The 72,089-nt window shown below is 38.6% G+C and overlaps 1 protein-coding gene, 1 long non-coding RNA gene and 3 pseudogenes across 2 annotated transcripts; 3 read left to right on the top strand and 2 right to left on the bottom strand.

Moving 5' to 3' along the window:
* Nucleotides 1-13,567: 13,567 nt before the first annotated feature.
* On the bottom strand, nucleotides 13,568-17,173 carry LOC131675849 (DEAD-box helicase Dbp80-like; annotated as a pseudogene).
* Nucleotides 17,174-21,629: 4,456 nt separating this feature from the next.
* On the top strand, nucleotides 21,630-23,069 carry LOC131675848 (DEAD-box helicase Dbp80-like; annotated as a pseudogene).
* Nucleotides 23,070-26,514: 3,445 nt separating this feature from the next.
* LOC131682286 (uncharacterized) lies at nucleotides 26,515-27,475 on the top strand. Its single transcript, XR_009304060.1, has 4 exons — nucleotides 26,515-26,636; nucleotides 26,696-26,761; nucleotides 26,823-26,888; nucleotides 26,976-27,475. It is a non-coding gene; the product is annotated as an uncharacterized LOC131682286 (long non-coding RNA).
* A 13,706-nt stretch (nucleotides 27,476-41,181) lies between these two features.
* On the top strand, nucleotides 41,182-43,521 carry LOC131680651 (uncharacterized; annotated as a pseudogene).
* An 8,888-nt stretch (nucleotides 43,522-52,409) lies between these two features.
* On the bottom strand, nucleotides 52,410-60,763 carry LOC131680572 (uncharacterized). Its single transcript, XM_058961309.1, has 7 exons — nucleotides 60,625-60,763; nucleotides 60,095-60,557; nucleotides 56,801-56,988; nucleotides 56,600-56,748; nucleotides 56,265-56,364; nucleotides 52,878-53,407; nucleotides 52,410-52,819 (listed from the first exon to the last, which is right to left on the bottom strand). The coding sequence occupies exons 2-6, from the start codon at nucleotides 60,144-60,146 to the stop codon at nucleotides 52,979-52,981; spliced, it is 918 nt and encodes a 305-aa protein (XP_058817292.1). The 5' UTR covers nucleotides 60,147-60,557; nucleotides 60,625-60,763; the 3' UTR covers nucleotides 52,410-52,819; nucleotides 52,878-52,978.
* Between the last annotated feature and the right edge of the window lie 11,326 nt (nucleotides 60,764-72,089).

Genomic DNA, 72,089 nt, shown 5'->3' with positions numbered 1-72,089 from the left:
CATTTGTTTATTGAGGGTATCCTGAAAAAATATATTTCCTATTTGCCATTTTGGACTCCTGTGTTAACTTACAAGGAAGACGTAAGTACAAAAGAAAATCGCTCCAATAATAGAACCATTGAGGAATATCACAAAGATATTAAAAAAGCAATTAAAGACTGTAAATTTGTAGGTGATTCAAGTAGGATCAGGATTGATGATTATATCAATCATGTACATGATAAATTTATCAATTCCGTTGTGCACGATTTACGAAGCAGAGAAAGAGTGTTCTCTTACATTGAACATTGATCCTATTACTAATGTAACAAATGAATCTGTATGTGTAGGAATTGATACATCAATATTCAGAGGGTTTTACACATTATTGAGCAATGGTCTCATTGACAATATTGATTATTACATTCTACCTAGAGCAAAGAATTGTGATCAAATAAGAATTGTTTTCAAAAGCACTAGTTTACATTACAGTGATTTTAAAACTTTTTTTGCGTTGGATTGGAAAGCTTGTCTTACGAATTTTTTGGTTGACTATTGCGTAAATTTGACGGTATCTACTAAATTATCTGAGGCACATTTTATGTGCTGCGATTTAACTCCATTACTCTTTGGGTACAGACCATTCAATTTTAACATTTTAGATAAAGAATGCTTCAAAATTGCAAATTCCAATATTTCAATTTTACCAATGTTGCATGAAGAACATTTCACTGTTGCTTTTATAGACACAACAAAATATGAATTTACATACTTGGATTCAAAGCGTTTCGCTACTTCTAAACAGATGTACGAACGGTTGAAATGTAGCCTTGAATCATTTTTGAATAATGATTCGAGCAATCCTTTCAGTAACGTGAAGAAGTTTTATAATATATTAAATGTGCTTTCCGTCGTTGAAAAAGAATGTAACTTTCAATCAGATTCCACACAGTGTGGTATTCACGTTTTAAACAATATAGCGATTACAATTGCTGAAAAGGAACTAGTTGATATAGCTTTTGATCCTAAGGCTATAAGAAAGAAGATTCTTCATGATATTATTCATCAATCTGACAACGTTAAAAATATGTGTACTGGGTGTGGAAAAATAGAAGCTGAATCTTCTAATGATTTCCCTGAAAGTACATCTAGTTCACGTATTGTATCGTGGATTCTTTGTGATATTTGCAGTCGCTGGTGGCATATGGAATGTGCAGATATTCATTTCGAACCAATGAGTTTCACATGCATTATGTGCAAGAACGTTGCCCACTTATTGTGAAAAGGGGGTGCTTGTTCTAATCTTATTAAGTAGAATGCAGCACAATTTCATGAACTATTCGGCCTTCAATCGATTAGTTGCTCATATATTTTTAAAGTAATTTCGCTTTGTCGTTAAGAAACAGTAACAGCTAAATAGCAAAATTGAAGCGAAAACAGCATCAGCAAAATGCTATTGAGAAGCTATAGCTGTTAGTTCCCATAGGAACATATCTGTTATACTTTTAACAATTCCTACAGAAATATTTAATTGCTCTGGTTACTATTTTACGCAAGCATTAGTTGGGTTCAAATCCGCCAGCAACGATTTAACGAGACATTAAGGAAGGTTTCTACTTTGTTGAAAAATAAATATCATTTCTTTGACAAATTATTTCAAGAAAAGTACAACACATACGTATTTGAAAGTTTGCGAACTAATAATAATTGTATTGGCGTAAATAAAACAATTTTGTTGTGATTCAAATAAAAATTAGGGAGGGGGAGAGGCGTTTGTTCGAAATTACGTTTTTCATGCCCTCCAAAGCGCTACTGTAGCAATCGTTATGTAAATTTTCTGAGATGTGTATCTCGGGTGTAAAAAGTAGAAACCTCCCTTAAGTTTACGCTGCCATTTTTTTTCGAAATGAAGTGAAAATAGGTTGAAATTATAAGTTATACAAAATCCTTATTCTATGACCATATTAATTTGTGATTTTAACTGATTTGCTTTATTTTGCTAAAAAGAATACTATGTGGCATCAAAAAAGCTGCCGGTTCCAAGCCCGGAAAAAGGAGGAGGTTAGATGCATAAATATGAGTTCTTCAATATGGTCAGACTATATAAACACTTTCAGCGAAAATGAGTTGACTATTGTTATTGACTGTTCATATTGTCTAGTTTAAGGACACGTAAACCTTGAAAAGCTCATGTTTAAACCTGTAAAATCCGTTTTGCTTGCTAAACTAAAATGATACGATATTTTCAACTAAAAAGGGTATAAGACCGACACATCAAAGACATAGTAAAAATGTTTTCCAACTTTTTTGAATTTGCACCTATATCGTCGCTGTTGTGCTATCTTATGACAAACGCCATTTTGGGGTGAACTGAGTTAGATATGCCATGTTACTAAATTTTAAAATCTCCATAAAGTCGCGTTTTCAGAATTTTGAAAATCTGCTGGGTTACTGAGATATAGCGAAACACGATTATGACAAGCGCCAATTTCTCGAGTGATCGAGTTGTGCTATCTTATGACAAAGAAAAAAGAGACAACATTCTTAGTTTGTTGGCTTGCTATAAGCCGAAAAGCTTATAACAAGCCAACAGATGTCTCTGATGATATAGGTAATTCCTATGCAGATCAACCATAAGCATTAGCTAGGTTCTTGTCTCAGGAGCAAAACTTTTCCTACCATAGTTTTGAAGTAGAATACTTCTAACGTTTCAATATGGGGTCCCGTTTCAAAAATTTCAGATGAGAAATTTTTCCAGGTTTGAAATGCGAATATCTTCCGTTCTACTGATCGAAATCGCAATATTTTTGCACTATCTGATCGGAAATTCGTGCACGTATTTCGTATTAAATTTCGGAATTAGTGCGACTACTATAAATAAACCAAAACAAGGATTTTTAGAATATCCTTCGAAAACAGCGAGGAAAATGCGCAATTTGCAAGCATATCTCACGCAGAGCCGTCAAAAAGGAGCATGTAAGCGTTTCATTACATACGAGAATGTTATATATACAGGTCACGCGAGCTTGTTTTGAATCAGTGGGTGCTCGCTTACCACACGAGCAACATGCTCGTCCGGACGGTACAATGAGCGGTATCATGTTTGCGTTCCCGTACCAAGCGTCATCGCAAGGTTCTTCGTGGTAAAATCCAGGGAATCACCAAATCCGCCATTCGGCGTCTGGCTCGTCGTGGTGGTGTAAAATGCATCTCTGATTTAATCTACGAATGCTGATGGTGTGCAGGAAAATGTCATCCGAGATGCCGTGACCTACACTGAACACGCCAAGCGCAAAACCGCAATGAATGTCGTCTATACTCGGAAGCGGCAGGGACGCATTTTGTATGGATTTGGAAGTTGAAAAGGTAGAATTCACTTGTATCATTATAAAAAGGCCCTTTTCAGGGCCACCAAAATCATTTCAAAGAATAAGTTTGCATTTTCTGTTTCATGGACTGTTTCTCCCTGGAGAGCAATTTGGGTTAAACCCTAAATTATGATTTATTTCAGTACGCAAATTGCAAATATGGTCAGAAACAAACTGGAGTGAAGTGGAAAACATTTTTACTAGGCGCTTTCAAAAAAGGTTTCAATTCTCAAACATTTTACCAAGGTGCCGTATTACATTACTCTCTTTACCCTGAGTGTTCGACAATTTCCGTATTGGAAACACAATTTCAATTTTGTTCTTTATCAAAAATATGTGGTCGACCAACGACCGGGTGGAGCTACGAAGAACACATATTGAGGACAACACAAAAAAGGACGAGCTTACATTGTGCTGTAGTCAGGTATAAAAACTCAGCATGCTGTTGCTCACGCTCAGTTCGTTTCCAGCATCAGCATGCAGCAGTTCGTTTGCAGCATCTCCCGCAAAATTCAAACCGCCGTCCGTTTGCTGCTGTCAGAAGAGTTGGCCAAGCACGCCGTCTTCGATGGCACCAAAACTGTTACCATATACACCAGCTCCAAGTAAATTTCGAACACTGCCCAAACAACAGGCCCTTTTCAGGGCCATCAATTTATCGACAAAGAATGAAATTGAAGTTTTGTTATTACAAGCATCATAAGGTGGCTTGTCAAGAGCGTTGGATGGTAAGTGAGCCACTTGTGAACAATACCGTCGCTTTCACGAAGAATGGCACAAAATCAAAAGTTATTTGTGATTTATAGACAGTTTAGTGTAATGATTCAATTTACAAAAATCGAACTTTTCTAACGTTTCGATATAGGTGCTCCGTTTCAAAATTTTCGGCCAGAATGCTGCCTGTTTTGACGTAGGACTACGTCTTTGTTTTCGATATGGGGGTGCACTCTGCAAATTCTACAAAAATGGTATGTAACGAAAAGTGGTCCAATTTTAAACGCATATAATTCAGCCATCTCACAATGAATTTTCAAATTTTTTGCGCAAATCGCCCCGAAATACTTCTAAGAATAGATTCCAATTGATAAACCCAAAGATTTTTGATGTTATGGCTTTAAAAAATTAAACAATATGCAACCTTGTCGAAATATCGCGCATTTACACACAAAAGATAGCGCTTCCCAAGCCCTGTACGACGGATTGGTGTACCTAGCGCGCAACGCTTCTATGAATGACGTCATCATCGACTATTTAAAGAACGGACTTGGCCAGACACGCTCAGTTCCCTGTTGAACGGCTGGCGAAGCAGATCACTGCGCTGTGTTTTTTACAGCCAGTGTAGCTGAGTTAGAAGTCCGTTACACTGGTTTTGGAGGGACGCTTCCCTGTGTCGTCCAACAGGCGACCGCTCCAACTGCTTGCTAAATGCCGCTGTAATGTTGCCAGTAAATTTTTGGTTTAACTAGCACATGTATTTGCGCTTGAAATTAAGTAATGTAGTGGTAGTAATAAGCTTCCCATTTTGGTTTAAACGCAAGGACAGTTTTTAAAACAGAATTCGATTAATTAGTTTAGCTCATCTAAGCAATTTTATCAATTCTGTAATTTAAAAGGAATTTTACGGAACTTGTTGAATTTGGCCCCACTTGCAACTGGTATAATCAACCTGCACAAAGTGTTGCATAACGCAGGGCTATTTTTTGTAACAAAATGTGTTATCATTCAGCCCTTCGCTATGCAAAATCACGATATTATGACGGATGGGCTAAGCGCGGCCGTTCCTTTCAATCGGAAATGGCCGCGTGGAATTTTGGTGAAATACGCTAATAGTGTCGTGGTGGTACTAGTTGTCTCTTTCGCTCTACCCATCATCATCAGCGTTGACTCATTTTGCATTGTGCGTTTGGGTTCAATGTGTGCGGCGAATGTGTTGGTAGGTAGGGGAACGCGGTAAAATGAACACGTTAAGCAAAGTCATTATTTTCTAACTAATAAGTGAATGAGATATTACAATCACTTTATATGTTTCTTGTTGGACATGTTTTGTACATATCTGGTAAAAATACTTCGTCATAAACACATTTTTTCAAACATGATTCTTGATTTCTAAACATGTGCAAAAACGAAACATGTTAGTGAGTGAGTAAAATGAACATGTGGCGGTGGTAAAATGAACAGCTTCTGGTGACCTGCAAAATGTCCTGTATGTATGCAATGCGCAGCGTTGGAAAGCATTTTCCGATCAATGCTAATATCCCAACAAATCATGAGCTTTGCATACACACAGGGCATTTTGCTGAAAAAAAATTGTCACGGAAGAATTGAATTTTCATGACGTAATATTAACCATTTTACAATCCTGTAGCATCGAAACACATCTACAAACTTGGGGTTATCCATGGGTGTTTGAACTTTTAGGATCTGTTTGAGAGCAACTAGAAAGCTCGGTCTATACATGAGATGTGATTATATTGTCTAAAATTTGATTTTTCTTCACCGGTCCGGGTGTTTTTCCCACACACTAAGTACTAAGAAAATAAATATTTTACATTAAGTAGTATAGTTCTACGTCTACAGTTCGTGCAACCCCATAGGGCTGCCCCTTGTAGTTTTTTCAAACGTGAAAATCTGCTGTTGTATTGAATGAAAACCTTCGATTTTTGGGCTGATTGGAAATAGTTGTGACTAATTCTGTAGAATGTACAATTACTGAAAATAACGGATTTTGTGAAAGCAGTGGTTGGTTCGTACAATTCGATTCCAAGCGAGCCAGACTAGTTTTCGTTGGAAGGTCCACCTCTGACAATAGAAGTAAACTATTTTATTTTGAATTCAACTACAACTTCCTTGAAAACAGCACAGCTAAAAAAACTTTTGGGAAAAACGCGCAAACCTAAATTTTCCACTATAATGGAAACTGCCTGTGCCCCGCCGCACAGCATCATCAAGATTGATAGTAATTCAAGCCGGGAGGAAAGAGGTTGTAAGGCAATGGAAAACGAAAATTTCATTTATATCTTACTGAAATATAATTGGCTGGTCCTGAAAACAACTTGGTGGTTTGTGGTTTATTTTGGGTCACAATTTAAGCCTGCTCGATTGCTGATAGCTGTGAATTTCTCGCAGGGCGACAGTTTCTGTTCAGTAGTGATGAGGCTTCCTAACGCCCACCGTGACTGGGGCACTTTTACACGGCCTTCGTTGCTTGCTGCTTGCGGGGAGGCTTTCCTCCGGTGGACTTACGAGCGGTATGTTTGGTACGGGCCATTTATCAACAAAGAATCGAATTGAAATGTTGTTATTACAAGCATCCGAAAGTAGCTTGCCAAGAGCGTTCGATGGCAAGTGAGCTACTTGTGAACAATATCGTAGATTTCACGTAGAATGACACAAAATAAAAAGTTATCATTTGTGTGTTTGTTTACAGTTTCGTGTTTACTAGGCGCATTCAAAAAAGGTTTCAATTCTCAAACATTTTACCAAGGTGCCGTATTACATTACTCTTTTTACCCTGAGTGTTCGATAACCTCCGTATTGGAAACACAATTTCAATTTTGTTCTTTATCAAAAATATGTGGTCGACCAACGACCGGGTGGAGCTACGAAGAACACATATTGAGGACAACACAAAAAAAACTACAAGGGGCAGCCCTATGGGGTTGCACGAACTGTAGACGTAGGACTATACTACTTAATGTAAAATATTTATTTTCTTAGTACTTAGTGTGTGGGAAAAAACACCCGGACCGGTGAAGAAAAATCAAATTTTAGACAATATAATCACATCAAATGTAATGAACAAGCTCTAGTTGCTCTCAAACAGATCCTAAAAGTTCAAACACCCATGGATAACCCCAAGTTTGTAGATGTGTTTCGATGCCACAGGATTGTGAAATGGTTAATATTACCTCATGAAAATTCAATTCTTCCGTGACATTTTTTTTTGCCTGCAAAATGCCCTGTGTGTATGCAAAGCTCATAATTTGTTGGGATTTTAGCATTGATCGGAAAATGCTTTCTAACGCTGCGCATTGCATACATACAGGAAATTTTGCAGGTCACCAGAATCTGTTCATTTTACCCATTCGCTATACTGCCGAGATATGCATAACAGTCCCACCTGCATAGGAAATCCATAGCAAATGGGACTGTTATGCGTATCACGGCAGTATAAACATGTCTCATTTTTGGACATGTTTGAAAATCAAGAATCATGTTTGAAAAAATGTGTTTATGACGAAGTATTTTTACCAGATATGTACAAAACATGTCTAACAAGAAACATAAGGTGATTGTAATATCTCAGTCACTTATTAGTTAGAAAATAATGACTTTGCTGTTCATTTTACCGCCAGTTCCCCTACCTACCAACACATTCGCCCCAAACATTGAACCCAAGCGTACAATGCAAAATGAGTCAACGCTGATGATGATGGGTAGAGCGAAAGAGACAACTAGTACCACCACGACACTGTTAGCGCGTTTCACCAAAATTCCACGCGGCCTTTCCCAATTGAAAGGAACGGCCGCGCTTAGCCCATCTGTCATATTGTCGTGATTTTGCATAGCAAAGGGCTGAATGATTTTGTTCCAAAAAACAGCCCTGCGTTATGCAACACTTTGTGCAGGTTGATTATACCAGTTGCAAGTGGGGCCAAATTCACCAAGTTCCGTAAAATTCCTTTTGAATTACAGAATTGATAAAATTGCTTAGATGAGCTAAACAAATTAATCAAATCCTGTTTTAAAACTGTCCTTGCGTTTAAACCAAAATGGGAAGCTTATTACTACCACTACATTACTTAATTTCAAGCGAAAATAGCAAATACATGTGCTAGTTAAACCAAAAATTTACTGGCAACATTACAGCGGCATTTAGCAAGCAGTTGGAGCGGTCGCCTGTTGGACGACACAGGGTAGCGTCCCTCCACAGCCAGTGTAACGGACTTCTAGCTCAGCTACACTGGCTGTAAAAAACACAGCGCAGTGATCTGCTTCGCCAGCCGTTCAACAGGGAACTGAGCGTGTCTGGCCAAGTCCTTTCTTTAAATAGTCGATGATGACGTCATTCATAGAAGCGTTGCGCGCTAGGTACACCAATCCGTCGTACAGGGCTTGGGAAGCGCTATCTTCTGTGTGTTAATGCGCGATATTTTGACAAGGTTGTATATTATTTAATTTTTTAATGCTATGATATCAAAAATCATTGGGTTTATCTATTGGAATCTATTCTTAGAAGTATTTCGGGACGATTTGTGCAAAAAATTTGAAAATTTATCGTGAGATGGCTGAATTATATGCGTTTAAAATTGGACCACTTTTCGTTATATACCATTTTTGTAGAATTTGCAGAGTGCACCCCCATATCGAAAACAAAGACGTAGTCCTACGTCAAAAGGACGAGCTTACATTGTGCTGTAGTCAGGTATAAAATCTCAGCATGCTGTTGCTCACGCTTAGTTCGTTTGCAGCATCAGCATGCAGCAGTTCGTTTGCAGCATCTCCCGCAAAATTCAAACCGCCGTCCGTTTGCTGCTGTCAGAAGAGTTGGCCAAGCACGCCGTCTTCGATGGCACCAAAACTGTCACCATATACACCAGCTCCAAGTAAATTTCGAACACTGCCCAAACAAAAGGCCCTTTTCAGGGCCATCAATTTATCGACAAAGAATCGAATTGAAGTTTTGTTATTACAAGCATCAGAAAGTGGCTTGCCAAGAACGTTGGATGGTAAGTGAGCCACTTGTGAACAATATCGTCGCTTTCAGGTAGAATGGCACAAAATAAAAAAGTTATTTGTGTGATTTGTAGACAGGTTAGTGTAATGATTCAATTTACAAAAATCGAACGTTTTCTAACGTTTCGATATAGGTGCTCCGTTTCAAAATTTTCGGCCAGAATGTTGCCTGTTTTTCTAAAAGTGAAAATCTGCTATTGTACTGAATGAAAACCTTCGATTTTTGCGCTGATTGGAAATAGTTGTGACTAGTTGTGTAGAATGTTCAATTACTGAAAATAACAGATTTTGTGAACGCAGTGGTTGGTCCATACAATTCGATTCCAAGCGAGCCAGACTAGTTTTCGTTTGAAGGTCCAACAATACAAATCTGACAATAGAAATAAACTATTTTATTTTGAATTCAACTACAACTTCCTTGAAAACAGTACAGCTAAAACACTTTTGGGAAAAACGCGCAAACCTAAATTTTCCACTATAATAAAAACTAGTGCCCCCGCCGCACAGCATCATCAAGATTGATAGTTATTCAAGCCGGGTGAAAAGTGGGAGGGAGGTTGTAAGGCAATGGAAAATTTCATTTATAATAATAATACTTTATAATTGGCTGGTCCTGAAAAGAACTTGTTGATTTGTGGTTTATTTTGGGTCACAATTTAGGCCCGCTCGATTTCTGAAAGCTGTGAATTTTTCGCAGAACGACAGTTTCTGTTCGGTAGCGATGAGGCTTCCTAACGCCAACCGTGACTGGGACACTTTTATACGGCCTTCGTTGGCAACCAGCCCCCTGTCAAGGACGACGTCTCTGTATAGCCAGCATCACTGCCATGAAAGGCAAAACATTGATTTTGAACCGAATGATTAGAAGCTGTATTTAGTAACAAAATGTCGATTTTCTGAATGATATGATATTAAATCATCCCACAAGATGCAAAACGTCGTGTGGAATGCTTGAATATCGAGTATAGTGCCGAACATAATTCTTTGTTTGGGGCTTTATAGCTATAACGCCCCATATATGTCGGTCGCTGTCAAACTCCATATGATGGTATAGGGTTGCCAGGGGGCTGTTGCCAACCGCTTGCGGGGAGCCGTTCCTCCGGTGGACTTACGAGCGGTTTGTTTGGTACAGGCCATGTAGCGAAAAAAGCTGATCTGCTACTTCTCTGATGCTGGTAGTAGGACGACGGTCAAACGCTCGTTTGCGTGCCTTCATTCATAAAAGTTCAACAATATTTTCAAAGAATGTTGCAAATTGTCAACTTGATAATTCCAAAAATACTCCAAATAAACTATGAATGTGCTAAAGTCGACAAAATCGTATAGAAATTGCTTATTCCAGAGCAGAATTTACCGGTCTAAAGTGTATTCTACTTCACTCCGGTTATGTCTCTGACATTACCCACCCATCTTTTTTTTCTGGGAATGGTTGGCTTATATATTCAAGATTATTGAACAAATTTCCTTTTGAGATTTCCACTTGTTTTGGAAAGTATACCGAAATGTAGTGATGGATTATGCAAGAAGAATATTTGTTTCGTCTAGTCACCTGTCAACAATAACATTGTTTGATAGACATTGTCTCTAAATTGTCAATGAAACCAACTTTTGTTTATTGTTTTTCCTGAATAAAGGAGGAAAATTGGGAAAACTTTGTGTTCCAATACTATCATTTTGCAACCTGATATTGTTGCTATCGCATGGAAAAGTATAATATTGGACATAGTGATCTATAACGCATAATTTTACGAATCAGTTATGATTCATTTTTATATGAAATCTTCTGTGCACATTTGTGACACGTTATACATATTTTATTATGAATATACACTTATGACACGTATGCGAGCGACTTTGGTTTACATTTTAAGCAAAAACTGTAACTGTAGTCAACCGATCTTCACACAAATCAAGAGATTACTTCAGAAAAGATAGAAGTATCGAATGTTTTCTCCGAAAAGCTTCTAGCATTTATAAATTTTAAGATATTCAATCTCAAACTTTAAAAATCGTTTTTCTCGAAAAGTGCTAAATGGCGCTTGTCATAAGATAGCACAACAGCGACGATATGTGTATTGTGTAATATTGACCACCTGGCATTTAATACTCAACAGAATTTTCAAATCCCATGGAAAAGTGCTCAAACTTGCTCAAATGATAGCCCTTGGTATCAGTCACAAGATAGACATAGTGAGAAATTTGCGTAAATGGCACTTTAGAACAACCTTTTCAACATTTTTAATTTTGGACCTATATGGGTAATATTGACCACCTGGCACTTAATACTCAACAGAATTTTCAAACCCCATGGAAAAGGGCTCAAACTTGGTCAAATAATGACCATTGGTATCAGTCACAAGATAGACATAGCGAGAAATCCGCGTAGATGGCACTTTAGAACAACTTTTTCCACACTTTTGATTTTGGACCTATATGTGTAATATTGACCACCTGGCACTTAATACTCAACAGAATTTTCAAACCCCATGGAAAAGGGCTCAAACTTGGTCAAATGTTAGCCCTTGGTATCAGTCACAAGATAGACATAGTGAGAAATCCGCGTAAATGGCACTTTAGAACAACTTTTTCAACATTTTTGATTTTGGACCAATATGTGTTATATTGACCACCTGGCACTTAATGCTCAACAGAATTTTCAAACCCCACAGAAAAGGGCTCAAACTTGGCCAAATGATAGCCTTTAGTGTCAGTCACAAGATAGACATAGTGGGAAATCCGCGCAAATGGTACTTTAGAACAACTTTTTCAACATTTTTGATTTTGGACCAATATGTGTAATATTGACGACCTGGCACTTAATACTCAACAGAATGTTCAAACCCCACAGAAAAGAGCTCAAACTTGGTCAAATGATAACCCTTAGTGTCAGTCACAAGATAGACATAGTGAGAAATCCGCGCAAATGGCACTTTAGAACAACTTTTTCAACATTTTTGATTTTGGACCAATATGTTATTATTGACGACCTGACACTTAATACTCAACAGAATGTTCAAACCCCAAGAATATTGCAAAGCTATCGCGATTTTGTTCGGTACAACGGAAGTTGTTCGCATTTAAAAACTGGGAGAATATCTCAGCAGTATTTTTAGAAACGGGACCCCAAAAAAGGATGAAACCGTCAGGGTGATACTAATAACATCGCAATTTTATTTTTAATTTTTAGCGCTCTTTTGAATACTTTGATCGTGAATGTTCGTTTCGTTTAATAAAAAGTCACCTTTGGTGAACATTTTGCCTGAATAATTGATTTAAAAATCGATATAGTTTTTAAATAACATTTAAATAAAACTTCAAAAAAGTTCTATGCTATATTTCACCCTAAGGAGGAAAATTTGGTAAAAACCAAAATTTCTCACGAGGGTGAAAATTTGTTGGTAAAAACCAGTCTTTGTACAGGAGGGCACAAATCCTTATTTCATACTATGTTGCGTTTCGGCTTCGCCTCATCAGAAACCGACACTAACACATTGTCGGAATAGATTAGCGCCGGCTTGACGCAAATCCCTTAAAACTAAAACACACTATGTGTTTCAATCAAACGACTGATCAAACGTGATGTCCCATTTGAGCAGAAGTTCTGTTTATGCCGATGAGACACAAGTGAAGCCGAAACTTGTCTTGGCTTAGCAGGCCTATGCGAAAGCACTATGCTATATTTCACCCTAAGGAGGAAAATTTGGTAAAAACCAAAATTTCTCACGAGGGTGAAAATTTGTTGGTAAAAACCTTGTGTCACTTGTGTCTCATCGGCATAAACAGAACTTCTGCTCGAACGGGACATCACGTTTGATCAGTCGTTTGATTGAAACACATAGTGTGTTTTAGTTTTAAGGGATTTGCGTCAAGCCGGCGCTAATCTATTCCGACAATGTGTTAGTGTCGGTTTCTGATGAGGCGAAGCCGAAACGCAACATAGTATGAAATAAGGATTTGTGCCCTCCTGTACAAAGACGGATTTTTACCAACAAATTTTCACCCTCGTGAGAAATTTTGGTTTTTACCAAATTTTCCTCCTTAAGCTTAGTATGCACCTCTTGCGAAATGAGGTCGCGAAATATTTTTCCTTCTTCCGTGCGGAATTTTGACATTTGCTCGCGAAAACTAGTCTGTGTATTTGCTGTTAGATGTCGCTTTTGATTGAAAAACGACATCAGCTGTTGTTTATTTCTTTTTTATATTTCTGTTGTCATTTAAATGTTTTAAATGATGTATTTTATTAATTCATCACGGATGTGTATGAAATCCGTAACAATTGTAAACCTATTTGCCATTTATGATGCTCTCAGGGACGTGACGTACTCAGCGTGAATCATATTTCGAGCATGATCAATCATAATGCTTATTTGTGACGGTTCCGGATGTCTCGGGGAAGTTCAGTCTGACCAATTTAGACAGCACAATTCCTGCAATCGGAAATTTAAATCATTGGCTGGCCATTTTCTATCTAAATTGGCTGCTTCTACCGTTTCTAGAAGACCCAGGGAAATGATCGAAATTCGCTCAAACCAAATCTATTATAATTGTCCGAATCGTAAGTCTAAATCGGCGTTTGACCATTAAGAAGCAAATCTGATTGCCTTGGCCGCCTTTACCGCTTTCACAAGTCTCGGGGAAACTACCTTTCGAAACACGTTTCGGAATCCGGAATGGATTCCATCGCAAATATAACAACCGACTCCGACTCAATCGGTTTCAGGTCGAACCAAACCCTAGGCTTTAAACTTTGGCTGACATTAAAAATCGATTATGATAACAATGGCTACTACTAAAGGTTCTGGAAGTCTCAGGGAATGCTACCAATAATCAGTACGGATACAAACCTATTTTTGGTATAACAATTGTGAGAATCGTAATTCAAATTTATTGCCATAAGTAATTCGTGGTAATTCTTATTGCATGAAACACTAGAGAGGTTTAAGAAATTGCGCATATTGCTACTACTTGTATTACTGCCGCAAGAAGCATAATTGTCCCATGTGTATAGGGATTCCCATAGCACATGGGACAGTTATGCTTCTAGTGGCAGAATACCTCACACAAAAAATGCTGTTCAAGTCTGATATTACACCGAAAGTTAGACGAATTAACTGAATTCTAATTTGATGGTCAGATTGACCCTGTATGTAAATTATGAAAAAGATGTTATAAGCCTTTTACAATCAGTCAATAATACAGTAATACGTTATAATCCATTTAAAACGAGTGTATTGCTAGTTAGGCACTTTTCAATCAGTTAGGTCCTTTCATAATCAGTTCGGTCATAAAAATCAATTAGGCCCTTTTATAAATTGTTGTAAAATCGCTATCAAAATTCTTCATAATCAAATGTTGCGTTATGTACGTGCTCGGGTAGATATTTGTTGATGGAAAACATGAAATTTCAATTTGTTACATTTTGCAGTTAGGCCCTTTTCAAATGTTTGGATAGAGCTAGGTAGAGATAAATTGAAATTGTAAATTTATTAGCTTACGATACCCTGTTGGTTACATTCGTATACCTTATGTCAGGTCAAGGAAGAAAAAAAAATAAAAAAAAATATAATAAAATTATAAATTTAGAATCAAAACAAGTATGACCCAAAAAAGTTCCTACGCCTTTTACCAGTAGCTGGTCGAAAACACTTTACGGTGCGATCTTTTCAATTTCGTCCGAGTTCTCCACGTCTAGCAACTGAATCTTTTTCCGGAAGTGTTTTTCAATTGATCTGCAAATCATCATGCTTCGATCACTGCCCACTAGGTTGATGGTGATTCCGTTCTGTTAAAGAAGTGGGAAGAAATACAATCTATGGGATCACAAGAATGAGTCACACTTACCGAATCTACCGGTGCGTCTAATCCGATGTAGATACGTTTCGCAATCGGCTCGTCCCTGCTGATCCATCGGCAGGTCGAAGTTGACGACAATGGTCACCTGGTCGACGTCGATACCTAAGACGAAAGAATCTCTCCGTAACCTGGTGCTGTAGCCAGAATCAAGTGGTGGAATTTGAACCCCTGGACAAAACGTTCGTTATAATCTGTACCTTCTCTAGTCCGGTTCGGAACCGATCCAGAGCGTCCAACCGTTGCTCCACCGTTAGATCACCGGACAGTACCGCTACCGAGTGACCATCCTGGGACATCCTGCCGGTCAACCAACCGGCCGTTTTGCGTACCTGTTTCGATCGATTAACAGTTCTGAAAATAAATTTACTTGGAGTTTACAACTGTCCTATACATTATATGACAGAAAATGATCGCTTGTCCGACGGTAATCACACAATTTCTCGTCCTGGTTACGGAACTTGACGTAGTACTGTTTGATGTTATCGAGTGATTCTTGCTCCCGCGCCTGCCGAATGACGATTGGATTGGGTACGATGTACTCTGCAAACTGCATCACCTCGCGCTCGTACGTGGCCAAGAAGAACACCGACCATAACACCCGCCTCGTCCAGTACAAAAATGGAAAACTAGGTCGTACGTCCTGAACTTTATACCCCAGTCCATTAGCTTGCCGGCTGTTCCGATGATGATATGATTAGTCAGCTTCGCCCCTTTGACGGTCTCCTCACCGCGAACGGCGTAAGGAAGTTTGATTTCCGGACAAAACTTTGCCATTTTGGCAGCTACTTCCCCCTTCTGAATTGCCAGCTCATACGTGGAGGAAAGGCAAATCACCTGCAGATAGTTTTTTAACTGATGGACTCAACTGAGCATTGCCAGCACGAAGGCAGCGGTTTTTCCTGTTCCCGACTGACTCTGGGCGATTATATTCCGTGGCGGACCGGCCAACAGAGTAGGTAGAGCCATCTCCTGAATCTTGGAAGGGGCGTTGAAACCCATCGCATAGACTCCCTGAAGTAATTCCGGCTTCACGTGCAAAGCTTCGAAAATTTTAACCAACCAAACGGCGAAGAAGAATCCTTCCGCTGCACCCTTAGATCCAGCTTTGATTCTACTAGACCTTAGCGAACATCTTTCATTAGCAAACTTGCATCCGCCGGGCTAAAAAATTAGTCATGGATAATTTTAAAGTTGATACTAAATATTTCGGGAGAAAATTTAGAATAGGACGTAAGCAACAATGAGATTCTCTTTGGGGTCTTTCTCTTCTGTTTATTACTCGGTCGTTTCAATATTTAGTACTCAACTCTTTGCCTAATATTTTAGTAAAAACCATCGGCTATGTACTGGAAAATTAGTGCAAAGTGTTATAGTGACGTCATAATCGAAAGAGAAATTAAACAAAGAGAGGCTCTCAATGTTCCTTATGTCCTAATCAAAATTTTCTGCAGACTTCGACTTACTTGAATGCCTCTGCATCTTTCGCGGAGGAAGGTGTTTCTCCATTTTCTCTTGCAGCTTGTTTTTCTTCAGGAGCTGCTAGAGTCAGAATTTCCGTAGCTACCGAACTCCAAACATCAGGTGCAGCTTTGGTTCTACTGCCGGTGGACTAGGTTTTTCCGCATTCTCTTTCTCTGGGCTGCCAGCCGCCGGCTCTGAATCCTTATCCTTGGTGATATGTACTCAGTTCGCTAACCTATTTGTATTGAAAAGAAAAATTCAAATCCCATCCCAATGATCGCTTCAAAAATAGGTTATAACAAAAAAACACTTACCGTGCGCAGAAATTTCTTGATCCGTCGTCTTTTTGACCCAGTTATCGGCAGCGCTTGCCATCGTTTCGATCGGGTATTAAAATTCAATAGCAAGGTACAAAGTATGGGAAATCGTCCTGAATCAGCACGGGTACTGTCCCTCGGGTGGTTTATTCCTTGCAATTCGCTGAAATTTTGACCAGAGCGACCTTGCGGAAAAAACGATGCCTTCTTTTGCCTGCTCACTTCCCTGCCATGAAACCGATGATGAGCGCTTATTCCAAACGGTTAGCCGATTGAGCATGACGTGCCATTATGTTTGTTCTATGAATTGATAAGGACATCTAGATATGCAAAGGAATGTTTGGAGGAGGGATGCTACTGGTAAATACATACCGAAAGAGAAAGTCCTTTCCGAGCATCTTGATGTTGTGTTTTCTGTTGGCCCATTATCACTGCGTTCTCTTGTTGGGTGATTACCATGATATTATGTTGTTGATGTTTGATCTGAAAAAATCATAATAAAAATATCCGTAAATGAGTGAACTCGAGCTTTTTAAAGAAGAATAGGGTATTACATTACAATGTACTAAACACGATACTGATCCAGGGTTACCAAAAATACAGAATAATCTGTATTTATACAGATTTTTCAGCCATTTTCAGACCAAGAATCTGTATGTGCAGATATACAGATTTTTGCGTGTATGTACAGATATACAGAATTTTGAGAAATGATGTTACAAAAACTATTTTTAGAAATATTTTTTACAGTTTCAGTAATACTTCCTCTTTGTCTCTCTTAGCTTAGCCCTCTATATTAGGCTATGCACGCTGACGAAGTCGACTTAAAAATGACTTTTACTGTGAGCCGTGTTTACAAACATTGCTTCACACGGCTCACAGTAAGTCATTATTTATGTCTACTTCGTCTGCGTGCACAGCCTAATCAAAATATATCTACACATTCGAGAGTGGTCGCTCATTCTGAAAGGTAAAGGTTTGTAGTACACTCAGGTTAGCACCCAGCAAACGACTGGCTGAAGCTTACTTCCAGAAACGCTCTGTGACTTTGTTAAGTCTTAATTCTTTGTCCGAAAATATGACAGCTACATTGATTGACTTAATGTATATAACATTATATATCAACAATAGTCATTAAATGAAGAAGAAAATTATATTTCCATTTTGCACATCGGTAAAGTTCAAGTTTCTGGATGTAAAATATCAGAACGATTTGTAGTGTTTTTTACGTAAATGTAAACAGGTCCTTGCTTGACTGATTTAAACAACAGGAATTAATATCTTCGATAGATAATCCAGCAAAAGACTAAACGACTCAACTGATTCGATACAGATATCGACACAGATTTTTCGAAGAGTAAACACAGATGAAAAGATTTTTTAGGATAAAAATACAGATTTAATTTTGGCAACCCTGGCCCTACATTTAACAAAACGTCGAACAAAGTGGATCAGCGTAGGATGTTTGTTAAACAAACTTTTTTGCGAGGCAGTGCAAAGCTGATGCAAAAATGGAAATTGAATGCATTTCTTTCAATTTGATGCAAATTTGTTATACATTCTTAGAGTGATCTGCCCCTAGATACTAAAGCTTTGCTAATATTTTGTAGATGTGATGTTTTGCGTTGTGATGTTTCTCCAAGTCGACTGTAGTTAGGGTAGCGTGAAGTTAGGCACCAAGGCATCAGGCACCAAAATTTTGCGCCACCTACATTTGAAAAAAGGAACTGTTTCAGGCACCAAAATTTTGCGCCACCTACATATGAAAAAACGAACTCATTCAGGCACTAAAATTTTGCGCCACCTACATGTGAAAAAACGAACTGATTCAGGCACCAAAATTTAGCGCCACCTACATTTGAAAAAAAAAAAACGAACATGCAGGCACCAAAATTTCACACCTTTTGAAAAGTCGAACTCCAGCGTAATTTTTAGAAACAGCGAAACTCTCATTCGATCCAAACAGAAAAAGACGATAACTTTTTTGAATACTATGTTGCGTTTCGGCTTCGCCTCATCTGAAACCGACACTAACACATTGTCGGAATAGATTAGCGCCGGCTTGACGCAAATCCCTTAAAACTAAAACACATTATGTGTTTCAATCAAACGACTGATCAAACGTGATGTCCCGTTCGAGCAGAAGTTCTGTTTATGCCGATGAGACACAAGTGAAGCCGAAACTTGTCTTGGCTTAGCAGGCCTATGCGAAAGCACTATGCTATATTTCACCCTAAGGAGGAAAATTTGGTAAAAACCAAAATTTCTCACGAGGGTGAAAATTTGTTGATAAAAACCAGTCTTTGTACAGGAGGGCACAAATCCTTATTTCATACTATGTTGCGTTTCGGCTTCGCCTCATCAGAAACCGACACTAACACATTGTCGGAATAGATTAGCGCCGGCTTGAAGCAAATCCCTTAAAACTAAAACACACTATGTGTTTCAATCAAACGACTGATCAAACGTGATGTCCCGTTCGAGCAGAAGTTCTGTTTATGCCGATGAGACACAAGTGAAGCCGAAACTTGTCTTGGCTTAGCAGGCCTATGCGAAAGCACTATGCTATATTTCACCCTAAAGCTAAGTATGCACCTCTTGCGAAATGAAATTTCCTATACAAAACCTATGCATAAAAAACGTCGCGAAATGTTCGCGAAAAAAAATTTCGTTTCCATTTCGTAAGCGGTACGCAGCTCTCGCGAAAACGATAACGAAAAATGAAGTTAGCTGAGACACGGTTCGACAAACGATAAGTTTCATAATAGTTCCGCGAGACAGCGCTGCTTTCTATGCGCTGTCACCAAGGCAAACTTTTTCCTTGCGAAATAATGGTCAGCGGTATTATTTCGCACGGAGGCTCGCGAAATTTTGACAGGTTGCAATGAAAAAATATAAGAAAACACAAGATTGGCAATTTTTTGTATTTTTTTCATCGCAACCTGTCAAAATTTCGTGGTTTAGAAATTCAATATTTCGAATTTGAATGGTAAGTTTAAAAATATTACTGGAAGTGATTGTTTCTAGTTTTAAACAATTAAATTTAAATAATTAATATTATTTGCAGCACACCCAAACAAAGCAAATCAGCTCAACTAATCTTGTCTCAATATCCTGGATCTGGCAATCAGCCAACCAACATTAAATCGATACAACCGCAGCAGTACCAACTACTCCAAATCCAGCAACAGCCCCTCAAAAAAGGACCACATAGCAATTACTGCTCAAACGAACAACAGGAGTTTACGAATGATGGACACATCGGAAAACATTTCATCGGCACATTCTGCCTTAAAACATGTGTGCCACTATTTTTGAAAATATCACTGCCTACACAGTGCTCGTGATTCCATTCCAGCAGCAGCAAGCAATCACTATTCGAGTGCTTATCGCCAACATTTCACAGCAAGCTCAGCAGCAGAACCACCTTCAACCACAACATCAGAAAATTAAGATTTCTTCCAGACCATGACCATCATCCTAAAGGTCGGTAGCAATAACGTTCAACCGACGGTACAACCTGGTCAGCAACCGCAATTAGTGCAATAGATCCAACCCAAATGTAGATTTACCAACTGCAAAAAAGATAGCAACAGCACATTCAAACACAGTAGCAGCAGCATACTATACTGTACCATGCGGTGTGCAGGAGGACTTTTTTATTCAGTTGGTGCGGCAAGGTGAGACATTTTTATTACCTTTTTTATTTCGAAAGGATCAGTACCGTGTTTAGTACATTGTAATGTAATACCCTATTCTTCTTTAAAAAGCTCGAGTTTACTCATTTACGGATATTTTTTTATTATGATTTTTTTTCAGATCGAACACCAACAACATAATATCATGGTAATCACCCAGCAAGAGAACGCAGTGATAATGGGCCAACAGAAAACACAACATCAAGATGCTCGGAAAAGACTTTCTCTTTCGGTATGTATTTACTAGTAGCATCCCTTCTCCAAACATTCCTTTGTATATCTAAATGTTCTTATCAATTCACAGAACAAACATAATGGCACGTCATCTTCAATCGGCTAACTGTTTGGAATAAGCGCTCATCATCGGTTTCATGGCAGGGAAGTGAGCAGGCAAAAGAAGGCATCGTTTTTTCCGCAAGGTCGCGCTGGTCAAAATTTCAGCGAATTGCAAGGAATAAACCACCCGAGGGACAGTACCCGTGCTGATTCAGGACGATTTCCCATACTTTGTACCTTGCTATTGAATTTTAATACCCGATCGAAACGATGGCAAGCGCTGCCGATAACTGGGTCAAAAAGACGACGGATCAAGAAATTTCTGCACTCGGTGTTTTTTTTGTTATAACCTATTTTTGAAGCGATCATTGGGATGGGATTTGAATTTTTCTTTTCAATACAAATAGGTTAGCGAACTGAGTACATATCATCAAGGATAAGGATTCAGAGCCGGCGGCTGGCAGTCCAGAGAAAGAGAATGCGGAAAAACCTAGTCCACCGGCAGTAGAACCAAAGCTGCACCTGATGTTTGGAGTTCGGTAGCTACAGAAATTCTGACTCTAGCAGCTCCTGAAGAAAAACAAGCTGCAAGAGAAAATGGAGAAACACCTTCCTCCGCGGAAGATGCAGAGGCATTCAAGTAAGTCGAAATCTGCAGAAAATTTTGATTAGGACATAAGGAACATTGAGAGCCTCTCTTTGTTTACTTTCTCTTTCGATTATGACGTCACTATAACACTGCACTAATTTTCCAGTACATAGCCGATGGTTTTTACTAAAATATTAGGCAAAGAGTTGAGTACTAAATATTGAAACGACCGAGTAACAAACAGAAGAGAAAGACCCCAAAGAGAATCTCATTGTTGCTTACGTCCTATTCTAAATTTTCTCCCGAAATATTTAGTATCAGCTTTAAAATTATCCGTGACTAATCTTTTAGCCCGGCGGATGCAAGTTTGCTAATGAAAGATGTTCACTAAGGTCTAGTAGAATCAAAGCTGGATCTGAAGGTGCAGCGGAAGGATTCTTCTTCGCCGGTTGGTTGGTTAAAACTTTCGAAGTTTTGCACGTGAAGCCGGGATTACTTCAGGGAGTCTATGCGATGGGTTTCAACGCCCTTCCAAGATTCAGGAGATGGCTCTGTTGGCCGGTCCGCCACGGAATATAATCGCCCAGAGTCAGTCGGGAACAGGAAAAACCGCTGCCTTTGTGCTGGCAATGCACAGTTGAGTCCATCAGTTAAAAAACTATCTGCAGGTGATTTGCCTTTCCCCCACGTATGAGCTGGCAATTCAGAAGGGGGAAGTAGCTGCCAAAATGGCAAAGTTTTGTCCGGAAATCAAACTTCCTTACGCCGTTCGCGGTGAGGAGACCGTCAAAGGGGCGAAGCTGACTAATCATATCATCATCGGAACACCCGGCAAGCTAATTGACTGGGGTATAAAGTTCAGGACGTACGATCTAGTTTTTCCTTTTTGTACTGGACGAGGCGGGTGTTATGGTCGGTGTTCTTCTTGGCCACGTACGAGCGCGAGGTGATGGAGTTTGCCGAGTACATCGTACCCAATCCGGTCGTCATTCGGCAGGCGCGGGAGCAAGAATCACTCGATAACATCAAACAGTACTACGTCAAGTTCCGCAACCAGGACGAGAAATTGTGTGATAACCGTCGGACAAGCGATCATTTTCTGTCATATGATGTATAGGACAGTTGTAAACGTCCAAGTAAACTTATTTTCAGAACTGTTAATCGATCGAAACAGGTACGAAAAACGGCCGGTTGGTTGACCTGCAGGATGTCCCAGGATGGTCACTCGGTAGCGGTACTGTCCGGTAATCTAACGGTGGAGCAACGGTTGGAACGAACGTTTTGTCCAGGGGTAAGTTCCACCACTTGATTCTGGCTACAGCACCAGGTTACGGAGAGATTCTTTCGTCTTAGGTATCGACGTCGAACAGGTGACCATTGTCGTCAACTTCGACCTGCCGATGGATTAGCAGGGACGAGCCGATTGCGAAACGTATCTACATCGAATTAGACGCACCGGTAGATTCGGTAAGTGTGACTCATTCTTGTGATCCTATAGATTGTATTTCTTCCCACTTCTTTAACAGAACGGAATCACCATCAACCTAGTGGGCAGTGATCGAAGCATGATGATTTGCAGATCAATCAAAAAACACTTCCGGAAAAAGATTCAGTTGCTAGACGCGGAGAACTCGGACGAAATTGAAAAGATCGCACCGTAAAGTGTTTTCGACCAGCTACTGGTCATACTTGTTTTGATTCTGAATTTATAATTTTATATTTTTTTAATTTACAAATGTAACCAACAGGGTATCGCAAGCTAATAAATTTACAATTACAATTACAATCTCTACCCAGTTCTATCCAAACATTTGAAAAGGGCCTAACCACAAAATGTAACAAATTGAAATTTCATGTTTTCCATTAACAAATATCTACCCGAGCACGTACATAACGCAACATTTGATTATGAAGAATTTTGATAGCGATTTTACAACAATTTATAAAAGGGCCTAATTGATTTTTATGACCGAACTGATTATGAAAAGACCTAACTGATTGAAAAGTGCCTAACTAGCAATACACTCGTTTTAAATGGATTATAACGTATTATTGGATTATGACTGATTGTAAAAGGCTTATAACATCTTTTCCATAATTTATATACAGGGTCAATTTGACCATCAAATTAGAATTCAGTTAATTCGTCTAACTTTCGGTGTAACATCAGACTTGAACAGCATTTTTTGTGTGAGGTATTCTGCCGCTAGAAGCAAAACTGTCCCATGTTCTATGGGAATCCCTATACACATGGGACAATTATGCTTCTGGCGGCAGTAATACAAGTAGTAGCAATATGCGCAATTCCTTAAACCTCTCTAGTGTTTCATGCAATAAGAATTACCACGAATTACTTATGGCAATAAATTTCAATTACGATTCTCACAATTGTTATACCAAAAATAGGTTTGTATCCGTACTGATTATTGGTAGCATTCCCTGAGACTTCCGGAACCTTTAGTAGTAGCCATTGTTATCATAATCGATTTTTAACGTAGTTTAAAGCCTAGGGTTTGGTTCGACCTGAAACCGGTTGAGTCGGAGTCGGTTGTTATATTTGCGTTATATTTCCGGATTCCGAAACGTGTTTCGAAAGGTAGTTTCCCCGAGACTTGTGAAAGCGGTAAAGGCAGCCAAGGCAATCAGATTTGCTTCTTAATGGTCAAACGCCGATTTAGACTTACGATTCGGACAATTACAATAGATTTGGTTTGAGCGAATTTCGATCATTTCCCTGGGTCTTCTAGAACCGGTAGAAGCAGCCAATTTAGATAGAAATTGGCCAGCCAATGATTTAAATTTCCGATTGCAGGAATTGTGCTGTCTAAATTGGTCAGACTGAACTTCCCCGAGACATCCGGAACCGTCACAAATAAGCATTATGATTGATCATGCTCGAAATATGATTCACGCTGAGTACGTCACTTCCCTGAGAGCTTCATGAATGGCAAATAGGTTTACAATTGTTACCGATTTCATACACATCCGTGATGAATTAATAAAATACATCATTTAAAACATTTAAATGACAACAGAAATATAAAAAAGAAATAAACAAACAACAGCTGATGTCGTTTTCCAGTTATCAAAAGCGACATCTAACAGCAAACACACAGACTAGTTTTCGCGAGCAAATGTCAAAATTCCGCACGGAAGAAGGAAAAATATTTCGCGACCTCATTTCGCAAGAGGTGCATACCAGAGTGTATGTAAGGAGAGTGAAGACAACTGTCATGATTATCCGTCAGTGATATTCCAAACGAACAAACGACCTGTCAAAATACATGAATTTGACTCGTTTGGAATGACACTGACAAATAATAATTGTTCCAATTTTGACAGTGTCGTCACTCTCCTTATGTGCACTCAGGTGCATACTAAGCTTTAGTAGGTGAGGCAAAATAATGATTTTACTAAAGCAGATGAGGCAAAACGATATATTTACTAGCAGGTGATGCAAAACGATATATCGATATTTCAGCATGAGAAACACAGATGCAGATTAGAATATCGCGAATGTTTATATTGTTATATCCCTCAACTACTCACTGATACTATGCAGATCAAATTAACCAACAGAATGTACGATTGTTTGCTAGGAAAGACTTTAATTTTACTATCTACAATTGGGAAAACTGCGACAAACTTAGCCAATGATTAGAGTTTTAATATCTAATTAAAAGGTTTCAGATGAACTTGTCCGTTACAGGTACAGTTATTCACAATGGTAGCCAATGAATAAATTTTGATACTCTTAAAAGCAGTCTATCATTCAATGAAACTTGACCACCACAAGAAGTAGGTCACAACTGGAACACTCCGCACTCGTTTTCAAAACAACTTATTTTCGTCGTCATTTTAATTACGCATATACTAGCGCATATATGTTGTCTTCAAATTGCATGTTTGTCCCCATACCAACTGAATAAACAATTTTTTGCTAAGATTTGGATCAACAACATTAACTTTTTGTTTGTAATCTTTTGTAAGTTTATCTAATTGCATTAATATAATATCAAATATTTATATTCAAAGTAACAACAGTCAAAACAATGTTGACAGCTCTATGTGGAAGCTGTGGAACAAAATGTCAAATATTTGTGGAACGGAAGATTTTCTTCGAATTTAACACAACCCTGATCACGAAACGGAATAAATTTCATTCCGTTTTAGAGAGATCAAAATAGAAAAATAGGGCAGCCGGAAAAGAGATGCAAGAAAACGGAATTCCGTTTCTGAGCTTATCTGCACCCTGAGTCTGTGCAACTTTACTACTATACAGAATCGATGACGTTACCTATTCAACTACGATTGTATCTCCATATATTATACTAAGCTCACTGACAAATTTGGGGTACGGCCAGAGAAGATGCTGTGCCACAACAACTTTATTTGCGTTGGATTGGAAAGCTTGTCTTACGAATTTTTGGTTGACTATTGCGTAAATTTGACGGTATCTACTAAATTATCTGAGGCACATTTTATGTGCTGCGATTTAACTCCATTACTCTTTGGGTACAGACCATTCAATTTTAACATTTTAGATAAAGAATGTTTCAAAATTGCAAATTCCAATATTTCAATTTTACCAATGTTGCATGAAGAACATTTCACTGTTGCTTTTATAGACACAACAAAATATGAATTTACATACTTGGATTCAAAGCGTTTCGCTACTTCTAAACAGATGTACGAACGGTTGAAATTTAGCCTTGAATCATTTTTGAATGATTCGAGCAATCCTTTCAGTAACGTGAAGAAGTTATATAATTTATTAAATGTGCTTTCCGTCGTTGAAAAAGAATGTAACTTTCAATCAGATTCCACACAGTGTGGTATTCACGTTTTAAACAATATAGCGATTACAATTGCTGAAAAGGAACTAGTTGATATAGCTGTTGATCCTAAGGCTATAAGAAAGAAGATTCTTCATGATATTATTCATCAATCTGACAACGTGTAACCGCCGGTTACAATGAGTAATTGATGGCTCCGCCACAATAAATATCAATCATTGAGCGGTTCAATATTTTGCCCTCCCAGCATCCAAATCCAACTCTGCCTTTTCCTGCTAAGAGCTCCACTGCCACTCAAATGGTACCCACATCATTTCACAGTACTTATTTACAGCGGTACCTGTCTCATTTAGCCGCCACTACACGCCACGGGTAGAGTAGCCAGTAAGAGGGTTAGCAAACGGATATAGCCGAGCTGTCAAACTTCGGTGGTGTTCGGTTCATCTCCGGTGCCGACTTACGAATACGTCACCGTTTTAGGCTCAGCTCCAGGCCCTGATCCTTCTTTCTGCTCTGACAATCAAAGAAATAAGAAGTGCGCGCGGTGTTCTTAATTTTCTAAAGTAATTTTTGTTAAGTGTTAAAAGTGATGCAGGTTAATTAATTTAATGCTTTTTTATAGTTACAGTCAATAGAAGTCCAAACACAACAGGACTGATTAATGGACTAGAGTAATAGAGTTTAAAAGGTATTTGTAAAATATTCATGTTAAAAGTTGATTGTCGTTAAAATATTAATCTAAAATTTAGTTGTACGCAAAGTAAATTAACGGTGAGAAGACGGTTCACAGACAAATTAAAATACCGGAAAAAAAGGTAAAAATTGGGTACAAAAATGTAGACGGGAAGGTGGTAGCGGGTACCACATGGTTGTATGGCTATGTAACTAATACCTCTGGGTAGGTCCCCAGAGGACCTTTTATTCTTGGCTCCAGATTGTCATCTGGAACCTATTCCTTCGCAGGACGAGACCAAGAACAGGAACGGAAACTACCGCTAACATACGGCTCTCTGTCCGTCGCCACGTGCCAAGACCCCCTTGGAAACAATCCCGGCAGCCACCACGCCATGCTTCTGCCTGCCGGCAACCCTGAAAACCGGCAACCACAAGCCGCAGGTCGAATCTACTCCCGAGAGCAGAAAATACCACTATCCGGTCGATGGACGTACGCCATACACTCTCCGACGGCTAACCGTTGGACCAGAGTCCCAGTTATAACCGACACACCGCCACTGCCGCCATACACAGCCATTGTCACCGTAAACCACCAACATGTCACCCAGTCGACGATCCGGCCATCTTCCGTCTACACCCGTAAAACCAAACCGCAAGTAGCAAGTGACGTCACTTAGAATTAGGTTATTTATAAGCAATAAATAGAGTTAAGATGTTTAGTGATGAAGATTAGTGATATCGTAACTTAACTGAGCCTTGGGTTAGTGAATTTGCATCACAATTCGATTTTGCTCGAATTTCGGACTCAAAAGGAGTCGCCAGCCCTCGTCGTTGGTTGTCGTCCAGGAAGTCTAATCAGGTCGTAGCTTTTGAGCATCCCCTACGTAAGTACACCCGTTTGCTGGTCCTCGTCTGGTTGCATTATCTGTGATATTACCGAAGACAAATGGGTCGCCCTCTAAATGAGTGCATATGATGGTGGGTGACATTCATATTCACCACCGACCAGCATAATTTCTCCTACCCTGAGCAGCTCGAGGTAACATATTGGCGCCCAACTTCAAAAACCTCACTTTTCAAATAAAATTTGTCCATCCCACGCGGGGAGGTAAAAATCAGTACGCTGATTAAGATTTCGCTTCATCCTCCAAACGAAGCAGATTTTGTTGTAGTAGAACTGTTCAACTTTCATTTACAAAATGGACGTAGAATTCGACCTGCAATATAAAAGTCTTTTAGTCCACCACTTAGTCAGGGATGAAATCGAACATGAACTAGCAATTCGGGGAATCGAGTTTACCGAAACGGAAACACGCTCAGACGTTTAAGAGAGCAAATCAATGTAGAAAAAGAACAGAGTCGTGCGGATTTAGATTTCAATAGATTAGATACCAGTGTCGACGCGGAAACTTCAATAATTGATACTAAAGTTAAGGAAATCAAAGATTTTCTCGGAAATTATAAACGACATGAAGGGACGAAGGAAAGCTTAAAAACGCGATTGGTTCATTGTTTCGCGCGCGTTAGACGCATTATGGAAAACGCTGAAGAGGAGAACGATCTCTCGGATATTGACGCTTTATACACGTGCATTCGTCAAACTTATAACCAATATTTTTCTCTTTTCTCGCCGCTGGGTCAACAAGAAATGGAGAAACAAATCAATCAGAGTATGTCTAAATTAGCGATCGGAAATCAAAACCAGAACAATGGGAATAAATCGTCGGGGCTATCTAGTCAAGAAGACGGAAATGTATTCGTTACGCCAGGTCGATACCTAAAAAGGAATTTACAATCAGTAGATAATAATCAATCAAGTCAATTCCCAATACAGAACAATTTACTTCCATTCTTCATGCAGGCTGTGGCATACCCTTGGATGTTCGGGCCCCCACCAATGCAAATGTGGGCACAGAGAATGCTTCAGTTTAGCTCAATTGATAACGCACATATTAAGGTTGAGTCTTTCGGTGATCCTGAAAATTTAAATAAAGCAGATCGAGACAGTAAAAAGGCTAGGGTTCCGTCGGCACAACAACGGAAACAATCGCGTAATATCAGGTCGAGTTCAAATGCTTCTTCCGGCACGGAGTCGTCGGATAGATCGCGTCCGCAATCTAGGCACAGGGTTTATCGCCGGTCGGGTAAAGGAAGACCAGTCTCGGACTGGAAGCTAAAGTACGATGGCACCGATAATGGCCAAACGTTGATGAAGTTTATAAAGGAAGTAGAATTTTACGCGAAATCGGAGAATATGTCTAACAGAGAAGTATTTAGGTCGGCTATTCATTTGTTCAGTGGGGCCGCGAAAACTTGGTTCATGACAGGGGTGGAAAACGACGATTTCACCTCCTGGAACGAGTTAAAGGAGGAGCTCAAGCGTGAGTTTCTGAGTCCAGACCACGAACATACCAGTGAAATACGCGCGATATCGAGGAAACAGGGTCCCCGCGAAAAGTTTCAAGACTATTTTATGGAAATGCAGAAAATTTTCAACTCGCTGACCAAACCAATGACCGAGCGAAAAAAATTTGAAATCGTGTTTCGAAATCTACGCGCGGATTACAAGGGTCACGCGGTATCTTCCGAAATCGATAGTTTAGCGGACCTTAAAAAGTTCGGTCGACGATTAGATGCTACATTCTGGTACAAATACCAAACGTCGGGAAACGATACTAATTCACGGGGCAAAAACGTCCAGGTGAACGAAATGGATACAGGGGCGAAGCCCAAATTTCGGCAGAAATTCGAGAACGACCAATTTAAATCGCGAAATTTTCATAACTCCAAATCACGTGCCCATGTATCGGATGAGGAAGGGAAAAACTCGCGTAGAACCGATAGAGAGGATCAGGGTCAGGATTCACAGAAAGGTCTCAATGCGTTACTGAGAAATTACCAACCGCCAAAGGACGGTACGTGCTTTAATTGTCGGCTTCATGGTCACCACGCTCGTGAGTGTGACAGACCTAGGCATAGGTTCTGCCAAAGATGTGGGTTTTATAACGTAGATACGAATTCTTGTCCATTTTGCGAAAAAAACGCGTCAAAGACTGTCCCCGAGGGCCGACAAGTCGAGCGTTCATAAAGCCCCTCTCTAATATAGAACAACTAAAGGCTTTGCAAACCTATGGGTTTGAAAAAGTACTCCAGACCGATTATTTTCATTCTTCCCTATATGAAATTAATGAAACAATCATACATCTAGAGAATGACGAGAGACCATTCGTTGAAATAACCATTTTCGGTAGTTCCTTAGTAAGTCTACTCGATAGCGGAGCCCACCTGAGTATTCTCGGAATTGGCTCACTAAAGCTGATTGAACGATATAAATTACAACTTTTTCCCTCTGAGGTGTGTCTAAGAACAGCCAATGGAGAGGAGTTACACGTGAGGGGAACAGTGTTCCTACCAGTCACGTTTAATGGCGAGACAAAAATAATTGAAGCCCTAGTCGTACCTAGTCTCAGAAGACGAATTCTCTTGGGGATGAACTTTTGGAAATCGTTTCAAATTCGACCGACGATTTGCCACGCTGATGTTGAAAATATAGATATAAATGAAGAGTCAGAAAATTACCATGCGAAAGACGAAAGGAGATCTAAATTGACTGAAGAACAACTAATAGAACTAGAGAATATTAAAAAGCATTTCAAAGTAGCAGAGGAAGGTATATTAGACACTACCAACTGGTTGAGTCACAGAATTGAATTAACTGAGGAAGCAAAGCAACTCCCCCCGCTCGAATTAATCCGTTCCCAACGTCACCGAGGAGACAAGAACAGATTAATGTCGAATTGGACAAGATGCTTCAGGCTAAAATAACAGAGCGTTCCTACAGCGATTGGGCCTTACGCCTTGTTCCTGTGGACAAACAAGATGGCACAGTACGTCTATGCTTGGATGCGCGAAAATTAAATGATCGAACCGTTAGGGACTCCTACCCTCTCCCACATGCAGACAGAATTTTGAGTCGGTTAGGAGCAGCACAGTACATCTCGACTATCGATCTATCGAAAGCATTCTTACAGGTTCCATTGCACCCAAGATCGCGTAAATTTACAGCCTTCTCCGTTTTGGGACGAGGTTTGTTCCAGTTCACCCGAATGCCATTTGGCTTGGTCAACAGTCCTGCTACACTGTCACGGCTAATGGACCGAGTCCTGGGTGCGGGCGAACTGGAGCCAAACGTATTCGTCTACTTAGACGATATAATTATCATCAGCAATACGTTTGAGGAACATTTAACTCTGTTGGCTGAAGTAGCAAAGCGACTTAGATCAGCCAACTTATCAATTAATTTGCAGAAATCACAGTTCTGTGTACCTGAAGTACCGTATCTGGGTTACATTTTAGGACACGGAGGACTTAAACCCAACCCAGACCGCGTATCAGCCATCGTTAACTATGAACGACCCACAACGCTTCGAGCACTCCGAAGGTTTCTGGGAATGTGTAACTATTATAGAAGATTCCTCATCGACTATAGCGAAGTTACACATCCCTTGACCGACCTCCTCAGAAACAAACCAAAAACCGTACATTGGAACGACCAGGCAAAAACAGCTTTCATCAAAATCAAAAATCTTTTGATTAGTGCACCTATACTAACGAATACCGATTTTTCGCTCCCCATTTCCATTCACTACGATGCCAGTGATGCTGCAATGGCAAGTATTCTTACACAAACCCACGAAGGTGTAGAAAAACCAATTGCATACTTTTCCCAAAAATTAACGACAACTCAACAAAGTTGCAAAAATGCCTGAAAAATACAAGGATTTTAAAGTGGAAAAGGGAACACTAAAAAAACTGATTTCTGTTTCAGATGATCTCCTTGATTATCGGTTTTCAAGGAAAACCTGTGTACCAGAAGCCCTTAGAGCAAAAATTCTAGTAGAAGAGCATGACGATAGTTTACATTTAGGTAGTGATAAAACTTTAGCAAAGATAAGGCAAAAATATTTCTGGCCGAAAATGGCAGAAGATGTCCGAGAGCACATCCGTAAATGCTCTATCTGCAGACAAAACAAACCTGCCAATCGCTCTCAGGTCCCCGAGCCAGGCAAACAACGTTTAACTACAAAACCGCTTCAGATTATCGCGCTAGATTTTATTCAATCCCTTCCGCGTAGTAAAGCAGGCCATGCGACTCTCCTGGTAATTATGGATCTGTTTTCGAAGTGGTGTCTCCTAGTACCAGTAAAACGAATCTCCGCACCGCAAGTTACTTAAATCCTAGAAGAAGCGTGGTTTAGGCGTTACTCTGTCCCCGAATACTTAATCTCGGACAATGCGAGTACATTTCTCTCAAAAGAATTCAAATCTCTTATAACCAAATACGGCATACAGCATAGGACTAATTCCAGGCACCACAGCCAATCTAACCTGGTCGAACGATTGAACCGTACGATTAACTCGTGCATTCGGTCATACGTAAAGCAAGATCAGCGACTTTGGGACACGTGAGTGTCCGAGATCGAATTCTGTTTGAATAGCACTCCCCATATCGCATTCTGTTCGGACACGAAATAGTAGGGAAAGGAGGAGAGCACAGGATGGATAGGGACAAGGAAGACATGTCGGAGGAGGAACGGGTGGAAAGGAAAAGGGAAATAGATCAAAAAATTTATTCCATAGTAGTGAAAAATTTGAAGAACGCTCACAATAAGAATATAAATACTTATAACCTTCGTTGTAAAAATTCAGTGCCGGTGTATTCCATAGGCCAACGGGTTTTCAAAAGGAATTTCCGCCAATCCTCGGCGGAGGACGCGTACAACGCTAAACTTGATGCACTATATGTGCCATGCAAAATTTTGGCCAGAATTGGCACCAGTTCTTACGAGTTGGCAGATACGGATGGGAAACCAATCGGAGTATTTTCCGTCGCGGATCTGAAACCCGAATCCTAAGAAGAAGCACATTTTCAAAACTGAAGTTTTGAACATAGATTCCTTATCCATTGATGGTCCGGACATCAGTGGATTGGCACCTGCTTGTATTAAGGGAAAAAGTTAAGTCAACAAAATACCTCGATTGCTCCATACATACGTTTATCAAAAGTAGACGACAGTACAATTGCCTCCTCCAGCAGAATTTTTCCTTTCAGTGGAGACGAATAAACCGTTTAGTGTCAGGAAACCCGATTACTGCATCGAAACTCCACTGTAATCAGCGCGCGCGGAAGTTTTCTGGTGGATAGACACAATTGATAGACCAATCGTTGAATAGAAAACGTAAAATTGATAACTTTTGCGGAAAACCAATCTCACGATTTGACCACGCGAAAAAAAAATGAATGTAAATAACCGATTGAAAATGAAATGTTGACAGTTCTCAACACATTCGCATGTGTTGGTATGTAAATATACACTCATGAGTTCTTGCCTCCTTCACTGAGTGAAGGATGGACACAGATAACTACTAGATAATCACAAACCACTATTTCTGAAGTTAATTAGATAGTTATGCTAATCAATTTACAGATAAGAATCTTACCAATTCATTATTACATGCAATTCTTTAATTTTTCGGAAGAACGATGGGGCATTGTAACCGCCGGTTACAATGAGTAATTGATGGCTCCGCCACAATAAATATAAATCCTTGAGCGGTTCAATATTTTGCCCTCCTAGCATCCAAATCCAACTCTGCCTTTTCCTGCTAAGAGCTCCACTGCCACCCAAATGGTACCCACATCATTTCACAGTACTTATTTACAGCGGTACCTGTCTCATTTAGCCGCCGCTACACGCCACGGGTAGAGTAGCCAGTAAGAGGGTTAGCAAACGGATATAGCCGAGCTGTCAAACTTCGGTGGTGTTCGGTTCATCTCCGGTGCCGACTTACGAATACGTCACCGTTTTAGGCTCAGCTCCAGGCCCTGATCCTTCTTTCTGCTCTGACAATCAAAGAAATAAGAAGTGCGCGCGGTGTTCTTAATTTTCTAAAGTAATTTTTGTTAAGTGTTAAAAGTGATGCAGGTTAATTAATTTAATGCTTTTTTTATAGTTACAGTTAATAAAAGTCCAAACACAACAGGACTGATTAATGGACTAGAGTAATAGAGTTTAAAAGGTATTTGTAAAATATTCATGTTAAAAGTTGATTGTAGTTAAAATATTAATCTAAAATTTAGTTGTACGCAAAGTAAAATAACGGTGAGAAGACCGTTCACAGACAAATTAAAATACCGGAAAAAAAGGTAAAAATTGGGTACAAAAATGTAGATGGGAAGGTGGTAGCGGGTACCACATGGTTGTATGGCTATGTAACTAATACCTCTGGGTAGGTCCCCAGAGGACCTTTTATTCTTGGCTCCAGATTGTCATCTGGAACCTATTCCTTCGCAGGACGAGACCAAGAACAGGAACGGAAACTACCGCCAACATACGGCTCTCTGTCCGTCGCCACGTGCCAAGACCCCCTTGGAAACAATCCCGGCAGCCACCACGCCATTCTTCTGCCTGCCGGCAACCCTGAAAACCGGCGACCACAAGCCGCAGGTCGAATCTACTCCCGATAGCAGAAAATACCACTATCCGGTCGAAGGACGTACGCCATACACGCTCCGATGGCTAACCGTTGGACCAGAGTCCCAGTTATAACCGACACACCGCCACTGCCGCCATACACAGCCATTGTCACCGTAAACCACCAACATGTCACCCAGTCGACGATCCGGCCATCTTCCGTCTACACCCGTAAAACCAAACCGCAAGTAGCAAGTGACGTCACTTAGAATTAGGTTATTTATAAGCAATAAATAGAGTTAAGATGTTTAATGATAAAGATTAGTGATATCGTAACTTAACTGAGCCTTGGGTTAGTGAATTTGCATCACATTTCGATTTTGCTCGAATTTCGGACTCAAAAGGAGTCGCCAGCCCTCGTCGTTGGTTGTCGTCCAGGAAGTCTAATCAGGTCGTAGCTTTTGAGCATCCCCTACGTAAGTACACCCGTTTGCTGGTCCTCGTCTGGTTGCATTATCTGTGATATTACCGAAGGCAAATGGGTCACCCTCTAAATGAGTGCATATGATGGTGGGTGACATTCATATTCACCACCGACCAGCATAATTTCTCCTACCCTGAGCAGCTCGAGGTAACAAACGTTAAAAATATGTGTACTGGGTGTGGAAAAATAGAAGCTGAATCTTCTTATGATCTCCCTGAAAGTACATCTAGTTCACGTATTGTATCGTGGATTCTTTGTGATATTTGCAGTCGCTGGTGGCATATGGAATGTGCAGATATTCATTTCGAACCAATGAGTTTCACATGCATTATGTGCAAGAACGTTGCCCACTTATTGTGAAAAGGGGGTGCTTGTTCTAATCTTATTAAGTAGAATGCAGCACAATTTCATGAACTATTCGGCCTTCAATCGATTAGTTGCTCATATATTTTTAAAGTAATTTCGCTTTGTCGTTAAGAAACAGTAACAGCTAAATAGCAAAATTGAAGCGAAAACAGCATCAGCAAAATGCTATTGAGAAGCTATAGCTGTTAGTTCCCATAGGAACATATCTGTTATACTTTTAACAATTCCTACAGAAATATTTAATTGCTCTGGTTACTATTTTACGCAAGCATTAGTTGGGTTCAAATCCGCTAGCAACGATTTAACGAGACATTAAGGAAGGTTTCTACTTTGTTGAAAAATAAATATCATTTCTTTGAAAAATTATTTCAAGAAAAGTACAACACATACGTATTTGAAAGTTTGCGAACTAATAATAATTGTATTGGCGTAAATAAAACAATTTTGTTGTGATTCAAATAAAAATTAGGGAGGGGGAGAGGCGTTTGTTCGAAATTACGTTTTTCATGCCCTCCAAAGCGCTACTGTAGCAATCGTTATGTAAATTTTCTGAGATGTGTATCTCGGGTGTAAAAAGTAGAAACCTCCCTTAAGTTTACGCTGCCATTTTTTCGAAATAAAGTGAAAATAGGTTGAAATTATAAGTTATACAAAATCCTTATTCTATGACCATATTAATTTGTGATTTTAACTGATTTGCTTTATTTTGCTAAAAAGAATACTATGTGGCATCAAAAAAGCTGCCGGTTCCAAGCCCGGAAAAAGGAGGAGGTTAGGTGCATAAATATGAGTTCTTCAATATGGTCAGACTATATAAACACTTTCAGCGAAAATGAGTTGACTATTGTTATTGACTGTTCATATTGTCTAGTTTAAGGACACGTAAACCTTGAAAAGCTCATGTTTAAACCTGTAAAATCCGTTTTGCTTGCTAAACTAAAATGATACGATATAACTAAAAAGGGTATAAGACCGACACATCAAAGACATAGTAAAAATCTTTTCCAACTTTTTTGAATTTGCACCTATATCGTCACTGTTGTGCTATCTTATGACAAACGCCATTTTGGGGTGAACTGAGTTAGATATGCCATGTTACTAAATTTTAAAATCTCCATAAAGTCGCGTTTTCAGAATTATGAAATTCTGCTGGGTTACTGAAATATAGCGAAACACGATTATGACAAGCGCAAATTTCTCGAGTGATCGAGTTGTGCTATCTTATGACAAAGAAAAAAGAGACAACATTCTTAGTTTGTTGGCTTGCTATAAGCCGAAAAGCTTATAGCAAGCCAACAGATGTCTCTGATGACATAGGTAATTCCTATGCAGATCAAACATAAGCATTATCTAGGTTCTTGTTTCAGGAGCAAAACTTTTCCTACCATAGTTTTTTTTTCTGGGAATGATTGGCTTATATATTCAAGATTATTGAACAAATTTCCTTTTGAGATTTCCACTTGTTTTGGAAAGTATACCGAAATGTAGTGATGGATTATGCAAGAAGAATATTTGTTTCGTCTAGTCACCTGTCAACAATAACATTGTTTGATAGACATTGTCTCTAAATTGTCAATGAAACCAACTTTTGTTTATTGTTTTTCCTGAATAAAGGAGGAAAATTGGGAAAACTTTGTGTTCCAATACTATCATTTTGCAACCTGATATTGTTGCTATCGCATGGAAAAGTATAATATTGGACATAGTGATCTATAACGCATAATTTTACGAATCAGTTATAATTCATTTTTATATGAAATCTTCTGTGCACATTTGTGACACGTTATACATATTTTATTATGAATACACACTTATGACACGTATGCGAGCGACTTTGGTTTACATTTTAAGCAAAAACTAAGTGTAGTCAACCGATCTTCACACAAATCGAGAGATTACTTCAGAAAAGATAGAAGTATCGAATGTTTTCTCCGAAAAGCTTCTAGCATTTATAAATTTTAAGATATTCAATCTCAAACTTTAAAAATCGTTTTTCTCGAAAAGTGCTAAATGGCGCTTGTCATAAGATAGCACAACAGCGACGATATGTGTATTGTGTAATATTGACCACCTGGCACTTAATACTCAACAGAATTTTCAAATCCCATGGAAAAGTGCTCAAACTTGCTCAAATGATAGCCCTTGGTATCAGTCACAAGATAGACATAGTGAGAAATCCGCGTAAATGGCACTTTAGAACAACCTTTTCAACATTTTTAATTTTGAACCTATATGTGTAATATTGACCACCTGGCACTTAATACTCAACAGTATTTTCAAACCCCATGGAAAAGGGCTCAAACTTGGTCAAATAATGGCCATTGGTATCAGTCACAAGATAGACATAGCGAGAAATCCGCGGAAATGGCACTTTAGAACAACTTTTTCCACACTTTTGATTTTGGACCTATATGTGTAATATAGACCACCTGGCACTTAATACTCAACAGAATTTTCAAACCCCATGGAAAAGGGCTCAAACTTGGTCAAATGTTAGCCCTTGGTATCAGTCACAAGATAGACATAGTGAGAAATCCGCGTAAATGGCACTTTAGAACAACTTTTTCAACATTTTTGATTTTGGACCTATATGTGTAATATTGACCACCTGGCACTTAAAACTTAACAGAATTTTCAAACCCCATGGAAAAGGGCTCAAACTTGGTCAAATGATAGCCCTTGGTATCAGTCACAAGATAGACATAGTGGGAAATCCGCGCAAATGGCGTTTTCTGTGGGGTTTGAACAGAATGTTCAAACCCCACAGAAAAGAGCTCAAACTTGGTCAAATGATAGCCCTTAGTGTCAGTCACAAGATAGACATAGTGAGAAATCCGCGCAAATGGCACTTTAGAACAACTTTTTCAACATTTTTGATTTTGGACCAATATGTGCAATATTGACCACCTGGCACTTAATGCTCAACAGAATTTTCAAACCCCACAGAAAAGGGCTCAAACTTGGTCAAATGATAGCCCTTAGTGTCAGTCACAAGATAGACATAGTGAGAAATCCGCGCAAATGGCACTTTAGAACAACTTTTTCAACATTTTTGATTTTGGACCAATATGTGTAATATTGACGACCTGGCACTTAATACTCAACAGAATGTTCAAACCCCACAGAAAAGAGCTCAAACTTGGTCAAATGATAACCCTTAGTGTCAGTCACAAGATAGACATAGTGTGAAATCCGCGCAAATGGCACTTTAGAACAACTTTTTCAACATTTTTGATTTTGGACCAATATGTTATTATTGACGACCTGACACTGAATGTTCAAACCCCAAGAATATTGCAAAGCTATCGCGATTTTGTTCAGTACAACGGAAGTTGTTCGCATTTAAAAACTGGGAGAATATCTCAGCAGTATTTTTAGAAACGGGACCCCAAAAAGGGATGAAACCGTCAGGGTGATACTAATAACATCGTAATTTTATTTTTAATTTTTAGCGCTCTGTTGAATACTTTGATCGTGAATGTTCGTTTCGTTTAATAAAAAGTCACCTTTGGTGAACATTTTGCCTGAATAATTGATTTAAAAATCGATATAGTTTTCAAATAACATTTAAATAAAACTTCAAAAAAGTTATCGTCTTTTTCTGTTTGGATCGAATGAGAGTTTCGCTGTTTCTAAAAATTACGCTGGAGTTCAACTTTTCAAAAGATCGACACAGATCTTTCAATAGGGCCAAAGTCGCAATGTACTCAAATGGAGAAAAATCAGTTTCAATATACGGCGATGCTTTTCTAAATGTAGTTTTTATTGTAGGTATAAATTACTTTATGACCATGTTTTTCCGGAAGCATCTATGGTTAAACCTTATGACAATATAACAAAGAATTTAATTCCTATGTGCTTTTAGTGGGTAGAAACTAAAAAAATGCTTACGCCCAATTTGCATCCCAGTCGTGATTTCGCCCTTCAGCAACCACCATTTGCGGAAGGGCTAAACGGTGTACATAATTTTCATAAGGGCGCGGTAAAAGGGCTAAACTGACTCTGTCTTGCTGGGTAGGGCTGGGTAAATGGGCGAGCTTGACAGTATACTTTTTAATAGGGCTCAGCAAATGGGCGCATAGAAACCCAATGTAAATGATAGGGCGCGTGCATCTTTTCTTCGAATTTCATAAAAATATCGAAATATTCGAATGTTTATGTGCAACAACTATCGAGTAGGCATGATCCTAGTAGATATTGCTTATCATTTATATAATAGAACCGCCGTTTAAAGAATAATTTTGTGAATAATAACCGTACGCCCGGTTCTGTCAAAAATGTAAGTTTAGCCCAAAGAGAATAGGGAAAGAGACGAATAGTGTGAAGCCAAAAATACCTTATTGAGCAGACCAATCGTGCAATGTAAATAAACATTACTCATGCCTGAGTTGGAGGAGATAAGTATTGAACTTCTATCAAAAAAGAAATTTGAATTTTCGTCAGAATTTAGTTCAATCGTGATTGTAAGGTGCATTCTAGAGTATATGTATGAGTAAAAATAAGCTTTAGAATTATTTCATCTCTTTGTTTCGAAATGCACATCGTTTGATAAACAAATCCATCGATCGACATACGGTTTGTTTTCAAAATATAATAGGAGTCATTTAAAGTGCTGCCTGTAGAAGCGGTTGCCAAAATTCTAGTGTTGAAATCATCATAAAGGGAGTGTTGCCGTTTTGACTGATTTTCACTCTTCGTCTCTTTCACTATTCTCTTTGGTTTAGCCTTTATATTCCATATGAGAAGAAGGGCCTAAGTCGAAATCTCGAAGAAAATGCATGTTTCGCCGTTTTGTTTTCTTTAATTATAAATCGAACTAAAAACCATTTTAACTAATTTTCACCTCAATCTTGTAGTATTTTTGTCGCATAATGTCATAATAGCGAAAACGCAGTTTGTTTACATTTGCGATTTAAGCCCTAATGAAAGATCTATGTCGAGATGTGAATTTTGGTGCCTGCCAAAGAGAATAGGGAAAGAGACGAATAGTGTGAAGCCAAAAATACCTTATTGAGCAGACCAATCGTGCAATGTAAATAAACATTACTCATGCCTGAGTTGGAGGAGATAAGTATTGTAAATCTATCAAAAAAGAAATTTGAATTTTCGTCAGAATTTAGTGCAATCGTGATTGTAAGGTGCATTCTAGCGTCTATGTATGAGTAAAAACAAACTTTAGAATTATTTCATCTCTTTGTTTCAAAATGCACATCGTTTGATAAACAAATCCAACGATCGACAAAAGGTTTGTTTTCAAAATATAATAGGAGTCATTTAAAGTGCTGCTTTGGAAACGGTTGCCAAATTCTAGTGTTGAAATCATCGTAAAGGGAGTGTTGCCGTTTTGACTGATTTTCGCTCTGCGTCTCTTTCACTATTCTCTTTGGTGCCTGCATGTTCGTTTTTTTTTTTCAAATGTAGGTGGCGCTAAATTTTGGTGCCTGAATCAGTTCGTTTTTTCACATGTAGGTGGCGCAAAATTTTAGTGCCTGAATGAGTTCGTTTTTTCATATGTAGGTGGCGCAAAATTTTGGTTCCTGAAACAGTTCCTTTTTTTAAATGTAGGTGGCGCAAAATTTTAGTGCCTGATTTCTTGGTGCCTAACTTCACGCTAGTCTTCTTCTTGTATTTTGCTAATCCCTGCACAGAAAATAATATTCTTGTAAACACTACAATAAAACTATGTTCAAATTTACTATAGTGAAAAATGTTCACAATAACAGAAAATAAAGTCAATTTAATTGCGTTATTGCAAAAAATACTATTTTTCCGTTAGAAATCTAATGGTAACGTTAACTCTTTTCTACAGTTAAATCAACTACGTTTTTGTGCTAAAAATACTATATTTGCGGTTGAGTGTACTACACGTGTTTCTGAAACCGCATCTTAAATTTTCTCTTAAATTCTGAAATTTACTATATTTTTAGTTAACTCAAATGTGATGTGCCAACAAATTTCAGCTGACTACATTTTTCTTGAAATTTACTATAATTATAGTAATTTTCATCAGTGGTATGGGACGCTAGTTTGCGCCATTTTGATAAAATCAAATTGTTTTTGTGCTGCGTCGCGCGAGGTTTGTTTTAAAGGATAATAATTTTTAAAAAAATGAGTTTGCTACAAAAAGTTGAAAAAATTAGTATGATAGTGGACGACACCCTTGCCGACGTCGATAATATTGAAGGTGAGTGCCTGAATGATAGCAATGATGCTTTTATGAGGAATTATTCTGGTTTGTGTCTTTATTTTATCGCAGAACAGGACCACAATCCGGAGCTACAGGATTTGATTTGTAAATGGAATTTAAGCCCATCTATTTACGCCATTCTTATCCGTAAGTATCCATAAATAAAATGAAGTATGAAAAACCTTATAACTATAGTACATAACCCGTACTACAGAGCACGGTTTCTCAGTCCAGTATCTGAAGGAAATGACCGACAGATCGTTGGACGATGTGTTTTCGGTTGCCAAATGGACCGGTCATAAATTTGCACTGCGCCAAAAGCCGGTTTTGTGGCCTGAAAGCATTTTATTTCAATCGGCTAGTACATCGAATGCAAGTCGGAATTATACGGCCGCTATTCCAATTGAAGTGCCAACAACATTCGAAGTATCGCCTACTGCCAACTTCCGTAACAGCGGAGTTATTAAATGACATTCTTCGCCGCAATGAGAAGGGGAAAATTGTTGCAAAATATTTTCAGAAACATCAAATCCTCGATGCCACGCACAGGAAGCACTTGGCCCACACAGTTGTCGATTACTACATCGCTAACGATTTATATTTTCCTCTACCCGATATGGCAAAATTTGCTGAATTGATTGCCGAACGTTTTCCGATGGAGCTAGCAGTAAATTTCTGGTTACACGTTGCATTTATCATAATTACATTGTCATTTATCTACAGGAAATCTACTACAATCCTAGGGACGCGAAAGCTGATAAGAAACATCCATCCGGTTTAATATACGATCGATTCCATAACCGGAATAAGAAAAGATCAGTTAAAGCTAAGTCTGCTACGGAAACGGAAAAGATTTTCTGCGAGGCTAAGTCCAGTGCACTTAATCTTTCTGAAGACGGTGGGTAAACTACATGATAACGGCTGTTTAGCATATTTTTATTTTTGGTAATTTTCAGACACCACAAAGCTATCAACACTGAAAAACTGGCTGCAAAATAACTTCGCTCCAGCAGAAGAAGTTCAGCTAAAGTGGAGAGAGTCAATGCCCTTGCGACTGAGAGCTATTATTAACGAAGTTGATATTGAAAAAACCGACGTGCTTTCTGAATGGCCTAGAATTCTTGATGAAACTGGATACCTACTGGTGAGTACACTGTTGCACATTTTACACCATATTGGACTATTTCACAAATATTCCATGTCTAAAAAGCATAATAAAAGTTTGGACTACCTGAGGATATAGTTGAAATTAGTACCCATTCGTTAATAGCAATATGTTTATATTCTAGTTAGCGACTACTGTTCTCTAATTGGCATGTATGTGCAACGCCAAACAACTGTTCTTGTAACATTAAAGTAAATTGGACATTGGCGCTCGATTAAAAACATTCCGTTCTTTTTTGCAGATCGATACGGATTTCGACTATCTCTTCGGAAATTCTGAGAAACTGTTCAATGATTGGGAACTGTTTGCTGATCACTTCCTAAACTATGTCCGAACAAATGAAATCAGAGACGACCACTCCCGGCAACTTCTGAGTCTTCTAGATGAATCGCCTGTTTGCCAAGGTAAGAATTAAGCTGTCCGCAGACGAGGTAACAGCACACAGATCACACCAAATATACATTGTAGATTATATTCATGCAGTAACACGTTGTTGCTTTTCCCGCTTGTGAATATCTAGCACGAAATTCATAGTGATTATTTTATCTTGTTGTTCTGTCACTAATGTTTTAAGAAACAAAATTTATTCAAATAATCAACCAATTTTACAAATTCCAGATAGCCGAAATTTGATTATATGCTACGTTTTTCAAGCAATTATTAAGCCTACACGAAGCACTGGTCGAAAACTACCCACGATACTACAGGCACAATTCGATGTATGTTGTATTTGTCAAACGAACGATGACTATCGCGATGACCTCCAATCGGTGCGTGGGGATTGTGAAGCTGCGAGAATTCAGATGTCACCGCGTTTTATGTCGTGACCGCAAAGTTTGAATATAGATTGCCGTCATATCTGCGTTGCATTGATGTGATTATAAAACTGAAACACGTAATCGGTTACAGCTATCCAGAAAATTGTGGGGTCTTCTGGTGCTTCGTGACCAGATATTTTTACGGGATCGACTACAAAAAAAAATCTAAAAACAACCAGCTTCTACAGTTGATCACCTATCTGGAAGCCCACCGAGGAGAGAATAAGTGATGGATTGCTATTTGTGCCCTACATTTTTTCGAACTATTAGTAACTTATTTGAACACATTCGAGTTGAGCATGGAGCTCCTGCTATTTCAAATTACAAGTGCACTGCATGCCAACCGGCAACACTGTTCAAGGACGTGCATCGTTTTAAGCGCCACATAAACCATTGTCATTACTCATTATTTCAACATAGCAGTGCATCATCACACATCCAGTATGAAACAGGGATCCAAGCGTCTATTGTCGAAACCATCTCCAACGAAACTACCGAATACCTGACTGTACAGGAGTTATGCAGTAATAACATCGAAGACGAGGAGCGTGCAAAAAGTAAAGAAGAAGAAATATTAGAAATGAGAAGGAATTTAAGAGAAATATTCCTAAGTTTCACTATAAATTTACATAGCAAAAAAAAATCTAAGCAGGAAAGATATAATTGAAATCCAACATAACATTACTCAAGACATTCTAAAACCGATATTAGATACTCTTAGCAAAATATCAAATATCCAAAAAGATCCAATGCATTTAGAGTTAATGAGTGACTTACGCGATCCATTTAATTTCATATGTACAGAGCACAGGCTAAATACCCATCTTAAAAATTTGAACATGAGAGAAACTCCTCAAGTTATTCAGTATGAAGACGAAGACGGTAACATCGTATCGAAGGGATGTCTTACACCAATCAAATTTCAGCTTAAAAAGTTTTTTGAAACCGGATCCATGCTTAAACAAACTATGCAGAATATGGCAAGACTAGAGAAGACAAATAAAATATCAAATGTTGTAAATGGAAGTTTATGGAAAACAGTTAAGCCTATGTACGGTGAACGATTAGTCATACCATATTTTTTGTATTCTGATGAAGCAGAACTAAACGATGCTATAGGTGCACATTCGGGAACCCACAAAGTGTGTGGACTTTATTACAGCTTACCAACGATTCCTTCCCACTATTTGTCGCGATTAAGCTGTATTTTCGTAGCTGGGTTCGTTAAAGCATCAGATATTGCAAAACATGGGCCATCACGAGCGTTGAATGCACTCATTAATATTTTAATTGAGCTTGAACAAGACGGAATCGAGTTGATCGTGGAAAATAATGTTGTAAAAGTATATTTCGTACTAATGGGAATACTTGGCGATAACTTAGGCATGAATCTATTGATGGGATATACTACCTCATTTAACTCTCTTTTGTACTGCAGATTTTGCAAACTGCACAGAAATAAGTGTCAACAATCTGTAACATTGGATCCAAACTTGAGTCGAAATAAAGAATCATATGCAATAGATTTGACAAAAAACGTAAAAGAGTCAGGGATAAAGGAGGAATGTGGTTTTAATAGATTGCAGTATTACCATGTTGGAGATTTTGCTGCGGTTGATGTAATGCACGATTTCTTTTCACATGGTATATGCGCTTACGACCTTACCTTTGTTTTCGAATACATGATTACAACACTGAAAATCTCATTGAATGTTATTAACTATCGCATAAAAATGTTTGATTATGGTAACACAGAAAATCAAAAGTCAATTAAGGCAATCACACTACAACAAATTAAATTATCCTCATTCAAAATGACTGCTCGCGAAATGATGCTCCTTGTTCGTTACTTTCCCTTACTTTTCGGTGATTTGATCCCTCAGAATGACAGAGTGTGGAATTTTATGATGTCGTTAGTAGAACTAACAGATTTAGTGATTCTTCCATGTTTTGATTCCGAAATATTAGAGATACTTCAAGAACAAATTATTTATCATCATACACTTTATCAGAAATTATTTGGCGCGACCTTGAAACATAAATTTCACATACTTTTACATTACGTCGACGTAATAAAGAAAATCGGACCTCCTAGGTATACTTGGAGCTTTCGTTTTGAATCCATGCATCAAATATTCAAACAGTATAGTCGCAACATTACATCACGAAAAAATATATGTCCAACATTATGTATAAAAGCTCATATGTACTTTATGCAAAATATGAAAAAAATGTCAGAGAATGAGAAGAACATTTCGTTTCGGAGTGCTGTTTGCATAAAAGTACCTGAATTGCCATATTACAGTGTTTTATCGTATAAAAGTAACTTAATTTCGGACGAATTCTATGCTTGTAAAGCAGTAACATATAAAGGTACAGCATACAAAGTTGGAAATTTCGTCACCAAGTCAGATCATAATATGCGCAAAGTTGAATTATTCGAAATTAGAGATTTGCTGGTGCTCGACAATGAATTATTTTTAGCTTGTCAAACATGGCTTATTGGTGATTACTCATACCATTTTGCATCGCTTGAAGTGCATGAAAATATTATATCAAAGTTCGAAATCTGTAATGTAACCTTATTTGATGGACCCCCAATACATGTATATAATGTAGATACAAAGAAGTTTATTAGACTTAAGAAGTTTTTTGTATAAGCATGAAATTTAAAAAATAATGAACAGAAATCAGCTTTTTTCAAACATATATTAATTGTTGTTATAATAGGGACCTTGTGTTCTAAGCTTATAATTCCAAAACGTAAACAAAAGGAATTCGGCAATTGAACACTTGACCCCTATTCTGACAACTGGAGTGTTTACCCTGTTGTACTATTACAGTACTGCACACATAGTAAAAAGTATATCCAGCGGGGTCAAAATTACTATGAACGAGGAATACTCTAGTTACCAATTTGACTGCTTTCATAGTAAAAATAAACACCATTCATGAAAATTAAATACTACACACATGGTATAATATACAGAACACCCAGGTAATTTGATATGGTATAAAATACTATTTACATCGTTGCAGTAAAAGCACAATATTATCAGCTGAAAATTGTGGGTATTTAATTTAACCCTCTAAAATAGTAATTTGAACCGCAAAAATTTTATGCGTGTACCTATCAATTTAACTAGTTTCACAGTGAAAACGACTATCATGCATAAACATTGAAATACTACAAACATGGTAAAAATCCAAAAAGTATGATATGGTAAAAATGACATGTTGCATGATTATGATAAAATCATTGTATTATCAGCTGAAAATCGTGGGTACATTGTTTTTAATTTAACCCTCTAATATAGTAAATTTTACCACAACTTTCTTTTGCGTGTGCTGAAAACGACACACCCCCACTCGACCAATGTTGCCAAAATATTTGTTTTGTTACAGTCGTTTCCAAAACTTAAATTGTTCTGATTAAAATATTCTATATTATGTATCAATTTAACTCTCCGGGAAAAATCAATGATTTAGTCTTTATATCCGCATTTAAATGATTATTACGGGTTTTCCATCGGAATACAGCAAAGCAAAATAATATATATTTGTTGTTGGCCATTACGAAAAATATTTCCATGCTCTTCATTTTTGTAAGTTGTTTTCTGAGTCGAGCACCCTCATTCACAAGATCAATCTTCTCTGTTCGCATTTAGTTTAAATATTCTAAAACTACTTTTTTGCAAGGCTTAATTTTTGTTTAGTTTGTATAGGTATATAGGTTTGTTTCAGTACTTCATGTGATTTTTTCGGAGAAAACAGCAGTAGAAAATGTCGGACTATCGACAGCGGGACACAAGTTTTCCGGAACCGCACGACGACGAGCAGAGTAACAAACACGCGGCGGACACTAGCCAGTCTCTAGTGGATCAGATGAAACGGATCACTCGAAAATAAACCGCGAGTAAAACACAACGAACTACGTTGAGAAAACTTCACCTTTTATTCAGCGAGAAAGAAAAACTAAAAACGTGCGTTCTTCACGACGGGGCAAACAACTTTGTTCGTTTAATGATAGGTTATTTGTTGTTGCCAGATTTAGCTAGATGTGCGCAAAATAATGCTACATTTCAAAAGGGCGTAATCATTGTTGATCCCCAACACTCCTCCTCAATGTGCAGCCACTTTACGATGAGATCCCAAACATCTCCCGGAAACGCTCGAGTTTTGTTGGTCCGAGAGGCTTGGTTAATACATCAGCTGCCATAACATCCGTCGGACAGTACTCCAGCGTTAACTGTCCACTACTGCAAAGCTCTTCCACGAAACGCTCCTTCGTGTCGATATGCTTCGACTTTCGACTCGACCGTCCTGTCTTAATAAACGTTATACAGCTCTGATTGTCCTCTCTCAATATTGTCGGCTTAAACTGTTCTTCGTCTAAATCACGCAGGAGATTTCTGAGCCAGATTGCATCTTGGCATGCTTCGCAGAGTGCGACATACTCGGCCTCCATGGAACTGAGTGTAACACTTGTCTGACGTCTGCTAGCCCAAGTGATCGCACCGTCGCCGAATTTAAAAACGAATCCCGTCGTTGACCGTCGCGTCTCTACATCATCTGCCCAGTCCGAATCGCTGTATCCAGATAGAACACTCTCGTCACCCACTCTCAAATGTAGGTAATACTTCGTGCCTTGCAGATAACGCAGTACACGTTTGGCAGCCGTCCAATCTCGTTCCGAAGGCTTTGCAAACTTTCGTCCGAGATTGGCCGCACTTGCGGTTATATCCGGTCGAGCACATACCGCAAGATAAAGCAGACCGCCCACTAAACTTCGGTACAGAGTCACATTCTCAAAGTCATCGCTCGCATCAACAGTTTTGACATACCCAGGATCCATCGGGCATTTTGACGCTTTAGCCTGGCTCATCCCGAATCTGTCGATCAGCTGTTCAATATAAGTAAGCAAACGAAGCTTGAACACACCTTCTTCGCGTTTTACTTCCATACCCAAGAAGTGATGCACGTCTCCCAGACAGGTTAACTCAAATTCGATGTTGAGAGCTTCAATTATTCGCTTCATCTGCTCTGTATCGGCTGTTGCGACGAGGATATCATCCACGTAAACCAATAGAAAAACAGTTGTACCACGTTCCTTTTTGACGAATAAACACCGATCTGCTGTAGACTGTTGGAAACCAAGCCGACCAAGAACACTCTGCAGCTTTTGGTTCCAACATCTCGCTGACTGACGCAGACCATAAATGCTGCGTTTTAGACGACAGACTAGCTCTTCCTGTCCTGGCACAACATAACCCGGGGGTTGTTTCATAAACACTTCTTCTTCGAGGTCCGCATTCAAGTAGGCCGTCTTAATGTCGAGATGTTTAACGACGAGTCCTTTCTTTGCGGCAACAGCGAGGAACGTACGGAACGTAGCTTGTTGTGTCACTGGAGCATACACTTGATCAAAATCAATGCCGTATTTTTGCGCGTAGCCTTGCGCCACAATGCGGGCCTTACACTTCACAACTTGTCCAAATTCGTTCTTCTTCACCTTAAAAACCCATTTCGAACCGATTATTTTACGACCTTTCGGTGGTGAAACTAGTTCCCACGTTTCATTCTGACGATGTGACTCAAGTTCATCGGCCATTGCATTGCGCCACGCATGACTCTGCTTGGTTTCTTCAACACTGTTAGGCTCTTCTTGCATACATTCCGCATTTCCTGCTGCAATGTCTAGCACGAAGTCGTTTAAATGCTGAGGCACAGCACCACGAGTCTTCCTAGCAGATCGTCGAAGTTCACAATCTCTCAGCTCTTCATTTTCACTTAAAGAGTCGTACACACTTTTATCACTTTCACTATCACTTCCTTTTTCAAGTCGACGTTCTTCTAGAGGATCACTTTGTGATGTTTTCACATTCACTTTTTCTTCACTGTTTACCTTCTGCGGTAGCATCTTCACTCTTTCAACAGTTACACGCTGCTCCTCCTCAGCAGCAATCGGATAATCCACCAAAGATGATCCATTACCGAGCTCGATGAAGCGAGCATCTCGGCTCACTGTTATCTGGTTAGACTCACGATCGACGAAACGATACCCTTTGGTCTCCATGGAATAGCCAACCAGTGTAAATTTTTTAGCTTTACTATCCAGTTTAGCTCGCTTCACTGACGGTATATGCACAAAAGCTTCACTTCCGAATACTCTCACGTGACTGAGATCTGGTTTTCGACCCCACCATAATTCGTACGGTGTGCGCTGTATGGATCTCGACGGCAGACGATTCTGAAGGTAAGTGGAAGTAAGCACTGCTTCTCCCCAAAATCTCTTCTCCAGACCGGCATCCAGCAACATGCAAGTTGCCATCTCGGTGATCGAACGATTTTTCCGCTCTGCAACTCCGTTAGACTGCGGTGAATACGGTGTAGTATATTGCGGCACTATTCCCTCTTTCTTGTAAAAGCTTCGTAGTTCGGCGTTGTCAAATTCTCCACCACCATCAGAACGGATTACACGAGGCTTACGTCCGAATATATTTTCGACCCACCGCACATAATCTTTTATATTGTCCGCAGCTTCCGACTTATGTTTGAGTAAGTACGTTACAGTGAATCGACTGTGATCATCAATGATATGCATCACATATCGATTCCCACTCGGAGTCGCTTGCCTCATGGGGCCACACAAATCGGTGTGTATAATATCGAGCATTTGGTTAGATTTCCTCTCCTCAACCGGAGGGAACGGAGCACGAGCCGACTTTCCTTCAGCACAACATTCGCAAACGATTTTTAAGTTACATTTGCTTACCTTCACTCCAGTTGCCATAGCATCTTTAACCAGCCGCTCTATTGCTGTCCAATCTCGATGCCCGAAACGCCGATGCCATTGATGCTGGCAGTTTTCTGTATGTTGACCTACAGTAGCTGCCAACGACGTTGCTCCCTGGCGTAGATGGTACAATCCATTCTTTCGACAACCGGTTACAAGTATATCTCCGTTGCGATCGGAAATTTTACAATCATCTTTCCCAAAGGTCACAGACAAATCCTTCTTGCTCAACTGACTCACAGAAATTAGATTTGCAGCAAGCTCAGGCACGAATTGCACTTCGTTCATTTCAATCTTCACTGTGTTCTCGTTGCTGTCAACACCATACAGCACACCACTTCCTTGGCCAAGTATTTGTGTGCGCTTTCCATCGGCGAGGGTAATTCATCCTCCTTCGCATTTCTTCAGTGAACGGAAAAACGACTCATCGGAGGTCATATGAGCACTAGCTCCACTGTCGATTATCCACGACGAAAATTCACAACCAACGGTAAACGCAACACTTCTGGATTCGCTGTGAGCCGCTTTTGCCTTCACATTATCCTTCTTTGCTGCCTCCTCCTTCTGGGAAGCAATGAACTTGCGGCAGTTGCGCCGAAGATGACCGGGTCGTTTACAAAAGTGACACGTTCGTGTTTCCTTTACCTGCTTATTTCCAGAGGAATTCATCTGAGAATGCATTGCCTTTTCAGGTTTAGCTGAGGTTCCATTTCGCTCTCGACGACGCTGATATTCGTCCATCAAACAGGCTTTAACAATATCCATCGTAATTTTATCATCCGCTCTACTGTCAAGCACTGAAACAATCCCATCGAATGACGGCGGTAAGCTTCGTAGGAGCATACACATCTTTGTATCGGCATCCAGCATCGTTCCGGCGGCATCCAGGCGATCGAACAATTCATCAATCACACAAAGATGCTGTTCCAGATCACCATTTTCCACTAAATTCATCGCACATAAACGTTTCAAAAGCGAAACACGAACGGACCGACTTGTTTTCTGATGATAGCTCTTTAACGATTCAAAAACATCGCGCGCGTACTTTTTGTTTTTCACGAGCGGAAGCTGGCTATCCTCCAGCAGCAAAACAATCGTTGCTTTCGCCTTTCGATCGTCACTGCACCAATCTTCATCACGGTCTTCTTCTTCTTCCGGGACCGGATCTTTCACCGTATACCAAAGGTCCTCCTTGGACAATAACATTTCCAGACGTATCTGCCACGTCTGCCAGTTTTGCCCATTCAGTTTAGGCACGGCAAATCTCGCGTCGACCATCGTGCTTTTTGCGCACTAAATCTTTCGCGATTTACTCCTCCTCGTGTCGACGGAAAACACAACCTCAAAAAATAACTTTCTTCTCGCACTAGAGCTTCTGGGCCCATAACCTGTCGGACTATCGACAGCGGGACACAGGTTTTCCGGAACCGCACGACGACGAACAGAGTAACAAACACGCGGCGGATACTAGCCAGTCTCTAGTGGATCAGAGGAAACGGATCACTCGAAAATAAACCGCGAGTAAAACACAACGAACTACGTTGAGAAAATTTCACCTTTTATTCAGCGAGAAAGAAAAACTAAAAACGTGCGTTCTTCACGACGGGGCAAACAACTTTGTTCGTTTAATGATGGGTTATTTGTTGTTGCCAGATTTAGCTAGATGTGCGCAAAATAATGCTACATTTCAAAAGGGCGTAATCATTGTTGATCCCCAACAGAAAATAACACGCTCCTATTTACACCGATGATTGATGCAGTTGAAAACTGTAAAATTCAACTGTATCGATAATACTAAAAGAAGAACAAGAAGCGATTTCCGAAATAACTTTCTCACGGTTTGCTCCAAAGTATTGCGAATCTTTTCTTAAATCCACATTGCGACTTTTCAGCCATGCGCCACCGGGCCGTGCGTTGAATTACGCGCCCATCTAGTCTGCATTAGTGCGAGTGAGAAAACATTTTGACGTTTGTTTTTGTTTCGACCGCACTCGACGAAATGCTATACACGGTTAAAAAAGTACCCATAAATGAGTTTTATACGACCCATCTGCGGCAAAACTGGGAAAACTCACTTATTGGGTAAACAGCACATTCGCAATAATGGGTAAAATCATTATATGTCAAAAAATGGGTAGTTTTTTACCCAACTTTATTCTTTCAATGGCAAAAAAACTGGGTAGAAAACTACCCATTTTCCAGAACAGTAAAAAAGATGAAGATCAAAGAATTTTGAAATAAATTGTTCGGATCGTCTAAATTGAGAAAACCATACTAATTTAAATATGTTTTTAATTCAAAAGGTTATATTGATTTCTTCCAATATAAATTTCAATTTTATTGTGGTAAAAATATTAATTTACGATTGTTCTGCGTTCTCGCTTTCTTCAAAAATTATGCATAAATTTTGTACAGTAGAACGCTTGCTGAATGGTTTGACTTTGTAAGCAAATACGTTCAAAAAGTCTGCAATTTTTAACAGATTTGTCGGAACGCTCAAATTGAACACCATGAACGATTTGAACAGCGTATCGATCGCATTGATCGATTCTGGTCCACAGGAAACAATAACATTAGGTGGTAAAAAAACAAAATATTCTTCTCTTTGACACACAATATGCGATGTTAACGCATTGTGTTCCTGAATGGCATGTGAATCCGGTATCCATCTAATTAATGGTGCAGCAAGCTGAATGTCAATAGACTTGTTTGGCTCTGTGTTTTCCGCACTTCTAACTCCTTCAAGGTTGACATTATTTTTAGACAGCCTCGAATGTGATCTGTAATAAAACCAAAACACATTAATTGTGATGTCTGTTTATTATTTTTCATTCGTACCATTTGCAATTTCTTTGAAAGAATGTGGGTTGTGCATAAGACCTTTAGCGAACACTTTCTTTAAGTCAACCTCCTTATTGAAATTTGAAGCGTTCATGCGCTCATACGCCATTTGAAATTGTTTTAGGGAAATAAAAAGTGTTGATCAGGTTGAAAGAATTGAAATATTCCGATGATAAAACAGAAATAATTACCATTCTCCCATTGTATGAAATCAAATGAGGTAAAATTCGCAATACGCTTTGAATATCTTTTTTCTCCCGCAGCAGCATCATGTGCAGATCATGCACATCGCTCATGATTTTCGCAATTACAGGATAGTTTGCTGATGTTTGTCCATATCTAGCGCAGTTTTCAGCTAACTCGATCATTTCCGTTGAAACACTATCGGGTGCTGGGCTCTTCGGTGAGTGGGTAAATTTTCTTTGCTCAGGTAACAAATTTTTACAGGCATTTCTCAAGTGTGTTTGTATTAACCCAGTGTGCTCATGTTTAGCGCCTTGGCCACCATTTTTCCAGAAAAATAGAGACTAAATGTGAAATTGAATTATTTGCGTTGTCAGTATGTACTTCATCTAGTCATGAAATTCGAAAGATATGAAACAGTATATGTAACCTAGTAAAGTTCAGCCGGAAATGAGCCGAAATTCAGGTTCTAATTAATATTCCGGCTCCAGTGACTCAACCGATTCTAACTAGGAATACGAGCTAGAGCCAGCCAGCATTGCGGCTCATTTTCCGACTGAATTTAACTGGGAAAGTTTCTTGCATACACTTTGACTGTGTCAACTATTCTCAATTATTTTTGTCAATTCGGTCAAGCAAAGTAACGCACCTGGTGGCATATGCCAACCTACATATAACTTTATAAGTGTGAGTATTCATGACCAATGAATGTATTTTCATTGTTTTAGGCTCTCAATTGATAATCTCTATTAGTGTTACCTAGCCTAACTTTGGCATATACAAGCTTGTAATTTAGAATAAAGAAAATTATTTAAATTAATATTGTTTTTCTCATAAACCCACCGCTACCAGTCTGAATCTACTTAAGACGAGTTTCTGTTCTGTTTGATAATTAAAAGCATTTCTGGACGAACAGTAATCTCATTTTGTAGTATTATCACCGACAAACTGACATGACACTGTATTTTCAAATTTGACAAGATATTATTAGAGAGTCGACGCAAAATTTTGTAACTCGTACTGTCAAACGGACGTTCGTTTGACAGTAAGAGTTTCAAAATTTTCAGTCAACTCTCTAATAATCATCGAAGCTACTCTATGTAACTAGAGTTCCTCCAGTAGAAGTTTGGACAAGAGAAAATAGACAACCATAGTTTCAAGGCACTTGGCTCAAAGAAGTTTGGCTATACTTGAAATAGTTAAAGGAAACTATAACCTTAGAAATATATGTTCTAGTTTTGTTGAATATTTGATAAACAGCTGAATCAATTTTGTAAACATATATATATAAACAATATTTGACAAAATATGAGGTAAATCAGGGCAAATGACATACACTGCATTTTCGGCGAAAGATCTACGGTCCGATCGTAAATCGTTTCATTCTCGGAAATGGAATAGTTTATTAAGCAATGTGATGATAAATCCCGAAGTTGTTGTAACGGCATTTAATTAGCATGACACTGGAAGTTGAAGTATATTTTTCAATATTATGAGCCATAGTACTCAAGGGAGAGCAAGGATGTGAGGGAAGAAAGTTTAGTAAGCGTGGAATAGGGTCATTTGAGCAAGCTTAGAGTTTCCCGGCTACTTAACCTTTTGCATGCTACCGCAGGAGTTAGGATCTTTTGGCATTAGAATACAAATCACCTGAGTCTGTGGCATGCCCGGACGAGCGTAAAGTAACTTGTTACTTCATGCTGTCGGAACCGACTTGAAGTTGATTCAATTTTTTCGATTCACTTTTCATGGAGTCTCCAGAGAACAAAGCCAGTCAATACCGCAATATTGCCCGTGCTTTTCCAAAGGAGACACGACGATTATTTTTCGTCGCAGCAAGATTCGCAGCGCTATTCGGCGCACGATTCATCGCAATGTATTTCTTATGGAAGGACACTAATAAAAGGTGGTGCAATTTTGTGTAAAAAACATACAAAAACCTGAAACTTTAGAAGCACAGTTTTAGTCAGTTTTATTGAGAAATTCAGTTAAAGTAAATAATTAGCATACATTAAACTTGGGTAATGCATATTTTTTGACGTTTTCAGCATTTATTATCAAATGCGCCAATTCAATGCGTCGCCTCAAAATGATTAAACGACTCGTTTCCAATGAAACGTGCAATACTTTCTACTTAAAACGTTAATATACGATGCTCCGCTCATTTGAATTCGAAAAACTTCTGCTCGTTTGAATATGTCTTGTCCAGACTTTTACTAGAGGACATTAGTGTTCTTTTACGAAAGACACGTTAAGTAATGATGTGTAACTCATTATACAGATGGAGTTACTGTTCCGAGTTTAAATTATTTGCCAAAAATTTTCACTGAAATCGTTCTAGTTGTCATGTCAGTTTGTCGGTGGTATTATATCTACTGTACTTTCAACTCAATGCGAGCCAAATAAGCACACACAAATGAGGAATAGAAGTTGAGTGTGTAAGTTACAATTCACAACCGCAGGGATCCCAGGTACGCACATTAATCTACGTTTCACAGATTTTCAATATGCTGCACAATTTCTGAAACCGCAGAAATTTCCGTTTATCTGTTTTAATGCAGATTTTCACAGCTTTCTCTTATAATGCATAGACTTGCACAGATTTCTCAATTTTTCCCTCGTGCAAAAACTAAAAGAAAAAAAAGGTTGCCACCTCTTGTTTTGAGACAAATTTGTGTACGTTTTCCTTAACACAGATTGGCACAAAATATTACCTGGCATCTCTGTTCACAACATCAATAAAAACTTTTTTTAAATCAAGATAGTAGGTCTTAGAAATACCAAATCCAAAACAATACCAAATCCAAAACATTTGGTCGTGTCATTTGAACTCAATATCAATTCTTCAAAAGGGCTAATGAGATTTTTGTAAACAAACTTATTTCGCTCATTATTCCGCTGTCGAGTTGAATTTCATGAAAGATACACATGAATCAACTTTTGTACCTTTGGTAGAATCAATTTCAATTGTCTTCTGTGTTGAAAATATAACACATTAAGAGAAATCAGCAAAACAAAAGTTTGTTTACAAATCTTATTAGCCCTATTCTAATGTTGATATGGAACTGAAACCATACAGATTCCCTTCAGGATTACGAATTAATTGGCCAGGTATGATTTGTGCAAATAGTTTGTCCTTCGAAAATAGTTTGCAAATACCAATTGAGAACCCAAACAAACGATAATGTAAGGGTATATTACATATTCTGGGCCATCGACACTTCTCTTTGTCGCATTCAGAAAGGGAAATTGTTGTAATATTTTTGCAACCAATTTCTTTTTCTCCTCTGTTGTCGGATACCTGTTCGAAAGAAAAAGGAATCATAAGTAAAACAATATTGAGGGTAAACTTTCAATAGGACCCAAGTAACAAAAGTCTAATTATGAAAGAATATTTTCCAGCACATAATGAAAGACTATTGTGTAAATAGCTATAGACTAAAATGTAACAGCAACCGAGATATTGACGTAAACAATTAGAGACCCCATTTACTTGTACCCTATTGAAAATATAGTAATGAAATTTGAATACTTACACAGACTCTTTCGTCAATCGTTCTACAATAGGAGCACATAACACACGAACCATTAACTTTAATTCATTTTCCTTTGGCACTATCTTCGCGTCCAGTTTGTCTTGTAAAATTGAGCGGAACTTGGGATGGCTCTCCAATATTTCTCGTACCTGCAAGATTTGAATTGAAATAAATACAATATCCACATTAAACTAGTTTTACCGTTAAATCTTTTGCAGGTGTTGTACTGGACGTCGACGGATTAGCTACTTCTGATATTGTATCTTTCGTTTCATTTAAATTGTTGACCACAGACATTATTATCAGTTTCGGTCCCATCGCGACGATTCCCATTGAATCCAGTATTTCTTGGTCAAGAAATGCTAATGAAGCATCGGTGATCTTATTGTCTGAAATAGTTTGAATGATCAACTATGTAAACTGGATATTATTTTACAGTTTCCACATGGAAATTAATATATTTCAAAATGCTTGAAATAAACATTTTAATATAGCGATAACAAATATGATGTATTATGAATGTAATTTAATCTGTATATTTAAGGCTTATATATGCACAATTTTCTTCCGATGGATTTTTTTGCCATAAACTATAAACTTTTTTATTGTATACATTTTCAAAAGGAATACGTAACATTTTTCTATTTGCACTAACTTTAAAACTATTTAGCCTCTGACAAAACTCTATAACATCTAAGCCTTCGAAAATACATGTATAAGAACTATCTGTGGCAATCAATCCTTTAATAATTCCGTAACAATCCCGCTGGCACATTTGATATTTAATTATCAACTCTGGACGGAACATAGTACCATTTATACTTAATTGATTTATTAGTCGAACAGTATCTGGAAGATTGTGGAGCAGAGCTGAGTAGTCAAGAGATGTTTTATTGACAAAACGTGATGATAAAATGATTACTTTGTCTATGTCATAATTGTGATTAATTATATCATTTACTTGTTTAAGATTGTGTCGCTTTGTTAGACTGTAGGTAATATTCTTGAAATTTGAACAAGTTTTTGCTTGAGATTTCGTCGATTTAAATTTTGCCTCAAATTGTAGACAGCTCATTAGTGCAACTGGTCCACTTTGTCGAATGATTGATGGGTAATGTGAAATGTAGTGAACTTTATTTATAGGATTTGCGCCTGGGAAGCCTTTCTTGAAATGTTCGTAGAAGTTATTTATTGCATGATCAAATTCATCAATCATATTTAATGTCAATGAATTGGAAAATGAAAGAAAAGTAATTTGCAAAAGATCTGATACGATATCATGATACTTTTCCGAGAGTACATCTGAAAATATGAACGGAAATGCTCGCAATAGAAGCCAGGTCTGGGATGCTGACTGACCAAGAGCGTTACCCTTAGTTTTGAGGGTTAGTGATTTGAAGTTTCCACATGGCTTATCCCTTTTTTCTGCAATACCATAGTCAAATTTCAAAATTCGTTCATTTACATCTATGTCGCTCAATATTTTGGCAATATTAACTATATCATTGAGGATTTTTTTTAAACACATGCTAACGACACCTTCAAGCATTGCATTGGATCGAAATTCATATTTTCGGCTATATGAAAGTATGGAAGGCAGTGTAAAACTGGTGATAAAAGAATTCCGCATTGTGCTGGTTTCCTAGTTTTGTTTTTCACAGCATTAAGATCTGCATCGAAACTATCACGAGTTTTTAGTAGATGAACTGCCCCAAACAAACCACGATGAAATGTTTCTCTTGTAATATAACAAGCTCTGCAAAACAAATTGGACTGTGCTGGCATCATTTCAAACAACTCGTGCATTGCAGCTGTGTCTCCAATCACGTGTACCAGTGTAGCTCTAAGGATGAATGTCTCGTGCTCGGCAACTTGTAGAACAACACCTGATTCCAAAACACGCAAATCTTCAATAAGTGGCTGGAGAATCTTCTGCAAACCATACTTTTTTACCAGCTTGGAACAGACCATCAAAGCTATGTAGACTCGACTAAGTTTGGAATTCAATTTGGCATCAAAATTTTGCACCTTGAAGGTGAAGTTGGTTAGTTTATTTTTACCTTTCCGAGAACCCAGAGGATTACAATACTCTACGTCATCGGTATGCAGCGATATTCTTAGAGCGAAAGGATGTAGCTGTAAATATGGATGAGATTGGAAAATTGTTCCGTCCTTGAATCCACTCACAATGGGTTCGTTTGATTTCACTTCCTGCTCAACCATTTTTCTTGCCAAAGGATTACGCATTATTAATGCTAATGTATCCTTCACTGAGATGTAGTGCATTATGTCTTTAATTGTAGTGATTTTTTTTACTTGACATAATTTCTGTTTATCACGATTGTTTTTTCCGGTCTCATATCTGATCGTAGAGCTCACTTTTCCAGTACCCAGAACAATCTCTTTCGGTTGCGGTACAGTACCCGTGATTTTTCCTGAGAGATAATTTAGATTGTCCTCTGGATTTTGGACATCCGCAAATAAATTTGGTATCGCCAGAGTGTTTATTAAAGATACAACATCTTTGTCATCAGTCGATATGTGTTTCGAAGCCAAGAATTTTTTAATTTCGCTCAATGCAAATTTTTGGTAATTGCTCATCATAGCTGTGCTTATTGCAATGCATTTCTGTATTTTAATTTCTGGAACTGAAACGTCACTCCGGAGTTCTGTTATTCCAGCTGAGGCACCCTGAATAAGCTCATTTTTAGAAACGCTTTCGGAGAAGAAAAATTGGTTTTCTATGACAGTGTCAGTATGTTCTATTAACTCTGAACTAACTGTCTCTATATCCAGATTTACTTTATTAGGGTCATGGGGTGGTCGTTTAAAGTTAGGATGATTTTTCATAATGTGAGTTTTTAATGCTTTAAATGTTAGCTGTATGGAACCACATTCATAACATTTCAAAGGAAACTCGTTCCTCAATGTTGTATTAAGCTTGTGTACGGATTTTACGTGTTTCTTCAATTCGTCTACGTAACCATCCACGAGTTCACCGCATCCTGATACCGGACAATGTAAACCTTTATATTGAATGGAAAGAAAAAATAATTCAATGTTCCAAATATAATGGAATACAAACTTTTGTAAGTTTTAGAAAAACTGTGGTAAAAGGTGTTAATATAACAATGTGAGCAACCTTCAGGTCAAACCATTTGGAATTTGATTTGGAATCCTGAATTGAGTCAGTATGGATGCTGAAATGCAATAACCGATTGCGAAACCGATTGAGTCGCAGTGTTGTTGCATTTGAGCTGGAATTCCTAACCGGTTCCGGAATGGAGTTAAGGAGAAATCTAAAGGAATGATTATCGATATTCAATATAAATTTTCTTGAAACTTGGTATGTTATACCAAAGTAGGAATAAAAGGGGATCTCAGTGGCAAGGGCCCTATTCTCACAATCACGTCGCTTAGTGGCTAGACGGAAATTTTCTTCTGGTCACTAGGTGACGTGACTATGAGAATAAGTCCCTTAATGTTTAAACTTACCGACTAGTTTCCCGAATGTTTCGTCGTCTAGGATTCTGTTCAGCTCATCCATTTTTTCTCAGAACCTCGATGATTTTGGAAGGAAACTGCCAATGCTTTGCTTACAGCGTTGGATTAATTGCGCAACAAAAATCAAATACGCCAATAAGACCTCGATCAGCCAATAGGGCTTCGAGCTCAATTAACTTGAGGAACCGAGATCAAACTACGCTGCTAGATTGATTACTCGAAAAACAACTAAGTATTTTTCAACCATTTATGGGTAATATTTTATACATTTTTCTTTGTAGAGTATCAATGTTGAGATGGGTACTTTTTCACCCAGTCTTTTATTAGGAAAAGTACCCAATTCGTGACAGCTGGAACGAAACCATAAACTGGGTACTTCTGGTACCCATTATTGGGTACTTTTTTTTAACCGTGTATTATCTCGCGATAGACAATACTCCCAATTTACTCGGCGCTGGAACAAAGACAATTTTTACATGAAGTTGAAAATATTTTCATACTTAGGCTAAATAGTCAGTTACTCGGTTAGACTTCGAAGAGACATTTCCGCATTAATCCGCACACCGCGCTACCGGATCTCTCGGAAACCTGTAGAACTTCAGTTCTGGATAATATGTTTGAATTCGTCTGCCAGAAAATGCCTTGCACTTCATAATTACACTGAAAGAAATCCAAACGTTAATTCTATTTGCTTCAAACCGCTTAAAATTCATATGAAGAAGAAATGCTATTGTTATCACGCGCACACATACCTTCTATGTGTCAACTGTATAAACTATGTATGCACACACATAAGTTATATGTGCATATTATTATAGAATGGGGTTTTATGTGCCTAATAGTTATGAAATGTGAATGTAAGATTAATATTTCTTGTGAATACACACATTAGGTTTATGTGCCAGCAAATAGTGTCTATATGCCTCCGTTAATTGCAAAAATCTATGTGTAAAATCAATAGGCATAACGTTTACTTTTTTTTGAGTGTACAAATGGACGTTATGGAAAGAAAGCGGTATCTCGGGAAAACAAAAAAAAACAACACAGTAAACAATCGTCGTTTTACATTTTATCCCAGTAAACGAAATGGCGGCTAGGCGTGTTAAAATACATGCTGGCGAGCGGTAGGCTATTGAAACATTGTTCTAGGCAACCCGCCGTAACTCGCCAGCAACCCACCCTGATAGTGTGGGATATCACAATACGACAACACTTCCAAGCAGCCCTTTAGTACTTTTATTTTCCAAGCCGAACGTTTGCCAATGTCACTTTCGTCCAATCACGAGCTGGTTCAGAACTCTTAGGTTCAGAATTGGTTCAAAAATAGGGTACAGAGCTGGCGGATCCTATCCTAGATCCAAATCAAAACGATATTTCGACACAGATCTTTCATTAGGGCCTAAGTCGCAATGTACTCAAATGGAGAAAAATCAGTTTCAATATTCGGCGAAGGTTTTCTAAATGTAGTTTTTATTGTAGGTATAAATTACTTTATGACCGTGTTTTTCCGGAAGCATTTTTCGTTAAACCTTATGACAATATAACAAAGAATTTATTCCTATGTGCTTTTAGTGGGTAGAAACTAAAAAAATGCTTAGCCCAATTTGCATCCCAGTCGTGATTTCGCCCTTCAGCAACCACCATTTGCTGAATTTGACAGTTTGAGCAGGGTGGCCAGATATAATTTCTTAATATCGCTAGACTCACTAAAATATTTTTGGTAGTTATCGGTAGATCATATTTTTATCGACATTAAATTATAAAATACTAATGTACTGAACCGACATCTGTAGTTTTAATAAAATAATATCTATAGTTTTCGGTAAGATTAAGAGAATATCGATAATAATATCACGATCGTCTGTGAAATGGCAGGGAAGCCTACACTGAAAAAAATCCAAACGTTAATTCTATTTGCTTCAAACCGCTTAAAATTCATATGAAGAAGAAATGCTATTGTTATCACGCGCACACATACCTTCTATGTGTCAACTGTATAAACTATGTATGCACACACATAAGTTATATATGCATACTGTTATAGAATGGGGTTTTATGTGCCTAATAGTTATGAAATGTAAATGTAAGATTAATATTTCTTGTAAATACACACATTAGGTTTATGTTCCACACGCAGAAAAATGTATTGTAGTTACAACAATATTCTGGTTCAAGCTCAACAATAATTATTATTACCTCAGAGCTAATAGTATGTATTGTTTAAATCAATCAGTAATATTGTTATTTTTACAATAAAATCAGCATTTGACGTTTCTCGGTTAAAATCACATTTTTGGTTGAATCAACAATATTATTATTGAAACGATCATCATTATGATATTGTTTTAATGACGAATACACGGTATGCTCTACGATATATTCTTGTTGAAATAACAATGTAATTAAATCAAAATATGTACTTTGCGGATTTATACTTATTTATTTTTCCGTATATATAAAAACTAATTATATTTAGCATTTTAGTTTTATTTTCAAATAAACATAATTTATTTTTATTTATGTTGCAGCATTTTCCGAAACCCATAGAATCGGGTTAAAACAAAAGGGACAGCTCCTTCATTGTTCGCCAACGAGCCAGTAATAGGAAGTTGTACTATAAATTTTAAAGAAAATGTTACATTTAATATTAAAAAATAAGTATTAAACTTACGGTTGACCGATTGGTGTCAGCAAATAGGTATTTCTAATTAATTATTCGCATTACAACATGTCTGTCTAAAGTTACTTCAATCTGAATAAAGCAAAAAATATACTACACGCTGATTTGTTATTATGCAAGATCAAAATAAATCCAAATGTGGTTGAAATCACAATAATATTGTAAAATTAACAATAAAACAATGTTTATTTAACAATCCAATTGTTTGATCCAACGATAGAATGTCGATCAGAATTAAAAGTGATAATTGTTGGTTTAATCGTACGAAATTTCGATGCGTGCAGCAAATAGTGTCTATATGCCTCCGTTAATTGCAAAAATCTATGTGTAAAATCAATAGGCATAACGTTTACTTTTTTTTGAGTGATAGTATTGGCAGGATACCGATAAATCGGTACGTCTGGCCACCCCGAGTTAGAAGTTTTGAGGAAATTCATTGAAATGGTGAAAAAGTATGGGGAAGCAAGGCAAGTTAGGACAAGAGCATATGGGGTGAAACGGGTAGTCCGCAGTTTTTTCAATTTTTTCAATAGTTAGAGGCACAAAATCATCGCGACAATATGAAAAATCGATTCAGAGATGAACAAGGAAGGGTTTCGTCACATAAATTTTTTTGACAAGAAAGGTCTATTGAACCTGAACCTTCTCAGAGATCATTTCATCGACTCGAACTTTGTACCGGGCACCACGAACCATCTGGAATTGCCGAACCGAAGCCCGTAAGCAGACTAGTTACACCGTCAGGAACTAGATCGAGTGAAGCGCCAGCGGCTGGTCGTCGAGTTTTCAGCGAACCGGAAGCAGCGAACAAGTACTGGTTGGCCATTTGAGTAGGATTTATGGACTATCCGAGTAGATTGCGACAAAACTGGGAGAGAAATGACTCACGCAACGGGCATCGGTATCGGGAGAAATTCCGCCGCCGAGGAATAAAAGACTCACTGAGATGACTCGCGTAAACAGAAACTAAATGGCTCACATAAACGGGAGCCAAATGGCTCACGGAAGTTCACCACTGCGATTAACTGAATAGGTGTTCGGAGCTAAACGGCTCGAATGTATGCTCTATTGCAATGGCTTTCAACCTTTTTCGTTCCATTTACCCCTTTCCGTATTTTGATCCTTATCATGTAACCCTTTGGTGAAAATTAATAACCATGCTCTCAGAAAAAAAATTCTATTGAGTGAACGCCATAGTATTTCAATTTGTACTCTCTCAGGCTGCATTTTTACTCTTGGCTCACTGAACCAATATGTAAAGGTTTCCTACAGGAATGTTAAAATAACAAGTTAAAATTTACCCCGCATAATTCACCCTCTACATTAGTCCAATTCACCCCTGGGAGTGAATTCACCCTCGGTTGAAAACCACTGCTCTATTGTATCATTTTGTCATAACTTGTCCTGGACAATATATAATCATTAAAGCTGAAATAGATTGTTAAAATCATGTAAATGAAACAAGCGAAATTGAAATTTCAACAAAAGAACATTCTATTCGAAATATCTCGTGATCTCGATCTTGTACAGGGTATCTATCTTCGGAAAACCTGAAGATCAACAGCTGTGAAAGACCAAATAGTTTTCAACTCTACCACTAGGTAGTGCCAGTGATCATGCTATTTTTTGAGTTCACTGTACCTCAAGACCGAATCACCCTCCCCACGATATAACGCTTTGATGCAGTCTCGTGGGGCAGAAGGAAGGAATAAAAGTAAGAACTGTTTTAAGTGGTTATGCACGAAAGTAAGTCACAGCCATTGTCAATGCACTTTTGAAACTTTTCAACTTTACTATAATAAACACACACACAGACATTTTTGCATATCGACGAACTGAATCTAGTGGTATATGACACACGACACTCCGGGTCTAGCTTGACAAGTCGAGTTTCAGAGTGATTGTATTCCTTATATGAAAAAGGCAAATTTGAACTGATGATTCCTATACGTTTCATAAATCTGTACGACTGCACAACAAGATGGGGGAAATGCAAGTATTTTGAAGATGTACACGGAACAGAGCCAAATGACTATCATGTACCAGACAAACAAATCTACAAGTTTTCAAACACAAGCAATAAACCAAACCAGCCGTTTCCACTAGAGCTCGAAAAATTATAGTATGCACAGAATGTACGTTCGCAAGTTTGCCAGTCCATAAATAAAAATCCTGTTTCTGTACATTGTTATCAAGCAGGGTCATCTTTGACCAATTTTCATGCTTTTTATGTAAAGTCGGTCCATGTGCCACTACAACGGTACGAAAACTATCCAAGCAACCAAAAGTTCGGATAATACCTAAAAGCACTCCTTAATGTTCATGGTTATTAAGTTCTTAGTGATCATTCAAGCTTTTATTGGGAATTTAGAAACAGATTAAACCGCTATTAGAAATTGTACTCTTCGGAAAATTATTTAAAACGAAAAACTTAACCATCCCTTTCTTATATGAACTTTTGATTGATTCAATAAAGTTTGCTTGAATTGCTTAAAACACCACGCTATCCGAAATCACCCTGCGGAAACGTCCACGAGAACGATCACAGGAAAATGTAAAATGAAAAAAAAAATATATAGGTAATTTTTTTGTTTTAATAAAAATATTTATTTTTTGTTTACCACCCCCTTCAGAAAAACAAATTGTAGTTAGACATAATTTTTAAAAAAGGATTTGTAATGGCCTAATTGAATGGAGCCAAAGAAAGAATTGTAGAACTTGCTAAGATGCATTAATTCCATGATAATAATGGTGGTGTTTCTTATTTACTATTTTCAGAAAATAACGAAAATGCTAATAATAAAACTAATATTAAACTAATTAACTTCTAAAAGAACACTAAATTCACTTAACTGAAAGGTATTTATATCTTTTCTATGCAAAATTTTCCTGGCTTTTGAATAAAAATAAGAAAAGGTACAATCAGTGCCATACTTTTTCAATAAGAGCTAGTATAAGTGAATATGAGATAAAAATATTCAAGTTCAATAACCCAAACACATGAAAACAAGAAAAGATAAGTGTATCATGTCAAGGAACAAATTATGCAACTCTTCAAGATTAAGAATTTGAATTATTAAAATGGTGATGTTAACTATTAAGATTTTCGCGAAATGATCGAAAAATCGATCAAAATTGTTAAATTTTTATTAAATTACTGTAAAAAGGTTACTTAATCTCATTAACTGAAACATTTGAGGACATTTTTCAATGGAAAATTTTCTCACCTATCCAATGGATCCAAAAGATTTGAAATACAAAGTATATTTTATGAGTGAGAGCTATTTTAAGACAACTAAGTTTTTAGCACAAAAAATTCAATAACTTAGTAACGGTTGAGATTAGAAGGTATGTGTAGAACGATTTTTTCTCCAAATATGACAGTTAATCGTCCCTCGAGAGGTTCTTAACCATGAACCAAATACCCTCTATAAGAAATGTTTGAATGTATTAAAATATCAATTTTTATAATGTTAAGTACTACCGTCCAACCCCGCCATCTCCTTTTTTCACAAAGTGAATTTTGAAATTTTATGGAGAAAGGTTAAAATTTATTGATTTTGAATTGTAATGTCATATTAGACTGTAGTATAAATTATTGTTAAACTACTGTTTTGGTACAGTGAAAACAATGGCTTTCAGTCAACTAGAGTTGCCACCCCTCCGGGTTTGACCCGGAGACTCCGGTTTTCGGGAGCGATCTTCGGGTTTTACATCAATTTCTCCGGGTTTGATGGGAAGAAGCATAGGTTCAATTTTTTTGGAATTAATTGATTTTTACAAAATATTTGAAAAGTCTAAATAAACTATTACTCTGGTACAGATTTATTTTCCCCTACTAACCCTTCGTTTCAAGGTGGCGAAGAATTCACCAAATATTGCTAATTTCTTTCACAAAGCAATGAAAATGAAAAACAAATAAAATTTACTACAAATTAACCTTCCGGAAGTCGCGCTAGTGCACGCTGCTCTGAAAATCTAGCGAAATCGTCTTAGGGGACCAGCGGCTGCTCGTTCGGTAAGCCATATGCGCGACGGAAAGTAATATTTCGCTATGTGCTACAATTGAAATGTTACATTCCACTAAGTCGCTCAAAATGGTGTAAAAAAGTTATTTTACTGCAATTTTACCAAATCATTTCACTCTTAGTGGTGCTTATCACCAGCTGCACTAAGGTCTGGCAGATTTGTTCTAATCCAACTGACTAGGTCAACATCAAACGAGTTCTTGCGGTGTTGTTGCTACTCCAACAGCGATCCTTAACTGGGCTAGGGAGGTGAGTTTTGCCTCTTTGCTGCGAAATTAAAATTTGTTGGTGACGAATAACCGACACCACATAGTGTGATGTCGCAGCTCTGCCTCCTTTGCTCTCCTTCTTCTGTTAGTTGTGGAGGAGAGCAATGCTCGTTCGACCTCCACAGTGAGAGTAGCTGGTGCTTTTGTATTCTTGGCACTTAGTCAGGTAAGTGAAATACTACACCACATTAAACCGATAAAACCGTCCTCAAGCGTGAAAAAATTACAGTTTTACTTTAACGTGGTAATAAAAAGCGATTAAAGCGCTCTAAAATGCCTAGCAATCGCTTTGATTCCAATTTCTGTCTCGTTCCACTCAAACTCCACCCCCCTCCAGATCAGTGAAAATCTCCGGGTTAAAGCCTCTCCAGAGGTGGCAACCCTACAGTCAACACATTATTAGGGTAGAGCATTCACGTTCATATATTTCACTATACACCACAACACCATATTATCCCCCGAAAATATGATGAACCACCGCCTGAAACTAGATTATGATGTAACAGGTGTGATCTGTGTCCGTCCAAGTTCTTTTTAGGTATTCTTTTCTGAACCAAGCGCTGCAGAGTGTGTGGAAAACCATTATCGTCGTTATCTTCCACTTACTACTGGACTCTTTCTTTTTGAATCTTACTTTCCACAGTTCCATTTATTCGCAGCGTTTCCTCATACATTCCATGCAGATTTTTGGTTTTTTGATTTGACCCATCAATCTGATTCTGGGACACATCATGTACAGCTTGACATAATGCTAAATCTTTCAGCTCAATCTAGAGTTCAATCCAAGTTGCTTCGATGCACTCATTTTTACTATCACGCTGTAAACATACAGCATAACCATAAATATGTGTTATTGAATTCAAACAAATACTGTTCATTGCATCAAACGACAAAATAATTGGTATGAATCAAGGTTTGAAAATATATTTTCATTAAAACAACAATAAACTTTTAATTTCAATAATTCTGTTGTAATTTCAGTAAACTTTAAATAAGTGTTATTTAAATCAATCATCGCGAGACCCTATTTTTTACATTTTCCTTTCCTATGCTTACTTTCTACGAATAGCAACCAGGGCCGGCGGAAAGCGTGGGTAGTATGGGTAGTACTACCCATACCGACAATAACCGAGTGGGTAATTACCCACTCGAAATTTTGAACCATTTCAAAAAATTTAGATGCGCAACTCATGTATCTCGCACCACACACATTTGAAAACATCGATGTAACACAATTCCATTTGCATAAACGAACGTGATTTAATGTGAATGTAATGTAAGCGTGTGCATTGCGAAAAGTAAAAAATCGTTACTAATGGACCCCTCACCCTATGCTTTCTACCCACCACGGGCGTAAAGTTTTTCGCCGCCCCTGATAGCAGCGTTGGCGTCAGTTGGAAGAAGTCTCGACAAACATATGATTACGGCCTAAAAGCCAACTGTCAAAATCCACTTTGAATGGAAATTCCCGTCATACTGTTACTACCCAGTAAAGTTCTGCCGGAAATGAACTGGAATTCTGGCTGGTTCCAGTTCGTATTCCGGCTCCAGTGACATAACCGATTCTAACTAGAATCGGTTGTGTCACTGGAGCCGGATTGGGAACTGGAACCAGCCAGAATTCCAGTTCATTTCCGGCTGAGCTTATCTGGGTAGTCGAACACAGTTCACAAGAGTTTATGAAAGAGAAAACTTTTCTCTTTCGCACCAACTTTTGTGATTGGCGTGTAACGGTTTGTCCGGAATTTCCAATCAAAGTGGATTTTGACAGTTGGCTTTTAGGCCGTAATCATATGCAGGGATGCCAGATTTGCAGACAAGTCTGCAAATTCGCAGACTTTTAATTTAAGCTGCAGATTTTTTCGATGACGCAGATATTTGCAGATTTTCTAGTTTGGTTGCAGATATTTGCAGATTTTTTTGTTTTGTTGCAGATGTTTGCAGATTTTTGAATATAAAGGCTTTTGGTTACACTAGCTTTCCTGACATTTTTTGTTCTTCCCAGACTTTTAAAATTATTATTGAAGGCATTTGAAAAAAGTACCTGGCATCTCTGATCATATGTTTGTTGAGAAGTTATCAAATATACGCACTCGCTATAAACCAAAACGATAAGTTTCCATTTCCCAACCTGTTTACGAACCGCCGGTGCGGTGTCGTGTTATGATGACGGTTAGCAAATCGCTATTACCCACGCTCCGGTGCTGTTAGGCTAAGTGAGCTTTTTGGTCGGTGAAATGAGCTTTTTGGTTGGAATGGTGAGTTAAGCTTTTGGGTCACCTGTTGATAAGCTATTCGCCACCAGGTGGATGCTAAGACAAGACATGACAATAGAGGGGGTCGTTTTTGTTCCAATTTTACGTCAGAATGTTCCAGCTCCTGATTGGTTGATTCTGACTTTTTGCACCGTACGCAATGTTACTTCAGGGATGGCTAAATGCCCAGGTAACCAATAAGCAAGCTGAATGCGCCTTAACGGCTACTTGATAAGCACTTAAGTCGTTATAAATGCTATTTAAAAGTCGCTTTTGGCAAAATATACGGCTACAATACTGCTGTGCTATGAAAATGCTTTTTTACTACTGTTGTGCATTCATAGGCGGCTCCAGCCGGCTGGCAAAGGGGGGGCACCCCTTTCTGACAAAATAGTGTCAAATTTTGAAAACTTATTTCTTAACACGGTTTGTATTTACATATTGGTGAATAGTTAGACAAATCACATCATCTATTCTTTTTTTTTCTCTACTAATCGTCAGGGAATCCATTTCGCTATTGATTTTGTTAACATAAACACCACGTGGTGAATGTTTTTATTTTCCAGTCAGTCAAACCGAATTTTTCGCAATCGAATTTTCAATTTACACAAATTAAAATTCGGTTTAATGTCATGGTGCAATTTTTCTGACCTAACATCACATATAAATTCTTTATCCTTGAAGAACAGCATGTACAGTAATGTATCCATAGTGCTTCCTTGTGTGACTCCTGATTTGTTGCTAAACTCATAAGAAACACGAAGATCTAGGAACCATTTTTTCAAACAAATAGTGTCCTGTCAGTCAGTTGACGTCTATTCGGCCGAAGTCATCCTTTAAATTGGCATCCTTTGCAATTCACTGATTCAGGCGAATTCCTTTTTCCACGAAAAACAGATTTTTGTAAAACCAACAAGAGACCAACAAGTCCAAGTACAAGTGGTGATTCAACCACATTCAATAAAGGTCAGTCTGTTGAGAAGCGTCGTTTCTCACTCGTTGACCATAGTTGATTGCAATCCAATATCTTAATGCAGCCTTTGATGGGTTCGTACCCCAGGCTCAATCTTAGTTAAAATCCCTACAGGTTTCACTCAAGGAAGTCACTTAGGATAGTTGATTTTCGGTTTATTCGCTAAAAACTATGCCATTATGGCGCAAAAACTGAACACTGAACTGTGTGCCGAATCCGTCTTCGAGAAGGCTACAAATGTCACCGAGCAAATAAACAACCTAACACTAGCCCCAAACAACAGAAACCGGTCAGAACACAGGCCCGTTAACTGTACGGCCAGGTGTTGACGAAATTTGATGGATATGTCGTGATCGATAGAACTGCGAAAACCAATTTCAAATTGATACAGGGGCTCGAATTTTACAACACTACTGCTCACGGTTTCTAGCAGAATAAAGGTTGTTTTTGAAACAAATGGTTTGGCAAGAGAACTGTTCCTGTGGCAAGAAAATCAGCATCAGCAGTCCCATGATGGTCCAATTACGTTATGGCCAAATCTAGCCAGCTGTCATAACAGCAAGGACTTGCTTCAATGGTCGACAATGGGGTACAGTTGTGTGTGTGTTTTTGTTATTTGGTGGTAAAGCTTTCACGCCGACCCAGCACACGTTGAATAGTTAGACCATAGTTGTCCACTTCGAGTGATTTCGTCCATCGTGTACCAGAGTGAGGGTCTCTGAACAGAAAATATAACTCTGAGCCCTACTCCTCTAACCTCCACCAAGGAGTCCGACTATTGCCTGATCCCCCGGATTCCATTTGAAATAACTACTTCAGGGGGAGGCTGTGCTCATGCACTTCACTTGATTCTAGGTGTAACTGGTCGTGCTGCACGGCATGATATTCTACATGCGTTCCACTCGGCGTTGACCAGTTGGATGCTGTGGTCGATCCAGCGATTCCGGTTGGAGGGTAGCTTCCCGTTCACTGGTGCCCTGACGACCCTATACTGGTGGTTTGTCGCGTTCGGTGCTACTCGGCATAATCCCCGACGGTGGAGCTAGCCTACCTTAGCGGAGAGTTCCCCGACGAAAGTCTCTCGCAACCGTTGACGCACGCGTTATGCTTACTTCGATGCAGTCCTTTAGAATGCCGAGGTCTGTCCGGCGATTCCGGGTGGAGGATTGCATTCGGTTCACTAGTGCCCCGACGATTCAAGCCGGCGATTCGCTACGGACTACTCGGAATAGTCCCCGACGGTGGATATTTTCTACTTCGACGAAGAGTTCCCCGAAAGTGGAAAATCTTCCGAAACCGATACTACCCGGGACGATGCCGGGGTCGATCCTGCAATTCTGTGTAGAGGGTTGACTTGCAGTTCACAGGCGCCCTGACGACTATTTGCCGATGCTACTTCACGATCTACTCGAACTAGTCCCCGGCGGTGGGCCTGGCCTACCCCGACGGAGCAATTTCTCGACGTCGGAAGTTCTCTCGTTAGGTGCCGAGGTCAGTCCTGCGATTCCGGGGGGAGGATGACTTCCGGTTCTCAGGTGCTTCGACGACCTTTCGTCGACGATGTCCCCGGCGATGGATCTAGCCTACTCCGGTCGCACCTGCTGGTCTACTTTATCTCCCTTCAGCAGACTGACTAGTCGAGTGCCAACGTCGGTCCGGCGATTCCGGTTGAGTGTAACTTCCGGTTCATCGGTGCTTCGACGACCCGAAGCCGTGTACTACTATGTTGTTGGTCGTTGCTCCTCTCGCCATCTTTGTTGCAACGCTGATATGATCTGAAC

This window comes from Topomyia yanbarensis, chromosome 1, assembly GCF_030247195.1.
Source record: "Topomyia yanbarensis strain Yona2022 chromosome 1, ASM3024719v1, whole genome shotgun sequence".
Taxonomy (NCBI): domain Eukaryota; kingdom Metazoa; phylum Arthropoda; class Insecta; order Diptera; family Culicidae; genus Topomyia; species Topomyia yanbarensis.
Note: the sequence above shows the minus strand (reverse complement) of the source record. Positions and strands in the feature narration are given on the sequence as shown.

Bases quoted from the DNA above. Each gene is read 5' to 3' on its own strand.
- LOC131680572 (XM_058961309.1), bottom strand. From the start codon at position 60,146: ATGGATGAGCTGAACAGAATCCTAGACGACGAAACATTCGGGAAACTA. The intron at 56,989-60,094 runs GTAAGTTTAAAC...AAACTATTTCAG, and splicing joins AACATTCGGGAAACTAGTCG to ACAATAAGATCACCGATGCT. The intron at 56,749-56,800 runs GTAAAACTAGTT...CAAATCTTGCAG, and splicing joins CACCTGCAAAAGATTTAACG to GTACGAGAAATATTGGAGAG.